This window comes from Penaeus chinensis, chromosome 8 (assembly GCF_019202785.1).
Source record: "Penaeus chinensis breed Huanghai No. 1 chromosome 8, ASM1920278v2, whole genome shotgun sequence".
Taxonomy (NCBI): domain Eukaryota; kingdom Metazoa; phylum Arthropoda; class Malacostraca; order Decapoda; family Penaeidae; genus Penaeus; species Penaeus chinensis.
The window spans coordinates 38,979,566-39,032,065 of record NC_061826.1 but is presented as its reverse complement, the minus strand read 5'-3'; the positions used below and the strand labels follow the sequence as shown (position 1 = coordinate 39,032,065).

At 37.2% G+C, this 52,500-nt stretch overlaps 3 protein-coding genes across 5 annotated transcripts in view; 2 read left to right on the top strand and 1 right to left on the bottom strand.

The window, feature by feature from the left end:
- Window positions 1–5,409, top strand: part of LOC125027986 (collagen alpha-1(I) chain-like) — a 12,053-nt gene extending 6,644 nt beyond the window's left edge. The window contains exons 3-5 of one of the 2 annotated variants that reach the window (XR_007115078.1): window positions 4,257–4,514; window positions 4,699–4,794; window positions 5,029–5,409. Coding sequence is in view for 1 of the 2 variants with exons in the window: in XM_047617216.1 (XP_047473172.1) it covers window positions 1,783–2,085 (303 nt within the window). In the remaining variant the exon portion in view is untranslated. Of the gene's footprint in view, window positions 1–1,782; window positions 2,531–4,256; window positions 4,515–4,698; window positions 4,795–5,028 lie in introns of those variants that run through there. The other variant, XM_047617216.1, reaches the window with a different exon arrangement.
- A 10,054-nt stretch (window positions 5,410–15,463) lies between these two features.
- Window positions 15,464–21,663, bottom strand: LOC125028224 (glyceraldehyde-3-phosphate dehydrogenase). Of its 2 annotated transcripts, none has more exons than XM_047617625.1 (3): window positions 21,399–21,663; window positions 18,572–18,690; window positions 15,464–16,840 (listed from the first exon to the last, which is right to left on the bottom strand). In XM_047617625.1, the coding sequence occupies exons 1-3, from the start codon at window positions 21,646–21,648 to the stop codon at window positions 15,917–15,919; spliced, it is 1,293 nt and encodes a 430-aa protein (XP_047473581.1). In that variant the 5' UTR covers window positions 21,649–21,663; the 3' UTR covers window positions 15,464–15,916. The 2 variants fall into 2 exon arrangements, with proteins under 2 accessions (XP_047473581.1, XP_047473582.1); XM_047617626.1 differs by lacking the exon at window positions 21,399–21,663 and adding an exon at window positions 19,724–19,760.
- Window positions 21,664–28,453: 6,790 nt separating this feature from the next.
- On the top strand, window positions 28,454–47,679 carry LOC125027883 (mitochondrial 2-oxoglutarate/malate carrier protein-like). The gene is made up of 10 exons (XM_047617014.1): window positions 28,454–28,582; window positions 29,457–29,572; window positions 29,788–29,882; window positions 31,874–31,995; window positions 34,301–34,500; window positions 39,122–39,346; window positions 40,072–40,162; window positions 43,873–44,086; window positions 44,436–44,535; window positions 45,088–47,679. Exons 1-10 carry the CDS (start codon window positions 28,454–28,456, stop codon window positions 45,317–45,319), a joined length of 1,524 nt encoding a protein of 507 aa, XP_047472970.1. The 3' UTR covers window positions 45,320–47,679.
- Window positions 47,680–52,500: the final 4,821 nt, after the last annotated feature.

Here is a 52,500-nt window from a genome sequence, read left to right as displayed (position 1 = left end):
GTATGGAGGGGAGTCAGAATAAGGTATTGGTTCATTTGGTTACTTACTTGTTTATTTTTTATATTTTTTAACCAAGGGCCCTATAGGATTTGCAGCAGCAGTCTGGGAAAGGGGAGCGGATGGTGTAGCTGGGCTGTAGGGCAGTGAGAGAGTTGGAGGAGGCTTTGTTCTTGAGCTCCAGGCATGAGGGTCCTGAGGGTGTCTTGGGGTCCCCTGGGAAAGGGCTGGGAATTGCAACATTGGAGAATTCTGCTGGTGTAGGGCAGCACTACAGGAAGGGGTCAATGGGATGTTGTGATGGGTTCATTATTTTATTTGTTTTTTTCCTTATTAGTATTATTATTGTTATGATTATTACACATTCTCTACAGCTGTTTTGTGCTTCTTTGGCAATCCTTCACAGTGTGGATCCATTCCCTTTTCCTGGTCAGACACAAGAGCTGCTCTACATAAACAGAATTACTTACTACTGCGCAGACCCAGAACACTGCTTGGGAATGGGATGGGGGGAGAGGGAGAGAGAATCTAATATTCCTAGTGATGGGACTTTTTTTTTCTTTCTTTTTCATTTTTTATTCCTCTTTTTTTTTTCTTTCATTTTTTTCCCAGCCAGTCACTGTTGGGGCTCAGTGTCTGTGTGCTTTGGTGACTGTCTGCTGCATATGTTGTGCCGAGGTCTGGCTATGGACGCGTGACTCTTTATGTTGGTCGTTGTTTGGGTCGCTCACCATCCTTTCCCCTCATGACTGGCTATCAACAGGGGATTAAAGGGAAGGGGAGAATGAGAGAGAGAGAGAGAGAGAGAGAGAGAGAGAGAGAGAGAGAGAGAGAGAGAGAGAGAGAGAGAGAGAGAGAGAGAGAGAGAGAGAGAGAGAGAGAGAGAGAGAGAGAGAGAGAGAGAGAATATGAATGAGAAAGGAATATCAAGTGCAATGTAAGAGTGAATGCTATGAGTGTATAAGGATGTAAGAGAGGGAATGAGTTGGAGTTGGAGTTGGTGGTGTTGATGACGGCGATGACACTGCTAATGCTGGGTGCTATGAGGTGATGTTGTCTGAGGAGGAAATCAAACACAGCATCCCCCACTAACATTAACAGCCTAACCCTGTGTGAGGAGAGGCCCAGCCCGCCCTCCTCCCAGAGTGCTGTGGCTCCGTCTCCAGTGTTTTGTTGAGCTCTCGATAACATCACCGCATATGGGATGGCGGTGGGAGGGGAGGAGGGTGAGATGCCTGTTGAGTGGGAGGGAGGGAAGGGGAGGGCATGGCACTGTATCCTTTAAGTAAGACCGGCTTCGGAACCAGTGACTGACCTATGAGCTCTGTGGCTCTGTTGCTTCTTTGTTTATAGTGATCAAATGTCTCAAAAAAAAAAAAAAAAAAAAAAAGGATTAAAAATGATTTGCCTTTTAAATTTCATTGGCTTTGCTTATCCCACATATAAAAGATTTATTGCTTTTACATTTCTTTATTTGTAATATGTCTCAAAAACAAAAAAGTACAAAAAGACAAACAGACCAAAAAAAAACAAAAAAACATTGTTTTCACATCTCTATGTTGTTGATTAGTTAAGTCTAAATTTTGTAGTGTGGGTGTGTTGTTGTGGAGGAAGACGAGGAGTAGGAGGAGGAGGAGGGGGAGGAGGAAGAAGTGGAGGAGGTGGAGGAAGAAGAGGAGGAGATGGAGGAGGTGGAGGTGAGAGAGAGTGTGAGGTGTTTCGGGTCCCTCCAGGCCCAAGCCCTCTCCCACACGGTATTAACATTGTATTTCACACAATTTACAGGATGTGGATAAAATATTGGCGGAAGCAGCCATGCAAGGCAACATTAAAGATGAGGAAAATAAAGGGGAGGCGTCAGCCACTAGTGAAGCTAATGTGGACAGTCCGGCCGTCCCCGAGGGGGAAGGGGCAAAACCCCAGACCATGGACCAGGCAGAGGAGAACGGGGAGGCTATAGTGGATCAGACAGAGATAAACACCGATGTTCCCATGACTCCCCAAGACCCGGAAATAAAGGGGGAGGTTAATGCGGATCCCAATGGGGGGAACCCCGTGGATGACGATGAAGCAAGAGAAGGCCCTTAAAGGCACCAAGCCGTGACCACTCAGCCACCCTGCCACTTTGTGCTACTCTCGACAGTAGCCTCAAATTTAGTCTATAATTGATGATACAACTTGTATTTGGAATTTAGTGTTATGCTCCATTACTTTAGACTTAGAGACTACATCTGTTTTAAGATTGCAAAAAAAATACATTAAAAAGTAAAAAAAACAGAAAAGAAAAAAGTGAAAAAAAAAATTTAATGAGAGAAATCTTGGACCAAATTCATAATCATATGACAATGTTCATATAGATTTGGGTTACTTGTCATGTCCAGATAAAGTCATTCACTTTAAGGTTTTGAGATCTTGTATCAATATCTCTTATATGATTTGTAAATTTTTGTGCAATTGATGAAATCATGAACTCATTTTTTTGAATATGTGTTTTCACATAGGTTAAGGAAAAAATAAATTTATAGTAAATGAACTAGGTGTTTAAATTTTTTAAAAAGTGATCATGATAATTATTAGCATGCTTATTATGGCATTGACTGGTACCTGGCTATCAGTGGCTCATTTATCACCTCATGAAAGGTTGCATGACTTCACTTCTCTAGTTCCCCCGTCTCTCCCCCATGCCAAAAAAAAAGTCGCAAGTAGTGAGCCCAAGTACAAGCTCAGTTCTAACACTCCCCTTTCCCTTTTTGGTTGTTGTCATTGTTGTTCTTCACTTGTGTTCAAAACGTCCCTGAATGACAACGACCCGTAAAGCTCATGCAACCTTGAGTGGCGGCGGCTTCACGTTTTATCCTACTTTTGAGTGAGTGAACTCGTGTCATGCGGGTCACCACCCTTAGAGAGAGCTACTCAGGAGCAGTCCGCGACGAGCAGATCTCAATATCACCCTGGCTCACTGCGGACCTGCGTGTTGTCCTCACACACCAAGCCTTTCAAAGAAATGCTTTTATATATATACTTTTTTCCTTTTTTTTAATTTATTTATTATTGATTTTTTCTTTTTTTCTTTATTTTTGTGTCTCCCGTCTCCTTGTGGTTCTTCATTTGTGATACTAGGCAATGCTTTAGGGAGCACTCTTGTCCTGAGTCACTTGTCCTGTGCGGGCAAGACAGGTGACGGTCCAGTGTGTTAGAGTTTCGGGGGAGGAGGGCTGGAGGGGGGCTATGAGACTACATACACATATACACACACACACATACCAAATTTTTATATACAATGACAGTGTCCTCATTTCTCATCTTATCTTATTTATTTTATATATATATTTGAATATCTATATCCTTCTCTGTTTTTCATTTATCATTTTTTAATTTCCACCACTTTTATTATTATTATTATTACTACAAATATACCTTTTTTTCTTTTCTTTTCTTTTCTTTTTTTAATTTTGGTTAACCAACCATGTATGTAGTAAGCACTGGTTTACAAAACTGTGTCACCTTCGTGTATGCATCCTGTCATCCACAAGCTCTGAGTAACAACTGACAGATAAAATGAGTAAAGGAATTCTTAAATTAGAACTCCTTTTAAAACACTGCATTTCAGTCATAGTAATAATGATAATGATAATACTCACTATAATACTCATAATAACAGCAGAGCCTTCAGAGGTTGGCTTGCCATGGCCAGCTGGAAGTGTCTCTCAATGCACAATGGTGACAAGTTTTGCTCACTTTTAATTCTTAACACAGTAGTGGCATAAACCTAAATATGCCCCAAACTTTCAAGAATCAAAGCTGCCGGAATCAGCATCGGTCTGTGGCTCAGCAGGTAAAGTTGACTCATCAGCCCAGAGCTGAACTTTTTCACCAGCTGTTATGCTGATTGTTCTGACTACCTTCACTTGTGTTTCAATCAATATCCTTATTCAGATACAATTGATAAGTTGCTTTTTTTCTTTTTTTTTATTCAGTATCAGTGCTTATTTGTGTCTTAAAGAACAAAAACAAAAGACAAAAAATTTAATTGACTAAAATTTGATGTTTCTGAAGCAATAAATTTCAAATTTCTCTATTTAATCTATCTGTCATTAAATGCCTTGCAATGCTGTAAAACAATTAGTAGACATAGTGTATCCAGTGTGGAATGATGCATTTATTTATTTATTTATTCATTTTTTTCTATTGGGCTGGTAAGTTGGTTTCTTAAAAACATTCCAAGATCTGATACTGATGCCATCTCCTTGTTTCAACAGTGATCCAGTGTGACTGGATGGTTCTTCCAGTATGCAAGGAGAGACTCTAACTCGCAGTTGAACTTTAAGAGAAAAAAAAAAAAGTAAAGTTCACATCAAGTTTGTGACACTCTGGGGTGCCTTGTTGTGTCAATGGGGTACCTGGTTTTAAGAGTGAAAAGGGTTACTACATTGCCATCGACATGACCAAAGATGTCCTTGCACACCTTAAGGAACATAATAAAAACATCTGGTTGACTCTGCATCTTGGTTGCTTGGGTAAGTTTTTTAAATTTTGTTTTTGAAATTCTCTCAAACATAATTTTGTGTTGGGAATATAAGTTTTATGTCTACTTTATTGAAATTACAATAATTACTCTTTGGGTAATTATAGTGGAGCTGAAGAATGGTGTGTTGCTATGTCTATTCTTCTAACATAGCTGAATTTTCTTTTTCCCTACAGCTTTTACTGAGTAATGGAAGGAGGAGGGAAAATGACATGAGCCGCACATTACTGTCATTGAATGCAGTGTGAGTTTGATTGTTGTTTAGCTGCAAAGTGAGTGTTAAAATTATCTAATAAAATTAGTTAATATTTGTATATGATGATTGTATTGTGAGAAAAACTTGACTTTTAAAGAATAGTATTGCATTTTACATTTCTCAAAAGAAGATGAATAGTTTGTGCTCATTTTGTAGTCTATTTTAACTAAGGCCATACAAAAAGGTAAGGAATCCAGTTCATTGTGAATTATATTTAAGAAGTGGATTCTCAATACTTTTTCTTTTCCAGGAGGATCCCGAAAGAAGAGAGTTGTAAGCAGAAGGTCTCTTGGCAATGTGATCCTGTATCAGTTTTTTATAGAGATAGCTCAAAGGAATCTGATTCCTGTTAAGAAGGTGAATGGAATAGGATAGCTGATGGGACCGAAAGGGAAGAATGGGGATCATCCTGTTCCCCCCAAGGAAGGGAAGAGGGAAGGAAAAGAGTACTACTGGGTGGGGAAGGTTGAAATAAAAGCACACTAGGAGAACCTCCATTTCTGTTACCCATAGGAGTGAGGGAGAAGTTCTCAAAAATGTGAATGTGGTCCCCCATTTTTCCCCCATTTTCTATGGAGCATTTTATATATATATATATATATATATATATATATATATATATATATATATATTATATATATATATATATATATATATATATATATATATATATATATATATATATATATATATATATATATATATATATATATATATATATATATATATATATATATATATATATATATATATATATATATATATATATATATATATATATATATATATATATATATATATATATATATATATATATATATATATATATATATATATATATATATATATATATATATATATATATATATATATATATATATATATATATATATATATATATATATATATATATATATATATATATATATATATATATATATATATATATATATATATATATATATATATATATATATATATATATATATATATATATATATATATATATATATATATATATATATATATATATATATATATATATATATATATATATATATATATATATATATATATATATATATATATATATATATATATATATATATATATATATATATATATATATATATATATATATATATATATATATATATATATATATATATATATATATATATATATATATATATATATATATATATATATATATATATATATATATATATATATATATATATATATATATATATATATATATATATATATATATATATATATATATATATATATATATATATATATATATATATATATATATATATATATATATATATATATATATATATATATATATATATATATATATATATATATATATATATATATATATATATATATATATATATTATATATATATATATATATATATATATATATATATATATATATATATATATATATATATATATATATATATATATATATATATATATATATATATATATATATATATATATATATATATATATATATATATATATATATATATATATATATATATATATATATATATATATATATATATATATATATATATATATATATATATATATATATATATATATATATATATATATATATATATATATATATATATATATATATATATATATATATATATATATATATATATATATATATATATATATATATATATATATATATATATATATATATATATATATATATATATATATATATATATATATATATATATATATATATATATATATATATATATATATATATATATATATATATATATATATATATATATATATATATATATATATATATATATATATATATATATATATATATATATATATATATATATATATATATATATATATATATATATATATATATATATATATATATATATATATATATATATATATATATATATATATATATATATATATATATATATATATATATATATATATATATATATATATATATATATATATATATATATATATATATATATATATATATATATATATATATATATATATATATATATATATATATATATATATATATATATATATATATATATATATATATATATATATATATATATATATATATATATATATATATATATATATATATATATATATATATATATATATATATATATATATATATATATATATATATATATATATATATATATATATATATATATATATATATATATATATATATATATATATATATATATATATATATATATATATATATATATATATATATATATATATATATATATATATATATATATATATATATATATATATATATATATATATATATATATATATATATATATATATATATATATATATATATATATATATATATATATATATATATATATATATATATATATATATATATATATATATATATATATATATATATATATATATATATATATATATATATATATATATATATATATATATATATATATATATATATATATATATATATATATATATATATATATATATATATATATATATATATATATATATATATATATATATATATATATATATATATATATATATATATATATATATATATATATATATATATATATATATATATATATATATATATATATATATATATATATATATATATATATATATATATATATATATATATATATATATATATATATATATATATATATATATATATATATATATATATATATATATATATATATATATATATATATATATATATATATATATATATATATATATATATATATATATATATATATATATATATATATATATATATATATATATATATATATATATATATATATATATATATATATATATATATATATATATATATATATATATATATATATATATATATATATATATATATATATATATATATATATATATATATATATATATATATATATATATATATATATATATATATATATATATATATATATATATATATATATATATATATATATATATATATATATATATATATATATATATATATATATATATATATATATATATATATATATATATATATATATATATATATATATATATATATATATATATATATATATATATATATATATATATATATATATATATATAGAATTATTTGTGATCATATAAATTAATTACCTTTGCCATGTAAGTCAATAAAGTAAATGATGATGGTGTGTGAAGTGAATGATGCATCTTTAGAACTTCTCCTTCACTAACTTTATATGATTTTAGTTATGAACTGAAGTATATTATTTTTGCTCTCTCTCTTTTCACAGGAATGACATGGAACAAAAGTATATTTATTTTTCAGTTAACCCAATGCCACCGGGGAAAATGAATAAAAAATGGGGAAAATGCTGTGCTCATTTTCTATATTTTTGAAAAAAGATGATTTAAGTAGAGCTTAATTCATTTACTGGGGAAATTTTTTTTTGATATTGCTACCACATCTTACTAAGCTCTACAGAATTTCATAGGGTGTTCTGAGCCATTTGAATGTTCTAAAACAGCAAGTTTTCATTTTCTTCTCAAATAATTTCCATTGTACAGTGCTCAATTACTGTACTGAAACATTTTGATTTATACAATGTCTGGAGGCCAGAGTGGAGTTGACAGTCACCAGCAAGCCTATACTGTAATCTTATTTTGCTGCAACAGTCTACTTATTATATAAATGAAATACTGTCTAGAACTGCAATTTTTGAATTTGCAGTTTTGAAGAATTATACTATAACCAGATAAATAAAATTGGCTTAGTCATACACTAGCCACTGCTTTTCTTATGAGAATGAGCCTTATCCTAGCACATAATACTTAAATTAGGACAATTTATGAGCTAAGTGAAGTCTTAATTTTTTTCTTTCTCTTTCTGTCTTGGTCCGTCTTTCCTTTACTCTTTCATTTTTTTACGATCACTTTTTTGCCTTTTTGTGACTTTGAAGTGAGAGTGGAAGAATGAAGTTTAATACTCTGAAAAACAAATGTTAAGAACGACAGTCCCATCAAGTCTTATAGCTAGCAATTGCAGGGGAGGGAGGATACAGTCTGGATCTCTGTGATGAAATATACGCTTAAAGTTACCAGTACAGCAGTTGGTATGTAATCATATGGAAATAAAAAGTAATGCCATACCATACCATACTGTGTCTGTATGACCATAAAACTCCAAAGTAGGAAGGCAGTGCAAGGCTTAAAAAATATTACATATTTTTGTGAATGTTCTGTTCAGTATGCACTTCACCTACATAAAAACTCTGTAAAATTGTATAAACTGTGGACCCCCCCCCCCCCCTTCAATGCCTGTCAACATGGAGGGGCATATGAAACAGGAGCTGAAGCCCAATTTTGGGGATTGCCCCTATCTTGGGCCTCAGACCTTGGCTCAACCAATTTTGCCTATAGTCCTTCTCCCGCTTTCATATTCCTATTCTTGTCCAATCCCTTTCTTTCCACTTCTGAAGATGTAAGAGCCATGTCAAAAGGATGAAAGACTGGCTTTGCATCAGTCCTGAATATGCCTCAGGGAACCCTGGCTACTGTATTCCCTTGGTCAGTCATCTAGCCCTCAACTCAATGCAAAACCAGACAGGAAGCACACAGCTCCAATAGTCATTCTGCTCCTCCCTTCCTCCCAAGATAACTTCAGTTTGATCTAATCACCCTTCACACTTAACCCCCCCCCCCCTCCTAATCCCCATTTCCTCCCCCTCTTTACACTTTTCACTACCATCCTGTGTTAACCCAATGCCACCGGGGAAAATGCAATGCTCATTTATATTTTTTGTGAAATGTCTCTACACATAGATGGCTCTACTAGTGCTTAGCCACAAAGGAGTCGATTAGTAGACCTTGTGACCTTCCCTGATTTGAATTGGCAGGAAAAAATTAATTTTTTACCAGTACTATGAATATTGATGGTGTTATTTTTATTATAATCATTATAACAGCAAAATAAGATAACGTAAAATATTTTCGTGAATCAAAGAAAAGGGTAAACGGCCGAGACAGGCAGAACTTGTAATTGGCTCATTGGTGACTTAGTGTAAGTGTAGCCATCTATGTAAAAATAATTAAACAAGTAACTCACAGTGGGCATAGCACGTACCTACATGTCATGCCCGTCGGCATTGGGTTAAAGTACTGTACGGTCTTTGACGTCAAATACATTTTGTTTTGATTATTAACTCACTTTTTAATATAAATAACCTTTGATGTTTGTTTGTTTTAACCCTTTTTTTTTTTTTTTCCACTGTACCATCCAGCTCAAAATCCTTATGTCTTACTAAAATCAGATAACATTAAGAGCCATTAAAAAAATTGCAGTTTGTAGTTTTTTTTGTTTCATTTAATTTATATGTCATTAAAAAAAATATAATCTTCTAAATTACGCAAAATGTATTGGTCAGTAAACAAGTGGATGTATGGAGAAAAATGGTTTGGGTGTGTGCAAAATGTAGCGTGAGTAGTAGTAATAAAAATAAAGAACATATATTTTTTTAAGGGGTGGGGAGGCAGTGTCTTTGTATATTTCTCATTAGATAAGGCTATCTTAGGAATCAGATGATAGTTTAAAAATATAGATATATATGGGGAGGGATAACTGAATTTTAAAAAGTTAATAAACAATGGTTTCACAGTATGACATTAACATCACAGGTGCCCATGTTGGTTTATTAGTTCCAAAATATACTTTGGTATAGAGGCAAACATTCAGATAAATTTACAGATATGTAAGTTCATCAAGATATGTTTAACGGGTATGACTTTGTGAGACTTGTAATTTATAAATATATTTTTTATGAAGTGACCTTGTAAGCAAGGTTTTTTCTTTATGAATAGGCTTGTGCTTATGTTGATTGCTTTTTCCTTGACTTCACATATAACTGAATAGGTTACCAGGTAGAAGGTGCAAGTTGTGTACGTAAGATTTTCAACAAAGGGTCTCCTATCAGTGTGGATCTGTAATATATTTTTAGTGTATAATTGTTGGATCATGTATGAAGATCAAGGTAGATCTGCAATGATTTTTTATATGTGATTTATGGATGAGGTTCACCATAAGTGGACATGTACAAATACATCCAAATGTCCATACATTATTTATGCAGTAAAGTTACATTGATGAGCCATAAGTAGATTATATAGTTCAGATCCTTTTTCTTTTTTATTTTTATTTTTGTTTTTCTTGTCATTATTATGCTGGAGCTGATATTCCTTAAGAACAGTTCAATGGTTAAGCTCTAAATTCATTACAGGGTATGTGGGCTTAAAGAAAAAAAAAACATTGAACAAAATCCATGTTATTTGAATACACCCTATTTCAAAAGGAAATAATTGGCATTCATAGCAAACTTAAATATATGCAGAATTCTTCATTAACACAAAATCATGGAAATGAAAATCAGTTCATAAGTTGATTACAAGGAATTATTGCCCAAAGTAATTGGTAAGAAAGATGAATCTGGGGAAAACAGAAAAAGGACGTCTTGAAATTGCTATAGAAACAAGTTTATTTTTTTTCTTTTAATTTACATTTTAGATGTTAAGGGTGTAATTGTAGGAACAAGAATATACATTCAACAGGTTTATGGTAGCAGTTTTACTTTGTCGAGTGTGTTCTTTCACATAACATTGTGAACTGACTTCTGTTTTCTGCATTCCCATCACAAACTCATATCGGTTTGTAAGACATATTAATTTTATATATTGCTTGTTAACTACTAGTCCCTTTATAAAATAGGACTGAAAATTTAGAATAGTAGGTTCATTACAACGTTAGTGTGTCGATGCAGTATAAAATGTCCATTTGAAACAGCTGCCATGAACATATGTTTTAACACTTGTGTGGGCAGGTGTTGAGCGAATCGTCATTTTAATGTAGAATTACCAAAAAGAGAAAAAGCAAGTATGTATATCACATATAAAAGTATTGTAACCTTCCAAGTACCTCTATTCAAACTGTTACATAGTTGCCATAGTAACAGATAGATCCCTATATGCAAATCAACCAAACATTCAGCAACCAAAGCCACTTCCAGGGAACCCGAACACTTAAGATACAAGGGTGTGTCCACAGCTGACCAATCAGGAGGCAGGTCCTGTAGGCGGGCACCTGGTAACAACCAATAAGGATGCAGTTTGTTAGTGGTATCCCCAGCGTTCGTTTCATGGATAATTCACCCCACGTGTGTACGTGTACCTCGTAAGATGCGTGTGTTTGTGATACGAAGGTGAGGTGCTTAAGTTATCTTATCGGTCAAGTATATTGAGAAAAGAACGAAAAAAAAAAAAAAGGTTTCCTGTGAAAGATTATTTAAATTGAAAAGAATAAAAAGGATGTGAACCCATTGTCTTATACTTATGGGTTTACTTGACCCCCATCCTCCCACATTCTCTCTCACGTATTTTGAAGCCCGTGAGAAGTGTTTGAGGTTATATGGGACAAGGAGTTAGGGGTTGCGAATCTAATTTCCTGCACGAAAAAAGAAACGGAAATAGACACGATTATACACATGCACGTATCCTTACCGGCATGCTCGCTCACACTACAACAAATCCCCTGCTCAAGGACGTGCACCCAACAGTTAGCCCTCTACTTTTTCGGGAGAGAGAAACGCGCTACCGTTCATTATTTCTCATATAACGTTACTATATTTACCCGTGTTATAAACAGTTGATTATGGGTAAATTATGAGAAAGAAAATGTAATTTAAGGCATGCCCTGCAAATACTCAACGAATACATTTTACATTTACTCAGGCATTCCATCGCTACTCCGTCTGCAATTGACCAGTCTAGGGAACAGACTTGCCTTGCCCCTTTTTATTAATAAGACCAGGACAAGTTAATGTAGTAGACAAAAACAACGCATAAGAACCCCTCGCCTTATATGGAGTTCGTCGAGGTCATCATCTCTAGGACTTGCTTTTGCGTCTTGGGGTCTGAAAGGATGGATGCGGGAGAAATATGGATAAAGAGGAAGGAGGGGGAGGAAAAGATGCATGGTACGGGGAGAGGAGGGGCATGCAAAAATGGGACTTAATAAGGGATATAGAGAAGGAAAAGTGGCAGAGAAGAGACACGAAGAAAGATTTTTAAAAATTATTGACAATCAACACCCAAAGGGGTGGGTGAGAGAAGAAGAACAAGTGAACGAGAAAGGAGCAAATAATAGCCAAAGAATCAAAACTGAGAAGTCGAGACAAACTTTGGGGAGGAAGAGAGAAGAGAATATCCAGATGCCTTTGTGTACAGTATCGCATCCAGCTCGAGTACTGATACACTTGTATCTCGCTCTACTCTCTGACTAGCCAGTACAGCACTGAACGAAAAAAAATACAAATGCAGTTGAAGGTAGCTCAGATGCAGGTCTTAACACCTTGTATGACGGTTGATCGGTTAAGTTTGACTCTGAACTGGGTAACACTATACACTAATAGTGAGAACTTTAACACACAACACTGAATCAAGATTGTATAGGTCAAATGGCAACAATTTCATATAAACTACCTTTAAAATTACTGTTTATATAAGACAAAACAGAAGACGATTCTCAGCAACAAAGTAAATTGAAAAAAAAAAAATAAATAAGAAAAAAATAGACCAAAGCCATGCTGTCCATGAATTCATTTTCTCGAGTCTCAATAACTGAAATCGGTTTTTCAGTAGCATGCGAAATCTTCATCTGCAGACTAAGGTAAAAGTCTCGCATGGAGAAACAGTGGAGGAGGAAAGGGGGGGGGGAGGAGAAAGTGGGGAGGGAAAATGAGAAGATGCAGAAAGAAAGGAGAGAGCAGATCGAGGGGATGAAGGAAAGGAGAAGCTGGAGAAAGAAATAGAGTTAAGAGGAGAGGGTAGAAGCAGCATAGGAGGAGAGAGAGAAATATGAGGGATTGAAGAAGAGAAAAGGGGAACGAATAGAGGAGGGTGATAGTGATGGAGAAAGCAAAGAATAAAAGGCGATGGAATATAAGTAACGGGGAAACTCGAAAGGGAGAAAGTGGTCGAAAAGAATTAGAGGGACGGATACTGCTGGAAAAGGGTGTGGAAAGCATCAGGGGGAAGGAGGAAGAGAGGGATGAAAAAAACGAGACAGACATGGATGGGAGGAGAAATGGACAAAGGGAGGAAGACAGATGAAGACAGACAAGATTAGGAAACTAGATTTATTGAAAATGAGACTACAGTTTCGAAATCCACCTGGATTCCATCATCAGACTTGGAAATGGAATCCAGGTGGATTTCGAAATCGTAATCTCATTTTCAATAAATCTAGTGTTTGTATTGAGTTTTTATACCATAGTATCTACACGGAAGTGTGTTTTACCTTTCACAAGAATAGGAATAAAGAAAAAGGAGGTAAAAGGACGTATGTAGGGGGGGGGGGGAGAGGGATGGAGAAACCTTACACTCCGTTTTGTATGCACATCTGTTAATGTGTGTGGCAGTACTGGCGTCTCTCTTGCGTACGCTCATCTGCGCGCGTGCAGATTCGTGCAAGCGCATATTAGCGATGTGATGTGATGCTCAATATTTAGTGTTGATTTCACTGGAATTACGTGAACTTTACTTTATTTTGTAAATTCACCGATTTTAAAAGGAATCGTTAGTCATATATGAACCTCCTACTCAGATATCTGGTCTCCCAAAAGAAACCGGATTATACCACAGAGAATTCGTAAAATAAAATCATCACTAGATAAGAACATTACAAAGGCGTGGCACATGAACACGAAATAATATGAACACGAAATAATAGGGGGGTCTTGAAATTTTGAAAGGTCTACGTTCGTTTAAGCGAAATTTCAGGCTTCATATAGTTGTTAAAATAAATTAGCCTTAATTCGATGAGTAATGGGTATCACATTTACATACTTACACTTGTTCATTAAATCAGCAGCTTCGAGACGCTAAACAAGTAGTATGATGATCTTTACGTGATGAAAGTTCTTGTTCTATGCTGTTACCTCACCTCCAGGGCCTTAGCGAATCTTCAGTATTGCCATATATATATACAAAATAATTGGAAATACGGCCATAAATTTGATTATTTTCAAACATTTAAAGAAATGAAATGAGTTACCAGCGGTGGTATATATAACGAACAATCGAGGTCTGAAATACAAAGGATTGTGCGCCTAGTTGTACAATTACTGAAATACAAAAGGCCGACAATTGATAGAACTGTTGTGCAAATGCAGTACTATTTAAGGTTTAACTTTATCATCCTAATTCAGAGATTCAGTGAATGCGACCTAGGTTATCTACTGCACCAGATCAAGCATATTTTATCCGAGCAGAAATCTATAGGGATAATATTTAACCAATTCATCCCCATAGATTACAGTGGATTTTAAAGTCTTGTACTGTGCATGATACTTCGTTCTACTTCTGACATTCCAATAGAGCTCCAGTACTGTGCATGAAATGGTGTTTATTCCTTAAGTATTGAAAATTTAAGCCTTCATAATTATGACTTGCACTCTAAATTCAGAATCAGATACTCAGAATCTGAAGAGGGGTAAGCAACTCCAAGCTTAATATAAAGGAAAACGAAAGCAATTGTGAAATTAAGTTCTTTATTGGCCAATATCCAGTTGGTCAAAGTAGCATACATCATTGATCCATCATTGATCCAGAGTGTTTCAGACAAAAAAAACATGTAAGGGATGAGACTAGCACGACTAAACATCGACGACCACGACCACTCGCTACCACCGACGTGTGGAGGCGTGGAGAGCGTTCGGCTTTTCCTCCCTCCCGCACCATCACGAAGGTATACGAGGACGCAAGGGCGTGATGCCAGGGCGCACGGGGAAGTTCCTACCTTTCAAGAATTTAATCTCGTGGTTATATATAATATATATGCAAATAAACTAATATCTTTCGCCAACAAATTACTAAAGAGTATTTGAAGCAACAACGCACGAAGACAACGAAGAGGTCCCGCGCCGCCGGCCGTACCACGCCGTCCCTCGCGCCCTCCCTTCCTCACATCCTGCACACGAGGCCGACGCCTTAGGCATCCACGGTCTGCATGTGCTTGAGGAGGTCGATCACACGGTTGGAGTAGCCGAATTCGTTGTCGTACCAGGAGACGACCTTGACGAAGGTCTTGCTCAGCTGGATGCCGGCCTTAGCGTCGAAGATGGAGGACCTGAGGTCACCCACGAAGTCGGTGGACACCACGTCGTCCTCGGTGTATCCCAGCACGCCCTTGAGGGGTCCCTCAGAGGCGGCCTTCATGGCGGCCTTGATGTCATCGTAGGAGCACTCCTTGCCAAGGCGCACGGTCAGGTCAACAACGGACACGTCGGGGGTGGGCACGCGGAAGGCCATGCCGGTCAGCTTTCCGTTCAACTCGGGGATGACCTTGCCGACGGCCTTGGCAGCGCCGGTGGATGAAGGGATAATGTTCTGGGCGGCGCCACGGCCACCACGCCAGTCCTTGGCGGAAGGGCCGTCCACGGTCTTCTGTGTGGCGGTGACGGCGTGCACGGTGGTCATGAGACCCTCGAGGATTTCGAAGTTCTCGTGCAGGACCTTGGCGACGGGGGCGAGGCAGTTGGTGGTGCAAGAGGCGTTGGACACCACCTTCATGTCCTTGGAGTACTTCTCCATGTTGACGCCGCACACGAACATGGGGGCGTCGGCAGAGGGAGCGGAGATAATGACCTTCTTGGCGCCACCCTGGAAATGGGCGGAGGCCTTCTCGATGGTGGTGAACACGCCAGTGGACTCAACGATGTATTCGGCACCGGCCTTGCTCCATGGAATGTTCTCGGGCTTCATCTCGTTGAAGACGGTGATCTTGTGGCCGTCGACGACGAGGCAGCCATCCTCGGCCTTGACCTCCCCCTTGTGCTGGCCGTGGGTGCTGTCATACTTGAACATGTACACCATGTAGTCCAGCGCGATGAAGGGGTCATTCACAGCCACCACCTGGGGAAGAGGGAGGAACACTGTAGCGATAGGGGGCGAGATAAGAATTTTCGTATCAGCCACGTAATCTGGAGTACGGGTTTCTGACGCCGGGAATGCAAGTTGACATTCACCTATTTTACACTGAAGGTCCAAGAACACGCCCAGAAGGCAATAACCTAGTCTTCCTGATCCGTCTACCCTTAATTTTCTTGATTAAAAATGCTATACTTAATTTGCATAACGCCATTACTGAATACCATAAATTTCCCCGCAAACTAAGAAGTGAAATGAGGTAAGCAGGCGTGGTGAGACAGGTATAGTAACTGTCCAATTTGTGACTACACAGATGGCACCAGACCAAACCCAGTAGATAGGAAATGTAACCAGCATCAGTAGTTATCTAACCTATTCAAATTAGGAATAAACCCATTTTGAAAGCAAGTAATTTGCTGTATGAAACAAATTTATTTCAAACATCCTATCGAAAGATCAGTCCTAAAGCAAGAAAAATCTCCAATCCTTCAAAGATGCCGGCATTTTCAGAAGCAACGCTCTGCCAGAGCAAGACGAGTTACACCCCGACGCCATCAACAAAGGAACACGACGTCACTATCACCGCTTTACAATCGTTTGAAGCACTTTGTGACAAAGCGAAGGCACTCATTATTTTTTACCGAGTAAAGTTACTAGCTACAAAATAGTCAAGTTACAATCTCATAAGCGAGTGTACGCGCGCGCGCGCTTGTACGCAAAAATCTCAGCCGGCAACCGACATCCACCACGAACCCGTCACGTGATTCGCTTCCCGACCGACCCCTCTATAGTGATCTGCTGCAACGTTTAACCGGTGTTTGCAAAGGAGTCATTCATCCAACCGACTGAAACGTTTCAATTGAAAATCTAAAGCGAGCATCAAAACAAATGCATGGCAATTATTTTCTTCTGGTTCTGTGCAATTAGGTTTTTACTTAGATTACTTTTAAATATAAACTGAACAACAAAATGCAATGAAGCCGCACCCTCGGGGGTACTTAGATGGGGGGGATAACTAGAAAATGCGAACCATTAACCAGATCACGTGACCAGCACCTCATCCTCCCCCAACACCCTTGCTAAAGTGAGCAATGTCACTTCATAAAGAAATAAGCCAAAATGCGTTTGTCAGTGCCATTCTCATGCAATTGGCATCATCCTCTAACCTTGCCCTTCGCAAGGCTGCAAGGGGAAGGGAGGGTATGCACGAATGTTTGCAGCTGTGTTGCTAGGCTGTCTCCTCTGCCAATATCGACCGTTTTAGACTACCTTACCTCTCTCACAAAGTTTAGCTCAGTCTATGACGTGTGAAGTTTGGCTGTGATCCAAACGATTTTCGCCCTACTAGCTTTAATATTTTGAACCTAAAAAGCCACATCTATATATAACTAACCGCATGACTCCTTAGAAAGGAACTTTTTAAAACTTCCTTTACCTGTGAATGCTCGTCTACTACGCGCTCTACCGGCAAATCTGTAGGTTGAGATAAGTAGAATATTCAACTAATTTGACTAAATTACCTAACTTATAATTTCTGCGGATAACATACCATTCAACACGATCGGCAAAACAGGAACACTAAATTCACAAAAGACTACTCCCTAAGACCACCTAATATACCCTACGGAAACAGGACTGACACCTGAAATCCTACCCAATTCCATTTACAGAACCCTACACGCCTTTCGCCCAAGTAGCAAAGGGCTTCACACTCACCTCGGCTCCCTTCTGGAGGGCTGCGCGGAGCACCAGGCGACCGATGCGGCCGAATCCATTGATACCGATCTTCGACATGTTAGCGGTTGTGGTGGTAGGACTGTGTGGCGAGGAAACTTCTGTGGAGAGAGAGAAACGGAAGGTGAGAAAGCGGGAAGTGGAGAAGAGATGCGATAACTGAGGGAGGAAGGGGGGGGGATACCGGGAGGATGGGTCGGGAGGGGAGGGGGGGGGATTTGCGTAATAGGTATGGGAAGTGTTCGTTACTAGTTTGGGAATTATATATCTACTTGAATATTACTTTGAGGTAGACCTGATGTTGGGACTTAATTTGCTTATGCTCTTAATGAATAACGAGTGGAAAGACGAAGGCAGGAAACCAGATTAACAAGCAGGAGGGATATATTCGAAGGATTCCAGAATTTAATTTCGCGGTCGTCACCCATGAACACATCAAATCTTATCTGACAAACAATTTTAATTAACAGTTTTACCCCTTTAAACTTTTATCCAAAGAAACCCACGTTACTATTCGTGGTAAAATGTGATAATGCTGTGGAGCTCTTACTACGTCACAAGACCCTGCACTCCGTCACGTATACACAGCCGGCCGGCGCTGGCGACTGTATACCCAGATCATGAACAGGTTTAATGTATCCATTTTATCTGCACATTATTTGATAGTTGTCAAAATTAAAAATTCAAGATATACAGACTTAAGAGACTACCGATGGATCATCCTCCCCGCACCCATCCCATCTCCCTTGCCGGTGTTCATTGCATCACAAAAATCAATACAGTGACCTTGTGCAGTGTCAACTTAACGCTACTTGTTTTGAGAGTACTTGTACAACCCCACACTCCAATATGCTTTACCAGACACGCATTTCGATTCCGCCACGTCGCACTTCACACAAAAAGTAACCCGTTACCTCTACCCCCCCCCCCCCCCCACAACCCCCTTTAAGAATCCCACATAACCGGCGACTTCACTGAAAAAAATAATCCGCTCAATACTGCCTCACGGTGAACTTTGCCTCCCTCTCACGGCTTTAAAATACATTAAAAGATCACTCCAAAAATTATATGCTATAATATTTCCGATAATAAAAACCATTTAAAGCTTTTACTCTTCACTAAGCGTTCACTCACCACTCTGGTCTTGACTAGACTGACACCGGCGCACCGGCGCGGCGCCGTTTTATGCATTAGCCAAGTCACGTGACCTGCGCGGAACCCCTCCACACCCCCTCCATCCCAGCGCATGAACAAGCCACCGCCTAAGTCATTTCCTGCCTCTCCTCGCTTCATCACGAAATCGATATCCACATCTTTCCAAAAATAACAGATTCAAGAGTCTCATTCCATAGTTATACAGAGATGACAGCATTCCTCACTGGAGGAATTAAACCCAAAAGAAGAACGGGGTATCTGGCACCTCTAACGGGGAAGGGGAGGCATGAGGAAGGGAAGAGGGGGGTGAGCGGTCCGATGTGCCGGCCAAGCTCCTTGAGCGACCTTCAAAACTACGACAGGGCACAAAGGGCAACACCTCTCCGAAGCCACGGGGGCGCTCGATGCCAAGTATATTCTGAATGAGAGGTTGTAGTGCCGGAGGGAGGGGGGGGGGGGAGAGAGAGAGAGAGAGAGAGAGAGAGAGAGAGAGAGAGAGAGAGAGAGAGAGAGAGAGAGAGAGAGAGAGAGAGAGAGAGAGAGAGAGAGAGAGAGAGAGAGAGAGAGAGAGAGAGAACAGGGCGAGGGGGGAGGGGAAGAATATCCACTAGAATAACAGCACGCCTAAATACACCAAAACTATCCAACACACAGCACTACATCAGAAGGCAAATTTAAAATCCTACCAATAAATACGTCACCCATTATGCTGCAAATTAAAAATAACCCGCGTTTCAAAACGATAGTTAACTAAAAAGGTCCCACAGGATAAAGCATGGGACATTCAAGGTCGTCCAAGGTGACACACAAGGGCTTGCAGTCTGCAGGCTCCGTTCAACTTCAGAGCCATGGGAGTGAAACCTGCTCACGCCCTCGTAATTCTGTAATATCTAATCGTGCCCTGTCCTTCAGAAAATACAACAGTCGTAGATACGCTTATTATACAACTTCATTATGCAAGTTTCTTGTGACATCCAAATTAGCGCATATTTAACCTAAAATACCTAAGAAAATGAGATCCGATCTTTCCGTAATGTTTACAGATCAGTTTTACTCTATACGATAAAATCTGCTTAGTGAAAATTATAGTCGTTGCACTTCAAGGCGTACATTCGTTAGGCCTAGAAGCCAACAACCCGTTCGCCTCTCCTCCGACCAGCGTCACCTACATTCTTTCCCCGCTCCCCCCTCCCCCCACCCACTATCCACGCACCACTTACCTGTCTAACAGTGGCACGTTCCTCAGCACGAATTTCCTGTGAACCAACGGTAATAAAGAAAGATACTTTTATACTTAAATCTCACTTCTACCTATAGAAACCTTTCGACGGCCCAATTTCAAGCCCAGATATTCTTGACCCCTTTCCCTCCTGCATCCCCCCCCCCCCATTTAATAAATTTTACAAACTAACTCAAAATGAAAGGCTTGTTTTACAGCTCTCGGGCTGTTAATAGTTCAGTTCGGAAAAATGTTACTTGGCAAGTAGAAAGAGCACTTGCCTCTATTCCTTTTACTTAAACAGTATAACTATGGAATCCGTTTTATGTATCGAAGCGCGGAACTTGTGTGACTAAAATGGTCACGACTTTTCCCTTTAAACAATCTGGCTGTAAAATCTATTCGACTGAGCAACTGACAACGGATCACAGACACCTTCGACATCAGCTTCGGGCAAAACCTCCCCGTCAGACTCAGCTGCAGACGACGCAGACGAAGGTTCCTGTTCCTGTTCCTGTTGCTCTTCCTCCTTCTCCTCCTCCTCCTGCTGCTGCTGCTCTCTTGGTTCCTCCTCCTCCTCCTGCTGCTGCTCCCTTTGTTCCTCCTCGAGTACCTCTGTCGGAGGCGAAGCAGGAGTTGCGGAGGATCCCCCCGACCCTCGACGTCGCGAGGTGATGGCGCCCATGCATGTGGTGACGACCGCAGTGGGCCAAAGTATCGACGAGCAGAGTGGCGACAAGAAAAGCTTGCGAGTCACTTACTTTTCCAAGTTAAAAGAAACACGATGTCTTTATAAACGTTCCATCTTCAAACGCTAATCAAGCCACAACCTCTAAAAAGTAGTACATAGAACAGAATATTTGCCTTCCGTTGCTATACGAGTGACAACATGCGAGTGTCGCGCACACAACTATTTGCCTACCTTCCGCGCACACTTACTCGATACAAGTCCAACAGTTGGAATAAAAGCCTGCTTTTGTGTGTATTCCTCCAGGCGCCGTTGTTATCGACCTGTCATTGACTGGAAAATACCGATTCCCACACACACACGCACAAAAATATTTACAAATGCAAGTCCTTAAACCCAAAAGATGAATATCGCACTATTAACCTCGCTGAAACTTTCCATGACAAGCGGGGACTTACCGAGCACTCGACTGCAGGAAGAGCGACTGAAAGGATCACGAGGCCCCTTCAAGCAAGTGGTTTGAGGCAGTCGACCGCAAACTCACTCGCTATCTTAGCAAACGATCCAGTTATACTCCCGGGCCTCGTTCTAAGCCTTTGAGAACCATGTTAATATCTACCAATTCCCTTTGATTCCTCCTCGGTTTGTTTAGCGTCCCGTTCACGATTCCAGGAATTCCCGACAAATGACTAAACGCGGCCACATCGATACACGAGTAGTAGTTTGCATTATTCACGGTCTGGTAAAGCTTTGCTATCCCTAATCATTTTTAGCTCATCCCCTTCCAATTCCTTTTTCCTCTCTTCTCCTCTTTCATTCCTATATCCTCCTTTTCCTATTCCCATTCCAACCCTCCTCCCTCCTCCCTCCTCCTCCTCCTCCTCCTCCACTCCTCCTCCTCCTCCTCCTCTTCCTCCTCCACTCCTACATCCTCCTATTCCTCTACAATTCCCTTCTCCGTCACTCTGCCTCCTCCTCCCTCCAACCGCATCCTGTCCGCCTCCTCTACCATGGAATTGGGATTTCGCCATTGGTGTCATCACCATGGCTACCGGGAATGGGTGTGCTCACGCTGTCCTCATTCGCTAAGTGAAAAAATCTCCTGTGCATACCACGTAGCCTACATAAATACATGCACGCCCGCACACACATATGCATGGGGGAAATCTTGTCGATTTTATTGCTTCATCGGCTGAAGCAATAAATGCGAAAAGGCCTTCGGCATATTCGCGTGTTTTCCTGTACTTCCCTTCGTTATTCTACTTGCACACACACACGCACGCACACGCACACGCACACGCACACGCACACACACACGCATGAACATACACACACATACACACACACGCATGAACACACACACACACACACACACACACACACACACACACTCACACACACACACACGCCACACACATACACATGCATGAACATACACACACATACACGCACGGACGCATACATGCATGCACACACACACACACACACACACACACACACACATACACACACACACACACACACACGCCACACACATACACATGCATGAACATACACACACATACACGCACGGACGCATACATAAACACACACACACACACACACACACACACACACACACACACACACACACACACACACACATACACACACACACATACACACACACACACACACACACGCCACACACATACACATGCATGAACATACACACACATACACGCACGGACGCATACATGAACACACACACACACACAGACACACACACATATATATAATATATATATATATATATATATATATATATATATATATATATAAGTATATATGTATATATAGTACAAATATATATATATATATAAGTATATATGTATATATAGTACAAATATATATATACATAAGTATATATCTATATACATTTATGTATACATAATATGTATATGTATATATAAAACAATCTTTGCCTACAATCTCCAGCAAACCATCGTTAAATGTGCCTGCGTATGTGCGTGTGTTATTGCACGCGCGCGCGAGCATTCGCGAGTGCGTGCGCCACGGATTCTGCGCCGGATGAGTCAGCGCAGTTGCGTCAGCGCCTCCCGCAACCCGCGGGCGCGATGACGACACAGCGCCGGCGACCGTCATCGGCGCGGCGCAGCTCGGCACGTCAGCACCGCGGCCGGGGACAGAGGGAGGGGGGGGGGGTCATTACCGTGGGGGGAAATTAACGGCAGAGATGGAATGGAGAAATGGGGCGATAATGACAGCTATGAAAAAAAAAAACAAAAAAACAATTCCAACAGTATTATAAATAACGCTAACATTATCATAATGAATAATAACAATAACATTATCACAATGATAATAACAATAACATGACCATAACATATAATAATAACATTACCATAACAAATAATAACAATAACATTACCATAAGAAATTATAACAATAACAACATCAACATAAATAATGACAATACCAACATTACCATAACATTAACATAAATAATAACAATTACAGCATTACCCTATCAAATAATAACAATAACATTAACCTAAATAATAACAATAACAACATTACCATATCAAATAATAACAATAACATTAACATAACAAATATTAACAATGATCCTCCTAATATTACGTGCTCATAATACTACCACCAAAAAATAAATAAACAAATAAAATAACAGAAAGGCGAAATAACAAATACAAGAAAAACAACAACTTCGTAACGGTAAGCCAAATCACATTAACTTCCCTAATTCAAAAGCTGCAACAAACGTAAAATAACCAAATAATACATATACTTATTGAACTTAGCCTCCCCTGTAATGTGAAGGAGACTTGCGTAATAAATGTCTGTGACTGATAAGTGTAATGATAATGACGGTGGAAAGGCTTAAGTAAAATAATAATGCTAATAATGGTCGTCATAATGCAATATTAATTGTGATGATGATGATAGTAATGACAATAATAATAATAAGCATAATAATATTGATAATAATAATGATAATATCAATAATGATAATAATAACAATAATAATGATAATGATATTAATAATAATATTAATAATAATAATAATAACACCAATACTAAGAATGATAAAAATAGTGACAATGATATTGATAGTGATGACGAGGATTTTTCATTTGTTATCATCATCATCACAAAATCATTTTAAAAACATAATAATTACAATGCTATAATAACAACAGTAATAATTACGGTGATAAAAACTGCAAATAAAGTAACACTAATCCAGCACACGCGGTCTGATTATGATGCAACACGGAAAATAAATAATTGGAATGATAAAGGCAACGATAGAGAGAGAGAGAGAGAGAGAGAGAGAGAGAGAGAGAGAGAGAGAGAGAGAGAGAGAGAGAGAGAGAGAGAGAGAGAGAATACAAACAGAGAGAGAGAGAGAGAGAGAGAGAGAGAGAATACAAACAGAGAGAGAGAGAGACAGGATGGATAGAAATAAAAAAAACATAATAATAATGATACATTATTCGTTTTATAATAATTCGCAAGAAATTGATCATCATCACTTATAACCCGTAACGCTACCATAATTGTCATTCACCTCAATATTAACATTATCATTATCAATCGCCATTATAATAAAAATGAAGCATTTTATCAGCGTAATTCCCTCGCCCCCCCCCCCCCCCCTCACACCCAAATACCCAATGGTAACTAATAATTCCTTTTATTTTAACATGTATTTCACAGTCATAGGAGTGCCAAGGGTTATGGGGTTCCGTGCCAGCGTTAGTTGAAACTAAATTGATAATAACATTGGCAAGGAGGGAGCTGGAGGGAGAATGAGGGAGAGGAGAGAGAGAAGATGAGAGCAGAGAAGGAGAGGAAAGGAATATGAAAGGGGGAAAGAGAGAGAGGAAGGGAGGAAGGGAGGAAGTGAGGAAGTGAGGGAGAGGGAGAGGGAGAGAGAGAGAGGGAGAAAGGGAAGGAGAGGAGAGAGAGAAGATGAGAGCAGAGGAGAGGAAGAGGAAAGGAATATGAAAGGGGGAAAGAGAGGGAGGAAGGGAGGAAGGGAGGAAGGGAGGAAGGGAGGAAGGGAGGGAGGAAGGGAGGGAGAGAGGGAGAGGGAGAGGGAGAGGGAGAGGGAGAGAGGAAAGAGAGAGAGAGAGAGAGAGAGAGAGAGAGAGAGAGAGAGAGAGAGAGAGAGAGAGAGAGAGAGAGAGAGAGAATACAAAAAGAGAGAGAGAAAGAGAGACATGAGGGATAGAAATAAAAAAATAGATAAAAAGAGAAAACGAGAGAGAGAGGAAGCGAGAGAGAGAGAACGAGATAAAGAGAAACCCACCCACACATATCCACCCCGCCCACCGCTCACCACCCCCCGCCACCCCCCCCCCCCCCCCCCCACTCGCCGCCACAGCCCCAGCCATGACCTAAACACAGGCGCTTCGGAGGCAGAAGCACGGAACCAGAAGTCAGTGAGACGTAACTTTCCTCCACTCCCCTCCCTACTTTCCTCCCTCCCCTTACCTCCTCCTTTTCGTATCCTCCTTCCCTCTGCTCTTTCTCGTTCTCCCCTCTCTCTTCCCTTCTCCTCTTCTTCCTTCCTTCCCAATCCTCCCTTCCACCCTCTCGCTTCCCATTTTCCTCTTCCCCTCTCTGTTCCTCTCTTCTTACCCTTATCCTTCTTCCACTTCCTTCACCCTCTTCCGCCTTTCCTCTCCCTTCCTCTCCTCTCCCACGCTCTCTTCTTTCCCCTCACCTCTCTCTCTCTCTCTTTCTCTCTCTCTCTCTCTCTCTCCTTCCCCTTCCTCGCTCTCTCCTTCCTACTCTCTTCCTACGCTCTCTCCCCCTCCTTTCCTCCCATCCTCCTCCTCCTCATCCTCCGACGGCGGGAGGGGGTGGGGGGTGAGGGTGAGGGGAAGGGGGAGGGGGGAGTTCTATTTCTGGCTTGGCTTAAAAATCGATAGAGAGCAAGGGTGGAGGAGGGGGGGGTGTCTGCGGCCTCTCCCTCCACCTTATTCCGTAACTGAAAGCAGAGAGGGGAAGGAGGGGGGGAAGGAAGAAAGAAGAGGGGAAGGAGGGGGAAAGGACAAAAAAGAAGAGAAGGGGAAAAGGAAGAAATAAGAGGGGAAGAAGAGGGAAAATGAAGAAAGAGGGGAAGGAGGGGGAAAGGACAAAAAAGAAGAGAAGGGGAAAAGGAAGAAATAAGAGGGGAAGGAGAGGGAAAATGAAGAAAGAAGAGGGGAAGGAGGGGGAAAGGACAAAAAAGAAGAGAAGGGGAAAAGGAAGAAATAAGAGGGGAAGAAGAGGGAAAATGAAGAAAGAGGGGAAGGAGGGGGAAAGGACAAACAATAAGAGAAGGGGAAAAGGAAGAAATAAGAGGGGAAGGAGAAGGAAAAGGAAGAAAGAAGAGGGGAAGGAGGGGGAAAGGACAAAAAGGAAGAAAAGGGGAAAAGGAAGAAAGCACAAAAAAGAAAAGGGGAAAATGAAGAAATAAGAGGGTAAGGAGAGAGAAAGGAAGAAAGAAGAGGGGAAGGAGGGGGAAAGGAGGAAAGAAGAGGGAAAGGGCGAAATAAAGAGGGGAAGGAGGGGGAAAAGGAAGAAATAAGAAGGGAAGGAAGGGGAAAAGGAAGAAATAAGAAGGGAAGGAGGGGGAAACGAAAAAATAAGAGGGGAAGGAGGGGGGAAAGGAAGAAGGAAGAGGGGAAGGAGGGGGAAAGGAAGAAAGAAGTGGGGAAGGAAGAAGGCAGAGGAAAATGAAGAGGGGAAGGAGGGGAAAGAAAGAAAGAAGAGGAGAAGGAGGGGAAAGGAAGAAAGTAGAGGGGAAGGAGGGGGAAAAGGAAGAAATGAGAGAGGAAGGAGGAGATTAACATAAACGCAGTATCGGGCAGATTCAAACTATCCAAGGTCGCGGCAGCAATTATATGAACGACGAGTGGGAGGTCACAGTCGTCAGGTGGTTCGTCAGCTCAGGTCTGATATATATATGCTCTGTAATTCTTGTATTGTATTGTGAAGATATTCATTCTCATTCATACCTTTTCTACATTTGTCAAGATGAATATGGTTCATATATATACATATTTATATGCATATAGATAGATAGAGAAATATATAGATATGTATATATATGCGTATGAATATATATGTATATATGTGTGTATATATATATATATATATATATAAAAATATGTATATATGTGTGTGTGTGTGTGTTTGTGTATGTGTGTGTGTGTGTGTGAATGTGTATGTGTATGAACCGTATTCATGTCAGAAATACATAATATAATCGAAACTGGTCAAATACATCTCTTGTATTGTGAAGATATTCAGTCTCATTCACACCTTTTGTACATGTAGGTATATCTATACCTATCTATCTCTATATATGTATATATACATATATATATGTTTATATATGTATATATACAAATATATACATATACATATACATATATATATATATATATATATATATATATATGTGTGTGTGTGTAAGAAAACATATATATGCATTTTTTTTCTTATGAAACATATCGCTTTCGTGGCGAGAAAAAAATCCTTTCTAAACATTCCATAAATGTTAGCCTTTATGTAAGTTCCCGTCGTAGTCATGACTGAAGAGAAATAATGGATTTTTTTCAAATGGATAACCGAATAAATGATACAATTAATTTACGATGAATTAAGAAGAGGGAGAAGTCAAAAAAATAAGAATAGGAGGAGGAAGAAGAGATGCAAGAGGAGGAAGAGGAGCAGAAGTAGGGAAAAAAAGAAAAAAATTAAAAAAAATACGCTTTCGTAATACATGCGAGCTGCGTCCAAGTTCCCCACCAGCGTTGCCCGCAAGAGTGCCCGCAAGAGTGCCAGAGTGCCAACGCCCTTAGCGCCCCGCGCATTCCCCACAGGACGCAATCTCGACTACTCCAAGGGCAACGTAGCTGCGGAGGTCACGCTCGCTGCGGAGATTGGGGGGGGGGGGGAAATCTGAAGGAGGGAGGGAGGGAGGGAGGGAGGGAGGGAGGGAGATGAGAGGTGGGAGGGAAGTGAAAGGGAGGGAAGGAGTGGTTAGGAGGAGGGTGGAGGGGAGGAGGAGGAGGAGGAGGAGTAGGGGGGAGGAGGAGGAGGAGAGGGAAGGAGGGAGGGAGGAAAGGAGAAAGAGGAGAGAGTAAGAGTGGGAGGGAGGTGGGAGGAGGGAGGAGGAAGGAGGAAGAGAAGGGAAAGAAGCAGGAATAGAAAGAGGAAGAAGAGGAGAATAAGGCAGAAAAAGAAAAAGGAAAAAAAGGAGTAGACGGAAAAGGTGAAAAGGAGGAAGATAAAATAAAATGGAGATAGAACGAGGGGGAGAGGAAGAAGACACAAGAGAGGGTGAGATAAAAAAGGGAGGAAGAAGAGGAAGAGAACAAAATAATGAAAATATACGTCTCATGTACATGTCTCAAGAATGAAAATGTACATTTGGCAATATCAGTAACAATAACAACAACAACAACAACAACACTACCAACAATAACATTACCGCTATATGACAAAAACGGTAAGAGCAAAAATCTACAAGCACTGATCACGTGATCAGGCCCGCTATTCACTCGCTCCTCGCACAGAAAAAAAAATGTAACGTCATTGCTAAAACAATAAAAAAACACAATAAAAAGGTCATATACTCCAGTAAACTTCCACTGCATTGACATTGACAAGAATAAGTAGACAGAGGAATGAGAATGTCCACATATCCACATACCTATATATCCACGTATCTGCACATACCCACTTTCATTAATCCTTAAGACCACGCATCACACTATCCAAAGGTCTTCATATCCACACCACAAACAAATATTTTTGTATCCAAGTCTCCATCTATCGAAATTGTCTACGTTTCCATATATCCACATATGTTAGTATCTCTTTATCCAAGCGTCCGCATGTAAACATAACCCAGCTTTTATATATCCAAATGTCCATGTATCCCAGCGTCTATGTATCAAAATGTCCAAGTGTCCACATATCCACATATAGCCCCGTCTCAAAGTTCATGTATCCAAGTGTCCACACATCCCAGTCTATTTGTACCTAAATATCCAAGTATCCTAGTCTTTGTTTATCCCAATGCCTATGTATCCAAATGTCCATATATTCCAGTTTCTATGTATCCAAGTATCCTAGTTTCTTTGTAACTAAATGTCCATGTATCCCATTCTCTACGTATCCAAACGCCCATGTATCAGAGCCTCTACGTATCCAAATACACATGCATCCAAGCGTACACATACCCATACATCCCAATCTACGCACCCACACACCCACGTATCCCACAATCTGTACGTATCCATATACCCACATATCCCAATCGCTACGTATCCAAGTATCCAAGTATCCGACGCAAAGCGGAAACTTCCTAGCCACATACTCAAGCCGACGGGACGCGCATCGACCGACCCGCTGGAGAGGTCTTCGCTACGTCAGGAAATACAACGCTATGTTTTTCGAAGGAGTGGGGGGGGGGAGAAAGTTATAAGGGAAGTGAGATAGATAGAGGACGAGATAGAGTGGGAAGAGAGGCAGAGGGGGGAGGAGGAAAAGAGAGAGAGGGGAGAGAAAGAAAGGAAAAACGAGAGGGGGAGAGAGAGGGAGAGAGAGGGAGAGAGAGGGAGAGAGAGGGAGAGAGAGGGAGAGAGAGAGGGGAGAGAAAGAAAGGAAAAACGAGAGGGGGAGAGAGAGGGAGAGAGAGGGAGAGAGAGAGAGAGAGGGGGAGAGAGGGAGAGAGAGAGAGAGGGGGAGAGAGACAGAGAGAGAGAGACAGAGAGAGAGAGACAGAGAGAGAGAGAGAGAGAGAGAGAGAGAGAGAGAGAGAGAGAGACAGACAGACAGAGAGAGAGAGAGAGAGAGAGAGAGAGAGAGAGAGAGAGAGAGAGAGAGACTAATCGGAAGGACGAAGCAAAGGCAGACAAACGAATAGAAACTCTAAAAAGCAAGCAAAAAAAAAAAAAAAAAAAAAAAAAAAAAAAAAAAAAAAGAAGGAAAAAAAAATGAACAGGAAACTGAGATGAGCGATAAACTTCTCAGGTGTTCGGAAACCTCTGTCAGTCACGGTCTAGCCTTGTAAATACTATTCATAACTTTAATAATAATGAAATAATGATAACAATGACAACAACAACAATAATAACAACGACGTTAAAACTGATAACTAAATAATAAAAGCAACAACAAGAATAACGATGATGATGATGATGATAATAGTAATAATTATCATAACAATAACAATGATAGTAATAATAATGGTAGTAATAATAATAACAATAATAATCATCATTACTATTATCATCATTACTTAATACTAACAATAAAAGTAACATTAGAAACAATAACAAAAACATTAACAATCAGCATAAATCTTAACTAAATTAGAAAGGAAAAATTGCCAGGTATTCTTAAACCACAAGCACATACCCATCCATGATTTTTTATTAAAGCTGGGTGCTGGGCGTTAAAGCTGAACGGTTTGTAGAAGCCAAATCATCCACAGCACACGACATACTCGTGCATCAACATATTCATGTAAAGGTTAAAACTATAGAGACAATTATTCTAATGATGATGATGATTATATACTTCATATATTTGAACCTTTAACGAGATTTCAAAATTTCTTTAAATGAGTATCTTAATTTTTTTCTTTTTTTGCCGTAAATTCAAGTATTTTGGATTTGTAGGGGTCTCTGTTCATTAAATTCATGTATTAAAAAAGAAGAAAAAAACGGTCTCTCTTTATCAGTTACTTCAGTATTATTGTCATATTTGTTCTGTTTTGTGTGTGTTTGCGTCTAAAGACATTGAGTAAACAAGAGAAAGAGACAGAGGAGAAATGGTAGAGTGAAGACAGGAAGGAAGAAGGAAGAAGGAAGAGAGGGAAAGTAAGAGGAAGAGAATAGAGGAGCTAGGAAGAAAGCGAACGAGTCAGAAAGAGGAGGGAGAGATAGAAGGAAGGAAGGAATGAAGGCGAGAGAGAAAGAAAGAAGGGGGTGTGAGGAAAAAAAGGAAGGAGACAGATAAATGAAGAAAGAATGCATGAAGGAAGGAGTGAGAGAGGGAGAGGAAGGAGAAGTGAGAAAGGGAAGGAAGGAATAAGATAGAAGGAAAGGAAGAGAGAGGAAAAGGTGAAATGAGGGAAGGTGTGAGAGAGAGGACTGGCACTGCAGGACCAGCACAGGTTTGGCACTACTAGACACTGTGCATCTCCTGGCACTGTTGGCACCAGGCACTGCTCACGGGCACACCTCTTGCCCGTGCCTGACAACCACACCCCTTTTCTTTGTGAACATACAAAGTGACTCGTTATTCGAGGACGTAAGAAAATAAAAGAGAAAGAGAAAGAAAGAGAGAGGGAGAGGATATTTAGCACGCATTACACAAACAAGAAAACGGTAAGTGCATAATAAAATGCTCCTTTTTAATGTGTTTGGAAAGTCCTTTGTGAAGTTCCGTCAAAGTTAAAGACACAGAAGAAAACTTAACGAACTGCGTCACGATTTTTTTTAGTTTATAAATACAGTATTCATACATTATTTCATGAAATAAATTTATGATTCAGTGTTCACGTATCCAATCAATCACACATATACAAGACGCCAATATCCCCAAAGCCACGGTTATAACGTTGTGCAATGTGTGTGTGCGTGATGTATGTGTATGTGTATATATAAATACACACACATACCACGTACTTATTCATCAATAAACTAAATCTAACTCATTGACATCATGAAACCACAAACCCAGGTAGGCCTACAAAGCAAAACCACAAAATATTTCTTGTTTTGCATGACCAGAACCAGTCATGCAAGCATCAGGTAAGAGGAGGAAAAATGAAATTCTATACCATGTTTTCTTTATGTCTGTACATCGATATTTGCAATGGTAACGGAACGGTTTTATTTCATCGCGCTAAAATATTTAAAAATACACACCTTGGGGATTCAGTAACAGAAATCTATACCGGTTTCAAATATATCTATCTACAGAGCGTATTCAACAAAAGAGAGGGAACGGCCACATTCGTTAACAGTAACACATTTCATTTATAAATGGACTACTACAAGTCTAAAAAAAAAAAAAAAAAAAAAAAAAAAGAGGGAAAAAAAAGAAAAAAAAAAAATGAAAAGGAACAGGTTTCATCTATATTTTGTTTTAGAAGTCACGAGTTCACATAGAGATGCGTTTATCTCGCACCACTACCGCGCGGCAACCACTATCATGAGAGAGACAGAAATAAAGTAACACCCTTGACATTCACGTTCCCCAAAAAAGAAAAAGAAACAAAAAGAAAAAAAAAAATCGCTCATTCAACATCACAAAACGCCAAACAAGATATTGAGTCCCGACTATATCAATAAAATACCCAACCATAAAGAACACACAACACAATCATCACATGCCCCTAAGTCACTTTGATTACCAATTATCGACCGGTGGCATAAAACCTGAGTGAGGGAAGGTCAGCGCCGGAGACTCACCTCTGACGGCGCCCAAGGTCAGACAGGTCGCGTCAAGAGCTCGCAGCAGACGACGTCGAGTTTCAAGTCAAATGAGAACTTAATTAAATAACTTTTTAAATTTCGGAAGGTGAATCCTTTGGTTATGATTCCTGAATGGATGTTCGGTTGGGGATTATGTGGATGGCAGTGTTTTGGATAGTTTGAAGTTTGTGTTTTGTTGATCGGATTGTTGAAACTGTGAAACATTCCGTTTGTTTTTGTTATTTACTTTATCTTTGCATGACCGGATTGAATGAGAATAGATTCCTCTATCTGATTAGATTAGCATTTTAGTATAATATGTATATTTAAAGATGCCGTGTATTGTTTGTGAGATAAAGAAAACGGTTAAAATCAAATGTTGGTTAATTTATTCAAACATTGACGATTTAAATACAATTTAAGAAATCGCAAAAAAAAATCAATATACTCATGCTTTACTGGTAGAAAACACAGATATCATAATAACGAAATCATTAGATGTTAAAAGAAAAACCTAATTTAAAAATACATTCAATGGACAAGTCTCCAAATCCTTGAGCTACTGGCAAATATCTTAAATATCCAGTTGTTATGAAATGACAACAGGTAACACCTTACATAACAATGAAGTGTTGTTATATCATCCTTCTGTAGACGAAATTTATACCTCAAACTAAACATAAATATAAACATTACCAGCATTTGCCTTATATAAATATATATATATATATATATATATATATATATATATATATATATATACATTCATACACACACACTAACACCTTTTCATGACAACATATATATCCAATTATCATTCCTGAAAATCGTTATTATAGTCAAGCCAATCCTCACAAAATTTTCCACAATAATATTTACTCCCTTATCTGAATCTTTAATTATTTAACTCGCTTCAAAAGCATATACACGCACGCACATAATTATACCCAGCCTCGTATGTTCGTTTCTTATAAATATTTTACACAAAATACTCCAGCCTCCCTGGACTTTGAAAACACATGACATTCTTTATTTCCCATCTTCGTCCATTACACAGATTTGTCCTCTCAAACTCTAACCTTCTACTTCTAATATAAAAAACACAAAGCTGCCACACAAAATCTACTTTCTAAAAGGAAGAAAAAAACACAATTTTTTTCTTTCTTTTTTCAATCTTCCCGGCGAGCTGTCCTGAAAAGTATGGGGGAAGCCGTGGCGAAGAGGCAGAAGACGTCGTGTTCCCTACGCCGACGGAGCAGCCGACGAGACTCGCGATGGCACAAGAGAAGAAAACCATCCCCAATGGCATCAAATTCCTCTTCGGCGGTCTTGCGGGGTGAGTTTGTTAGTATGGCAATGACTGGTGATGAAGAGAGGATGAGTAAACATTGAATATGTGTGGGGATTTAAATGTTTTTGACGGTGTAGTTCTATTTTTGTTTGCCGTGGTACAAAAGCTGGGTTGAATCAGCTGATCGTGTCGTGATCACAGAGACGGGTGTAAGCGATGATTTTTTCCACCCTTTTTTCCCTCTTTCTGAGCTTATTCCGTCTTGGATCAGGATGATGGCGAGGGATTATGTAATTTATAAATTTAAATGCCATTTAAGTAAGGTTTAAGGGAGTGACATTTCCTAACAATAAGAGAACAAAATACAAATTGCAAGGGCCAATGGATACCGGTCGTGCAATGTTATTTGCTAGGGGATTTCCGTTGAGGAAGTTACTTTTAGCTTTCATTGTCACTAGCCATGATACAAGCGATTATCTTGGTATTCGAACATTATTCGCTGTTTGATTGATTTTGGTTAGCAACTGAAATACTTCAGTAATTATATGTAGGCTGTGTATAATTTTGTTTCATTGCTGTGTGTATATACACATTCCTAAAATAAATCAGTTGTTGATTGATGTTTTTGTGTGTTTTCAATAATGTAACAAATAGAGTATTCTGAGTAAGGGAATAAAGGCTGCTAATATGATAGATGCTCAGTAGCCACCTGCATATCCACTCTAAGCTTGGAAGCCATGACTGTTGATGCTGTGGCAATGGCTTACAAACCTGATCAATGTGTATTTTGGCAAGATACAGCATGTCAATCTCCCAGATAATTGACTGTTAACACCATGAACAGAGGTCAGATTCATAGATATATAATATATCAAACAGGCCTTGACTTCCTAAGAGGGTTACAAGCACATAAAATGCAGATTCAAACAAGAATTTATGTAACAGCAACCTCCAAGCACCTATTTAAAGTAGGTATTTCTAATATATAGCCAATTGAAAATGTGTTACTATGCTAAATATGTTTCAGCAGTAACCATACTCAAAGAAATAAAGTTGGGGAGGATATTGGCATATGGACATTAAGGTTTTATTAATATATTACATGTATTACATATATGTATATATACATATATATTTATACACATATCTGTGTAAGTGTATATATATATCTGTGTGTGTGTGTGTGTGTAAATATATACACATATGTATATATATATATATATATATATATATATATATACATAAATATGTGTATATACAGAAACATATGTATGTATATGTATAAACATATATATACATGTACATATGTATATATATATATATATGTGTGTATATATGCATATACACATGTATATATACTTATGTATACATATATACACATATGTATACATATTTATACATATGTATATATGTATATATACATATATACATGTATATATAAATATACATATATATAAATATAACACATATATATTATATATGTACATATATATTTTATATATACATATATATATATTATATATATATATTATATATACATATTATATATACATATATATATTTGATATATAAATATATATTTTGTATATATATATATCTACACATTTATAAATATACATATATACATATATATTTATAAATACATGTATATTTATATATATTAAGTAATTTATAAGTATATTATATATATATATGTATTGTATGTGCATTGAATTTATGCTATCATTCTTCAAAGGCCTCCATTCCATAATAATCTGCATTTCATAGAATTATTTATTTTTATTTATTTATTTATTTATTTATTTATCATTTTTTAAAATGTTTTGAAATTAGTTCTTTTACTAAATATTTTACTTAATGAAAACTATTATTCTGATAGCCTTAACAATAGTCCCATTGTAAAGTATACATTAAAAGAGCTATTTCATATAACATTATCATAATTAATAAAAAAGAAAAGAAAAAAAGAAAATAAAGTACTTTGAAAAATGTCAAAACTTGTAATCTCTGTATTTTGGTTTTGCTTCATTGTGGCTTTCAGTAATTTTCAGTATTTCTGAAATTGGTTATTTGCATCCAAAAGAGCATTATGACATGGAAGGTGTGTCGTGGGCCAAATTAAAAATTTTGTAAAAGTGGGTGAGATCTAATTTGTTTCAGCTGCAGAATATTCTTCGGGTTTCTGGAAAAATGCACGCTGTGGGTTGTGGGATTTAAGTCATGTATGGAAGGAGGGTAATTTTACATGGGGGGGGGGGGGGGGGGTCAGAAATCATTATATTATTAGGATCAAATGATGGGAGTAGGGTAGGCATCATCTATGACAGTAAGACAGGTAGTTAAGGTTTATTTTGGGATTTAATGAAAAAGACATTAAAATATTAAGGCTATCTTTCAAGAATTCAATGATTACGATATTGCTCGGTTATTGTGTATAAATTTGTTACATTTTTAGGTAAATATGCCTGGGAAATTATATTGAAGTGAAGAATGTTATTACATCTATTTATTTTTATGTATTTCTGCTAAATGATTTATATTTCATACATTTCAGAAGAACTTTATGTTCTTGACAGTAGAACATCAAATTAAGAAAGTGCTTTTCCCAACTAAAAAGAAATAATCCAAACTGTTTTAAAGTTTGGCGATATTCTTAATTATTTCAGTTGATGTATGAAGCCTTGTTACACGATCTTTACCATGCTATAGACAATGGAACTCGGGGGAAGCTAGGGTTGGACACCTGCTAGGAAAGGTGTTGTGATATTCTAAACATCTGTGACTGTCATCCATATGTTGGTTGTAAGCCTTTTTGCTGTCAGATGATCTAGGCTCACTAGGGAGTCTGATTAATTGGTGCATTTTGAAAGTAAAAGTTCCATTATTTTTAACCCTTCTTGTTGAATGCCCAAGGTTAAAGTGACATGCTACAAAGCATTTACTTCATAGAACTTTCTCATTAATTATCAGATTTAGAATTGTTGATTTTATTGGTTCAAGAGGTGTTATATTTTTCATCTGTATACATATATGTACACATTTGTTAGAGAAAACTTGATTGTGATTATCAGGAGACTTCTTTGAATCTATTTTTATATTAGAATTATCTAGGTAGTGGTATCTAATGTTATCAAGTGTATTTTTTCAGATGCTTTCTTTTGAACACTTAGCTAAATAAAGAGTTAAGTTCTGAATATATAATGCTGGTAGGGAGACTGGTACACTATTAATCAGGTGTGGAAAATCAGTATTAAAAAACTGCCATTTTCCTGCATTTCTGTTATGCTAGATAGCTTGATAGATACTTATCTGTACTTTATAGCACATACTTCATTTGTGTCTGTAAGGAGTTTTAATTTTCTCATATATTTTTTTTTGTATTTTACATGTTAATCATCTGCTTTGTCTGATTATTGTGAAGTCTATACTCCCTATGAATATCTGTTTACATCTGGTTTCATAATGTATATTGATTTATATGTTGAAGTAAAAGTTGAGAAATTTTGCAAATATGTTTTTAGTTTTCTAGAACCATATGTAATCCTTTTGGATTTTTGAAATTAGTGGCTGTGGCTGCTGAATGTCCTTTTCCAAACGTTCTATTAGGTATTTAGGTAATCTTTATACACAGAATACAGAGATAATATTACAGACCTGTTTATGATGCTGAAGATGTTGCTTGTGGTACAAAGTGTCTGTGGTAGTAGTATTTGAGGGATAGTGATAGTTTCTTATCCATTCCTTGATAGAATCAGGCATTGGGTTCAGGAAGATTAGATAGTGTATTGCTTTTGTATTTTAAAGATAGTGGCTCAAGATCACTCTATTTCTTTCTCAAGATTTAGAATAAACTTACTGATGCTGGGATGACATAATATACATGCCATGTCCACTATGATTTTAGTTCAGTAATGTTTAGGCACCAAAGAGTCAGTTTCTAGTTGTACTTGATCTCAGTTTTTACCGCTTTCTTTGAATTATAGAAACTTATTTCATTCTTTATTGCTTTTAGTATTGTTTATAATAGAATAATCATAATGTCAATGAAAATAATAATAATACTGATCCTAATATTAGGGGTAGGGGGGGATACAAAGAATGAGAAAATCAGGCAAGGTCATTTAGGTCTACTAATTGAATCCTTGATGACCAAGGGCTTGTGGAACCATCTAATTGCATGTTGGCAGTGCAAGTTCCAGGACAGTTATGATTCAAAAAATTCAGGTACGTTGGGCAAACAGAAGCTAAGAAGCGAAATGTTAATGACCTGCATACTTCGTTTCAGTCTTATTTGCGTTAATTTAATTACCTCATGTTTTTCACTGTCCATATTTTGTTATCTCAAGGATGCTATTACCTCTTTTCCCTTTTGAGTACAGGTGCCACTGTCTTATTTGTTTCTTTATTACTCAATTAGAAGGGGAAAGGTGAATGAAATACAGAGCTCAGCTCAGTTGTATATGTATATTCTGAGAAGCAACTGGTTTATTTACATAAGGCCTATGTACACAGACAATATATAAGGGATACATGACTTGTTACATAAAGTTAGTAAATAAAGAATATGATTATAACTGCGATAATTATGAGGGAATATATGACATGTATATAAGAATTAGATACCAAATACTTGTCTCTGGATTAAGTTGCTTTTCTCTCCTTGCAGGATGGGCGCCACCTGCTTCGTGCAGCCCCTGGATCTGGTCAAGAACAGAATGCAGGTTGCGACAAGCAAAGAGCACAAGACCAGCTACCATGTTATACGACATGTCATAAAGAGCGAGGGCTTCACAGCACTTTACTCTGGCCTCTCGGCTGGCCTTCTGCGCCAGGCCACCTACACTACCACACGCCTTGGCATCTACACATGGCTCTTTGAGAAAGCCTCAGGGTAAGTGATTTCTTTTTGCCTTTATTCTTCCTTCTAAGGATTTTAGATTCTATTATCTATTTACCTGTGTATGTATTGTATATATTTATAGATAGATATACTATATTTATGTTATAGATAGATAGGTAGTGTAATGGAAATATAGATGGTATAAAATGAGAAGAAAACAATGATTGTAGGAAACTTTATCCTCTTTACAAATTTGTATAATTCTGTTTCACTTGTAAGCCTATGAAACGGGCAATTTTTTTTTTTTTTTCTTAGATAATGAGTTGTCTATATAAATTAGTCTAATAAATATATTTAGTTTATGTGAACATCATTATGTATTAGAAAGAGTATGGGGAGTTACAAAATAAGTTGTAAGAGAAAGATTATAGCTTTACCATGACTTGTTGGATTTTAGTTTCTTCTGACCACTTCATGATGACTTGCTTTACCCTTTGGTATATATTTTTTATTGTATCTCAGCCATCTTAGGGTTCCTCTATCTTTTTCAAACCATGTTTCTATAACTAGATAATTCTTTTAGATAATTACACCTAAAATCTAGGCAAAAACGGAAACATTCATTCATATCAGAACACAACCACAGTAAGAAGAAAACAGCAAAATCCACAAAATTTTGTGTCAAACAAAAATCTGAGATTTGATACTTAATCCATAGTGTATCTAATTTTTTTCTTTGTAGGAATCTGTATGCAACTCTTTTGCCCTCTTTCCAGACCCAGTGGTGAACCCCCAAACTTCTTAGTCAAGGCAGTCTTAGGCATGACAGCAGGTGTAGCTGGGGCCTTCGTTGGCACTCCTGCTGAGGTATTTGAGTTGATCTTTCCCTTAATTATTTCTAAGCTTGTATTAATTGTCTTAGTTATGTGTAAGTTATAGTTTACTTACTTATTAAATTCTCATAAATTTCATTAGAATAAAAAATTCTAGGAGCACTTTATATGTAAAGTTGATGTAACAGTCTCTATGTTATTATGCTTAAAAAAAAAAAAGAAAAAAAAGGAAAGGAAGAAGTACCTTTGAGGGATTTGATGTATATCCCTTTCTCTTTGTTGCTCATTCTGCTTGACTTGCACTTGGGTTCCAATTCATAATTTATAGTTGAGTGTTTTGGCCTGAACCTGGGTGTTAGATTTTTTTTTATTATTTTTTGGGTTTCATGCGTGTTCTGCTCGGTGCTTTAAAGCATGTGACAAATTGATGCACTGTGCATCCTCATACAGAGGTATGGCCTTCTAAAGTATGCTCTTATATTACCTTACTTCTTTTGTAAATATAGCCACTTGGAACAGGGATGCTTAGAAAAGGACAGAAATCTCCAAACTAAAACTCAAGTGTAGTGAGCCTGTACCTTGAACAACTCAGCAGTGGTTTAGGCCGCCTGGGTACAATGGGTTTAGAATGCTAATCTCTCTTCATTATAAGTCATATGATGTTATAGATTGAATTATAGATTGTGTATAGTGTAAAGTCCATTGGCCAGGCATTTAGACTTTGTAAATGTAATGCAATTCTCATGAGAATGAGTGTGAAGGAGATATTTCCTGTATTTGATTTGCCATTTTGTGTAGCCAGAAATTTAAAGGGTGGTGGGTTTGGGTTACGAAGATTGTAAATGAATCATACCCAGTTTTGGACTCTTATACAGATGTTGGGTTACACGTCCAATTATAAACCTCTACAGACAAAACTAGGCAGTGTAGCAAGAGTAACTCCAAGTTGGGGTAGTGCTGAGTCAGCAATTTTTTCTTTTATGTATATCAATGGTAGTGTGAAAATGAAAATTTTTATTTTGACATTACCTACTTATATTGTTCATGGGAAGACAGAATTGTCTTGTGATAATAGATTTCTCCTAATGTGAGGGATTTGTATGAAAAAAATATATAATGATAATAATAATAATAATAATAATAATAATAATAATAATAATAATTACATAATTGTTCAACTTTCTTTCATAAAAAGCATGTTAGATATGATTTGATTTTGACAAAAATATCATATTTGTAACTTTAGGGTTCAGTTATAATACAAGAATGGTGATGAGCCTTAATCCCAAAAAGTTAAACAAAACAAATCATTTTTGTACATAAGGCAGGGAACCATGTAGGCCAACACCTACTTAAATATCCTTGGGATAGTTGATGCCAGCTTAGACTTTTGGAATAGCAGAGGATTTATTTTTTTTGTGTTCATTGGAACCTAAATAATTGAGAACTTGGAAGAAAAAAAAAGAAAAATAAAAAAAACATAAATACAACTAAAGATTATATATATATATATATATATATATATATATATATATATATATATATATAATATATATATATATATATATATATATATATATATATATATATATATATATATAAACTACAAAATTAATAATAACTTTAAAGACTCGTTTTATAAAATTAATGTATTATTACATCACAAGAATTTATGAGACATTGGCAAGTGTATTTTTCAAAATATCAATGCTCTCTGAATGGTTGCTCTCAATGCCCCCCCCCTTCCCCCCCAAAAAAAAAATTATAATAAAAAGTAAATGATTATAATAAAAAATAAATAAAGAAAATAAACTTAACTAAAGGTCTCTCCATAACTGGAGTCTGCTTGAAATTCTAAATGCTTCTTATTATTGTGGCACACATGTACATGCACATATACTTATATTTACATGCACTAGTTCCAATTTTTATATTGGTCTACATTATCTTTATGCAACAAACAGTATTTGTCAGGGGAATTAGTGTAGTTACTTTGGTAATTAGATGATGAAGTTCCATTGAAGGTAAGTTATAGAAAATTAACAAAAATTTCCCATACCATAGGAAAGCTTGAAAATCATCCATTATTCATTTATTTAAAAAATTCTGCCACATCAACATCTAAGGTCATTAGTGGCATATTAAATATATAGTGATAGGGTGGGACTGAGGGGGCAAGGAAGTTTTTTTTTTTTTTTTTTTTTTTTCATAAGCCGAAATTTGTGGATTCTCAGAATGGTTAATGGTTAAAACAAATGTGCTAGACATCAAAAGTCATATAGTATTAATAAAGTATTGTGGGTAAAAGGGTAAAAATAAGTCAATGATTAGGTTAAGTGAAGAGGAGAACAAGAGAAGGGATTAGGGTAGAATCATCCATTGGACGTGTTCTCTCCTTTGCAGAGAGGCATAATGTACACATACACATTTGCATACACATGCACAAACAGTTACATACAAATCTACTTATGTGCACATACACAAGTACACAACTACACACACTTGTTTACTTGCGTATATACTAGGATAAAGACATGCACATACACAAAAACACACTAATACAAGTGTCAGAAACAAGCAATAACTGCATTTGTTTATGAGTCAAAATGAGGATTTAGCTAATTGTATGCATTTAAACATATTCTTGGACCAAAGGCCTGAAATTGCACATAGTACATGTTTTCTTAACTTAAAATTTTATCTGTAACATAAGCTTTGATATATGCACAATGATCATTAGATATAGTGACTGAATTGTAGGGCCCGTGAATATATCAGTGCTTGTGTTTTAGATGAAAGCTTAACTAAACATCTAATAAAATTTCAAGTAATTGAATGTGCATGCCTTTATATATGTGGCCTATCCATCTATTTATGTATATTGAAAATCATTAGTCATTTATTTAAAAGTATCTGCCACATCAACATCTAAGGTCATTATATATTATGAGTGTTTCAGAGAGATTTTAAGTTTATTATCCACCTGTGATAAAATTGTAACCTCTATCCAGCCATTATGAAGAATAAAATCAGCATCTTTCAATTAGATTAATGTTAGGTAAATTAAAACACTGAGCAGGTGTTGTCATGAGTCAGAAAATAGGAAATAAGCAATCCTGGCTGATTTATTAATAATGAAATGTAGTATTTGCTCATGCTAGTAACTCTTAACTTTCTTGTATGACCCCCCCCCCCCCCCCCTACACACACACACACACAAATTGCACAACCTGCATTAACATTTTAATAATACGGCTTTATATTAAATTGGCTTCCTTTTTAGGGGTGTCTCAAACCATTGATAAAGTTCACTAAAGAAAGAGAGCAAGGTGTCTTCTGGTGGATGTAACAAAAATAATTTGATATTATCATGTAGCAGCTAGTGTGTTATTTCACTATGTTATTCTCATCTGTTTCCAAATTTGTTAATTTTTGAAGGCCCATTTTTGTTTTCTAAATCTATAAGTCCATAATTTTGTTGATTTTCTTACTTTCTGAAGTGTAAATTCCTCCACCTTTTACCATATGATTGTCTCACAAGTGCATTAATGTTTTAACAGAATAAATCAGATTTTTTCCTTGGGTAACTGTAGGGTTCATTCTGAGGTAAATGGTATTCCACTTTAGTGAATTAATATTTATGAAAATACTTAATTCATTAAAGCTTACATTTAGTAATAGATCAATTTAATAGCCATAAAGTAATTGTGGTCTCTCTCTCACAACCTTGCAACTGCCTTCTAGGTGTCCCTCATTCGCATGACCTCAGATGGCAGACTACCCCTGGCTGAGAGGCGCAACTACAAGAATGTGTTTGATGCACTACTGAGAATGGCGCGAGAGGAAGGCGTGTTGACCCTATGGAGAGGAGCTATTCCTACTATGGGCAGGGCCATGGTTGTGAATGCAGCTCAGCTAGCATCATACTCACAGGCAAAGCAGGCACTTTTGGGGACAGGTGTGTGAGGATGAGAGTGGAGCACATGTATTCATATGAACAAAAGGTACACACACACAGACACACAGACATGCACATTCAGTCATGTCCTAACACTGACAGATATACCATACCAATACCCATATGAAATTAGAATACTTAACCATATCATATGAAACAATTCAGTAGAAGATGGACAATATTGCACAAACCATATTCTGTTAGTGTTAATTAGCAATGTATAGCTAGAATATTTATTTTTGTAACAAAATAAAACTAATTATTATAAAAAGAAGAATGATGGCTGAATGAATACATAAAAAGCGGATGACAAGGCCTCATACTGAAGACATTGTCCCTCTTTTGATAGGTTACTTCCGAGAGAACATCTTCCTCCACTTCTTTGCCTCCATGATCTCTGGTCTCGTCACAACGGCTGCCTCCATGCCTGTCGACATTGCCAAGACTAGGTGAGCTGGGAGTGGGAATAGTATTGTTATATATAGTTAACAAATGTTCATGTGAATTTGAAGATGTTGCATAGTGTAACATAGATTCAGGACATTCAACAACTGTATTAAAACCCTTTTTATCCAGGCTTTTGTAATGTTGGGTTTCTCTCTGTTTCAGTGTATATTGGTAATCATGGGAGGAGGGGGGGGGGGGTTACAGTCAATTTATAAATCTTATTGGGAAATACATATTTAAAAATGGGTAAAAAAATGCAATAGGACAAAAAAGACCAACATTGTTTTTCCTAGTTCCTGTGACCATATATGAATGAACTGGGGGGGGGGGGGGGGTACTCTGAATGTTATCTAGTACTTGGCTCTCAAGCCATTGAGACTCCTGTATATGTAGAACAAAAATGACATAAAAAACATAGACAGGATCTGATGTGTGGTTTAAATTTTCAAGTGATGAGCTGCTAGTGACCCTAGCCTCTGTTAGGGCATTTAAAATTAAACAATCAAATCATTCACAAATAATGTGATCTTTTATTCTGCCTCTTCCTTCCACAGAATCCAGAACATGAAAATAATTGATGGCAAGCCAGAATACAAGGGTGCTGTGGATGTTCTCGGTAAGGTGATCCGCAACGAGGGCTTCTTCGCACTCTGGAAAGGTTTCACACCATACTATATGCGTTTAGGACCACACACTGTCCTCACTTTCATCTTCCTCGAGCAGATGAATCTCGTCTACAAGAAGCATGTATTAGGGGATTCCGCAGCCAAGGGAGGAGGCCTTTAAGGGAGCCCACTGGTGGTGTAGTTGCAGTGTAGTGGATTGTATTCATGTAGATTTGTTCTGTTGTTTTCTATCATTAACCTTTTTTTTATGGATTTATTTCTAGTGTAGATGTCTGAAATTTTGTGGATGAGACATGACAATGAATTATTTTTATTTATTTTTAATTATAATTAAGCTTTTTTATTATGAAAATTCTGCAATCTACTCCATTTATGTGTGTGGATATTTATAAGGGGCCATAATTTATTGCCCTCCCCACTCCGTAAGAGAAAAAAAAAGTAAAATGCCTTTTAAAGCTTGTAGGAATGGATGTAGGAAAAGTAGGAAAATTCCTTGTTCAGAAAAATTCATTTTCACCTATTTCAGTAGATATCACAAACTTAACACCACGTGTTGCATTAGCACTGGAAGCAACACAACCTGGGCTGTGTCCTATGTTGCCAGTATCTAACGAGTATTTTTACGAGCTTTGTTTGGATGCTGTATGGGCTTGAGTTAGAGTCGAGAGTTGAGAAAGGGAACTCCTCTGACTTCCTTTCCAACACACAAATGTCTAGATCAGTTTGTCAAATTTACAGAGGGTAAGATATGGAGCAGGTCAGAACAGGAGGATTCATTTGATGGGAATGTGAGCTCTTTCAACTTCTTCTATCAGTTGAGAATCCTTTACATGTTCTGGGTCTTACATGGGAGAGGACTAGTGCTCATTATCCCCAACAATTAAAGGTTATATGGAATGATGCAATACAAAACAATACTTTATTCTAGGAGTAGATGAAGTGCAAGTTAGATAATGTAGATGTGATGTGGTCTAATGTAATATAAAAAGTACTGAATTGTGCATAGTTAATGTAAATGTTTAAATCTAGAGAAAATTTATAAAGAGTTTACTGGCCACTTCCTAGCCATGATGTGTAACAGGAAGAAAAATGAGTGTTGGAACTTTGGTCATTTGTAGTGAACTTGATAGTGGAAGAATGGTGACACAGATATTAAGTATATATAATTGTTATCAATACTTTTTTCTTTTCTTTTCTTTATTTTAGAGAGCTCGTAGAGGCATGTGGTCATTTATGCATGCTTGAAAAAGAAAATGTTCACCCAAAAAATATTGGGCACTACAGTGTGCCGGTTGGTGGTGGTTGATCTGACTTGAAATAGGAGTGTCCAGAGATGGGATTGATTGATGCTGTGATGTGCAAAAGAGGTCTGGAGATCCTCACATAAAAAAAGAACCATAGGACGTTCCCATGAGGCCCAGGATTCAAACTTTATTATGGCTGTCGTCATATTCTCCTGAGATGTACCTGGCGATAATCTTTAATGGTTTGTCATGGTATCTTATGCTAAATCCCCTTTTATGGCTTCATCAGTTGTACCATTATTGTTATTTTATATACTGTTATCCATTAAGCTATTTAGCTGTTTGACTTGGTTGTAAATCCAAGCCCAAGGGGAATTTCTCTCTAAAACTCTCGGAGAATATTGTTCCATAGCTTTGATGGTGTTGATATATATTTTTTGTTTGTTTGTAAACGAACTACTTGTCTTCCCTATCAGATACTGATATTAAAGGAAGCTGCCACATGTGAAGTAATGATAAAATAGCAGTTAACCACAGGACAGTGGTTTCTGAAAGCACCGGGATAATCTGACCATGGAAGCTGTGGCATTATATTTTTGTAATGGTGCAACGCTTACTGGGACATTGACTTGAAAAACCTCTTTTAATGTGTAAAACGTACAGTGGAAGGACATCATCATCATGTGCCATTCATCATAACATCCACCGCACAGTAGGACCAATGAGAGTGCTTACTACTCGTCATTTTTCGTATCTTTGCCAAAGTACATATCAAAACATTTTCGGGAGGGTACTATGTGGCTGTTTTTGTACACTCCATTTTCATGTTAACTTTGAAAAAAAAATTAACATTTACATATTACCTGATCAGTTACAGTTTTGCATCCAAACAGAATTCATGTATGTTGGAATTTAGCCGTGATACCTCATAGTTGCATTTATATTCATCAAGCACAAAGGGGGAAAAAAAAAGAAGTTATCTAGTGTTATTAGTTTTTAAAAAGTGTGTGTGTGATGGCAGCCACTGGTACTGCTTTGGTTGTTTGCTTCATCATCTTGATCAGTTTGTTGACAGATTAAACGTTTTTATTGGTCCTTGTACAGATGCACTCCAAAATACTTATTTTTCTCGCAGTTATTTTTACTTTTATTTCTTAATTGTACAGAAATTTAAAATAATTTAAAGTCAGTGACTTGACTGTAAATAAAGACAGCAAAAAAAAAAAAGTTATAAAAGTTATAAATGTTGATATTAACAAAATAAAACTTGAGAATACTACGGTTATGATTTAACCTTTTAGATGCATACCCCCATGGCAATTGTTGCCATGGGAGAGGGGGGGGGGGGCTTATGAGACAGGCTGGGACCCAATGCCAGGGGTCACCCTTGTTTGGGCCTCAGCCCTCGACAACTAATTTTGCATGGTCTTTTTCCCTCCCCCTTTTTTTGTTTCCCTCTCTTTTCCAACCCCATCTACTATCCATTTACTAAGGTGAGAGAGCCATGTTGAAAGGATGAAAGGCTGACTTTGTGCCAGTCATGAACGGCCTAGGGGAGCCATGGGCACGGTATTCCCCTTTTTAGTTGTCTAGCACTCCCCTAAGAGATGGACTATTACCATGGCCAATAATGAAGACTTGATACCATTTTTTTGGGCAATAAAGCTTGTCTCTTCATCAAATAGCCTACTGATTAAGATTAATCAGTAGTTACCCTGACTCTAGGCTCTCCTTTGACCACGACTCTGAACACTGCTACTACTATCCCCTCAGTGCCTGCTATCAAATCATCAACCTAGGTCAATACTACTACTTCCACCTCTACAAACCTCTATAATTACCTCAGCAAAATGGGACCTTACTCTGACAAGTAGGCAAAATTCCTTCCAAAGCCGATCGTTTCCGTCTTGTTTGCGAAACCCAAGCTAAAGAATTCTCAACCCTGACAGACTTCAAGGGCAAAACCATTCCTGCAGAACCTCATCCCACCCTCAATACTTGTACCGGAATAGTCTCCAACTCCCCCAACAAAGTGTCCTGTCTACGACAAAAATTAGTCAGATTGTGGAGAAGACTTACTCGCCTGCCTCATGGACTATGATGCAGTATCAGTACAATGCTACACCATTTCCCCTAATGGCGATCGTGAGACCCCCACCAATACTGCCCAGATTACATTCCGTAGACATGACCTCACTGTCCGACCATATCACCCCCCCCCCCCCGTCAATGTAAGAAACATTGGCGACTACGGCATCCTGCCGTTCCACAGCCCGATGCCCTGTGTGTGTCCAACCTGGTCTTAATGTGTGGCTGCTCTGTACAGTCACATGTGCCAATTGTGGCGGCTCCCATAATGTATTTTATAGGGGCTCTCAGATTCAGACTTAGCCTCACTCTACAGGAAGCACTTCGGCTAGGTTTCTCTCACTCCCTACTCCAATAATCGCTCAACCCTTCCCTTTTCTTCCTCATCCCACTTCTAACCGCCCCCTCTCCCAGTCAAATTCTTTTGCCGTTCTAAATCCAGACACCCCGATCCTGTCCACAATTCCAGACACTCAGTCACTGCTTCCCCGGTATCTAACCCTCTTCCTCCAAGACAAGCTAAAAGCTCCATCCCATCTTCTACCCCATCCTCTCAATCAACCTCTCCCTCCACTCCTCAAACACCTGCCTCCTCCTCTCCCCCCATAAGAAAACTTGTTCCTCAGACCTCCCTAACCGACTCCACTCCAGAAACTCTCGGAGACATGCAAAACTATCTAATCATGACCCAAGATAAGTTACCCTACTACACATTCATCATCCAATCTCTGCTCCCATTCCTTCTACACTCAAAGCAACTGCCGATATCCGTCACCTTCAATTACTGTTCCCCCCACACCCTTCCCTCCTAGCACATCCCATTTCCTCTACTTTAGCCTCATCATCCCCCCTCCTAACCCACTATCCCTCCCGTTTCCCCCTGGATGTGACCCTCTGTCGCAGCAACCCCCTTCCCTCGATTCTCTCCCTCCTGACATTCTCACTGAATCTGTGATCTAATTGCCCTTATGGCCCTCTCTCCTTTGCTAATCCCTTACCCTACGGACATCTTTGCAAAATCCCACACATCCTTTGTCAACTTAGACCAAATCGCCTTTGTTAATCCCTACCTTCCTGAACTGCTATACGACTTCTGGTGTGTAGCACAGATAATAAACTAATCCCATCTTTCCCTTTTCACACCTTTATATAGTGCTATATGACCTTATATATATATTTTGCTTCGAAACCATTAACCATTAACATGATACTGAGTTCAACCTGCGGTCTTTGAAAATTAAAGGTTTCTGTTTACATGATCCAAATCCTCTTTTAGCTTCCAGATGCCCGTTGTTACTGTGTAAGAAGGGGCCATAAGGGACTGAGGCCCATGTAAATTATCCCTACCTTGGGCCTTAGCCCTTGGCTCAACTAATTTTACATGGTCTTTTCTTCTCTCCCTTTCCTCTCCCTGCTCTTATTAGTTCCTTCTATCCACTTCCTAAGATATAGGAGCCGTGCTTGAAAGAATGAGTTTGGCTTTGTGTCAGTCCTGAACGGCCTTGGGGAGCCATGGACACGGTATTCCCTTAATCGCCTTGCCCTTAAGGCCGATTCATCACGTCACGTCAAGAGGATTTCTTCCATGCAATCAAATGGACCTGTTCACACCTAACTGTTCGTCACCGTCACGTCACCGATTCTTTCCAAGAATATTTTGACGTGATCGTACCATTACCGGGACGATACCAATGGTGAACGACACCCCCTCAACGGTAGGTCACTGATCAGCAGCCGCAGGAACCGGAAGTGCCGTTTCATCATGGGTGAAAAATTGATTTAACTTGTTAGTCCACGTGAAGAACTTTTGGACACGTCAAACAGGATATAGTGACAACTCATTCAAAGACAAACTATGGAATAGAATAGAACTAAACAAACTAGATAAGAAACTCAAAATTTATTGCACTTTTTATATTTGATGATAAAACTTTAAATTTTTATGAACCACTGATATTTCTCATTCTGTGATATTTCTTTGAATCAAAGCATGCCTTTCCTTTTTAAAGATTATAAATCACTGATAAATTTGAATCTGAACTCAGTGCACAGCTAATAGACGGGACGTGAACAGTGTGAATACAAGGCACAGTTGACGGAACGGTGACGTGACGTGATAAAACGGAGACGTGATGGGCAGCGTCAATCAGCTTTTACCCGTTATGGGGATCCTGGGGCTAGACCGTTTATTTTCCCCCATATATATCAGGCTCACCATAGCCTGTAATATTTTTTTCCCAGTCTAATTCCAGATATTCTAATTTCTACCACATCCCCGGTGCCTACCCTTCCTCACTTTAACTGCTCTTACAGGCAGTCTAAAAGTTCCATACCATCTTCCCCTACACCCACCTCTTCCTCTGCTCCTCGAACATGTGTCTCCTCCCCCATAAAACCGTTGTTTCTCAGATCTCCCCTCCAGAAATTCTTGAAGACATCCAAAATTTCCTAAAAATTACCCAAGAGAATGCTCTTCTCTCTCATCCACCGTCCAATCTCTTTACTTCCATTCCCTCTACATTCAAAGTAATTGCCGATACCCCTCCCCCTTCTCAAGCTCCCCCTACCCCTCTTCCCCCCACTATCCCCCAAAACACCCCATTCTCTCCTCCATGTGTAACATCCCCTCTTCTTTCCCCATTATCATTACTATTCTTACCTGCATGTTCACGGACCTTCCTTCCTCTCCTGGAATTCTTCTTGATACTTTACCACTTCCTCTGTTCACCTAACCTCATTCCTTGGATTAGCATTCTGCTGATGACATACAGTAAATTCTCCCATTCATATATTCCATAAACAGAAAGGAAGAAAAAATAGTGGAATCTCTTGGCCCACCTAAGATTTTGATCCTCAGGAAGAATACTCAGATCAGAATCAGTAAAACCTACACCTGAAACTGAATTGCTTCCCATGTGCGTTTAGTATTCAGTCGATATCTATTTATTTTAATTTTACAATAGCTGAAGTCGTCGTCGACACTAAGATAAGAAAATAAAGTAGGGTATGTCTTCGCACCATATGCTTAAAAAAACTGTGTGACGTAAAACAATTTCTAACACGACATACTCGTGCATAAAAACTTCGTCGTTTATAGGAATATTTTGTGAAGCTACAGAACTCAGTTACAAGAATTTATTTATTTCGCATATATTTTTCTTTCCTTTTATGCGAACTCATTCCTTGGCAAAGAATGTGTGTTTATATCATTTATTTATTGAACATTCTCTGCATTTAAGGCCATTAGCATCGTATTCAAAATACAGTGATCGGGTAATGCTTGGGGACGAAGCCCGTGTAAGGAATAATTCCGGTTCATAAGAGTCACGTGAGCATCTAGGTGGGAATGCAAAGATAATGGGGAAGGTGTTATGGGGGAGAATGGGAGCGAGAGGGGTGGGGGGAATCTGAGGAGGAGGATGGATTCGGCAATAGGAAAAAAAAGGGGGGGATTGGAGGGTGGGGAGGTCTGAGAAATAGAGGCTTTCTTGAGAAAAGGAGAAGTGGGGATAGATGACCGAGGAACAGAAGAAAAGGTGGCTGTAGATGATGTAGTAGATGGGGTGGAACATTTAGGCATAGGCAGTTATTGGAGTGTCTGGATTTAGACTGGAAAAAGGAATTTCATTGAAGAAGATATTTAGTAGTGGGAAGAGATACTGGGGGAGATGCTGAGAAATCTTGGTAAGATGGGAGGGAAGCGGAGTGCAGGACAGTTTTAGAATAGGTAAAGAAAGAAAAAACTCGTCGGCTTGCTTCCTGTCTGGCCTCACTCTACTAAGAACTACCTTAGATTCGAGCTTGTATACAATGTATTACGGGAGCCACCACAATTGGCACACATGCGTGACTGAGCAGAGCAATTTGAACGGCCATGACTAGGTTGGCACATAGAGGGCCGCGGGCTGTGGATCGACTGTGGCTGGGTGGCCAAAACGCTTCTGATATTGACGAGGAGTGGGGCCGATATGGTCTGACAGGTCAGGACACTCCAATATAAACTTCATGG

Coding starts and splice junctions, on each gene's coding strand:
- LOC125028224 (XM_047617625.1), bottom strand. CDS start 21,648: ATGGGCGCCATCACCTCGCGACGTCGAGGGTCGGGGGGATCCTCCGCA. Junction 18,691..21,398: donor GCCCGAAGCTGATGTCGAAG/GTGTCTGTGATC, acceptor CTCTCTCCACAG/AAGTTTCCTCGCCACACAGT. Junction 16,841..18,571: donor CCCTCCAGAAGGGAGCCGAG/GTGAGTGTGAAG, acceptor CCTCTTCCCCAG/GTGGTGGCTGTGAATGACCC.
- LOC125027883 (XM_047617014.1), top strand. CDS start 28,454: ATGCGAGCTGCGTCCAAGTTCCCCACCAGCGTTGCCCGCAAGAGTGCC. Junction 29,883..31,873: donor CCATGTATCAGAGCCTCTAC/GTATCCAAATAC, acceptor TGGCACTACTAG/ACACTGTGCATCTCCTGGCA. Junction 44,087..44,435: donor GCAGGCACTTTTGGGGACAG/GTGTGTGAGGAT, acceptor CTCTTTTGATAG/GTTACTTCCGAGAGAACATC.